The 60,000-nt window shown below is 34.5% G+C and overlaps 4 protein-coding genes across 4 annotated transcripts in view; 1 reads left to right on the top strand and 3 right to left on the bottom strand.

Moving 5' to 3' along the window:
- LOC132144592 (neuroglobin-1-like) overlaps positions 1-1,635 on the top strand; it is a 9,671-nt gene extending 8,036 nt beyond the window's left edge. The window contains exons 4-5 of the mRNA XM_059555154.1: positions 399-479; positions 1,522-1,635. Of these exons, the coding sequence (XP_059411137.1) occupies positions 399-479; positions 1,522-1,635 (195 nt within the window). The remainder of the gene's footprint in view (positions 1-398; positions 480-1,521) is intronic.
- Positions 1,636-6,568: 4,933 nt separating this feature from the next.
- LOC132144935 (5'-3' exonuclease PLD4-like) lies at positions 6,569-22,346 on the bottom strand. The gene is made up of 11 exons (XM_059555529.1): positions 22,268-22,346; positions 21,098-21,133; positions 20,945-21,023; positions 20,704-20,879; positions 17,820-18,003; positions 17,630-17,750; positions 15,689-16,017; positions 10,642-10,781; positions 8,170-8,335; positions 6,843-6,939; positions 6,569-6,778 (listed from the first exon to the last, which is right to left on the bottom strand). The coding sequence occupies exons 2-11, from the start codon at positions 21,103-21,105 to the stop codon at positions 6,582-6,584; spliced, it is 1,497 nt and encodes a 498-aa protein (XP_059411512.1). The 5' UTR covers positions 21,106-21,133; positions 22,268-22,346; the 3' UTR covers positions 6,569-6,581.
- A 1,209-nt stretch (positions 22,347-23,555) lies between these two features.
- LOC132144934 (centrosomal protein of 170 kDa protein B-like) lies at positions 23,556-49,829 on the bottom strand. Its single transcript, XM_059555527.1, has 19 exons — positions 49,607-49,829; positions 48,587-48,706; positions 44,501-44,590; positions 43,164-43,242; positions 42,863-42,921; positions 41,593-41,710; positions 38,970-39,080; positions 36,182-36,649; positions 34,312-35,111; positions 33,115-33,267; positions 32,002-32,134; positions 30,402-31,919; positions 29,610-29,844; positions 26,307-26,433; positions 25,908-26,024; positions 25,735-25,823; positions 25,214-25,307; positions 24,206-24,257; positions 23,556-23,993 (listed from the first exon to the last, which is right to left on the bottom strand). The coding sequence occupies exons 2-19, from the start codon at positions 48,689-48,691 to the stop codon at positions 23,875-23,877; spliced, it is 4,467 nt and encodes a 1,488-aa protein (XP_059411510.1). The 5' UTR covers positions 48,692-48,706; positions 49,607-49,829; the 3' UTR covers positions 23,556-23,874.
- An 8,227-nt stretch (positions 49,830-58,056) lies between these two features.
- The window catches only part of LOC132144933 (RAC-alpha serine/threonine-protein kinase), a 54,304-nt gene continuing 52,360 nt past the window's right edge, over positions 58,057-60,000 (bottom strand). Inside the window, exons 12-14 of the mRNA XM_059555526.1 lie at positions 59,819-59,906; positions 59,483-59,585; positions 58,057-58,830 (exon numbers count right to left, since the gene is read on the bottom strand). Of these exons, the coding sequence (XP_059411509.1) occupies positions 58,751-58,830; positions 59,483-59,585; positions 59,819-59,906 (271 nt within the window). The 3' untranslated portion in view covers positions 58,057-58,750. The remainder of the gene's footprint in view (positions 58,831-59,482; positions 59,586-59,818; positions 59,907-60,000) is intronic.

The raw sequence follows: 60,000 nt of genomic DNA, 5'->3' as shown, positions 1-60,000 counted from the left end.
ATGGCAAATGCTACATGAATATGCAATGATTTATGAAGTCCTGAATTTTTACAGATTTTATATTAATTTATAATGTAATAAAAATAATTTAATTTAAAGGTTTAGTAATTTCGTTTTTTACTTTTCATAAATACAATAAATAAAAATAATATAAAGTAGAACACATTTCTTTTTTTAAATACATTTTATTTCAAGCCATATTTTTTAACAGTCTTATTGTTCTGTAGTGCAAATACTCCTCTAACGCTAGCTTGTTTTCTTTTATTATATGATTTAAAACCGCTGCATTAAGCTGACGGAGTCTTGTCATTGCACTTGTGCATCATGATGAATTTGATTGCTTCTAAGACACACGTCTGCTAAATGTCTAAATGTTAATGTGTGTGGTTGTGTTTCAGTATGTGGGAGCGGAGTTCATCTGCGCTGTTCGGCCGGTGCTGAAGGACAGATGGACGTCTGAACTGGAGCAGGCCTGGCAGGTAATCAGACAAACTCCACTGAGTTCATGATGATGATGATGATGATGTCTGGACTCTTCCTCACACTCATCTCTGTCTCTCTTCTCTCATGGATGCTCCATCTTTAGGTCTCTTTACATGCTCAAATATCGTCTTAATGCTAAAAACGAATTTTCTTTAGAATACAGACATATATTTAGTGTTTTCTGTTTGCACTTTTTTATTTATAGATTTATTACTTCATTAAATGAGAAATGTTGGCAACTAGCTGAAATAAAATTGTTTTATAGTTTAAGCTAATGTTTGTTTTATTACGGCGACAAACTTTAATTCGTAATATTCTTCCATCTGTTAACCTTTTACAAAAAAAAAGCAGATACTTAAATCATTTTCTGAATATAAAGGCCTTGAGATTTTTTTTTTTTTATTACATTTTATATAGTTAAGTGTTTTGTTGTAATGCTTAATATTAGAAATGACCCATGAAAATATTATTTAAATAGAGATGGAGGTAATTCTAATGTTATGAGATTTTTCCTAGGTTTTCTGTTATTGCAAGAAAAAAATAAAGACATCCTCAAGTAATATTTTGCTTTTTTTCTGTTTTAATACAAGACAAAAACCACAAAGGATTTGATTTATTAAGTCTGAAGTCTCTGGGGTATATTTGTAGCAATAGCCAAAAAAACATAGTAGGAGTCAAAATTATAATTTTTCTTTTATGCCAAAAATCATTAGGATATTAAATAAATTCCATGTTAGTAATATGCATTGCTAAGAACTTCATTTGAACAACTTTAAAGATGATTTTCTCAATATTTAGATTTTTTTGCTCGCTCAGATTCCAGATTTTCAAATATTGTCCTCCGAACAAACCACACATCACTGGAAAGATGATTTATTCAGCTTTCAGATGATGCATACATCTCAGTTTCTAAAAACGGACCTTCACGACTGGTTCAATACTTCGTTGAACATTCCTTTATTGTCATGAAATATTTCACGTCATCAAAACAAGCCACGAAACCTTTTAAAGTTATTGAATATGTTTGTTCCTCTCCAGACGCTGTTCCAGCTGGTGACGGCGATCATGAAGGACTCTTATCTGAAAGAAGAGCGCAGCCACACGCTGACCTCCAGCAGAGAGCGGCCGGACAAGAGAAGCACCGCCATCTGATTCCTCAGACCTGACGTGTACATACTGGATTCGTTTTCTACAGCGCACAAGTCTCTTCTGAAGCTCTCTGGGATCCAATCAGAGAATAAACATCGTCTCTTATTTGCAAATCTACAAGAGCGAGTGGTTTAGTTTAAAAACTCTCATCTTACAAACTTAAAAAACATCTCATTCGATAAAATGAGAAAACGTGTTGCATGGCACTGGTGCGTGTCGGGTCAGAGGTCATCACTGCGTGGCTTTCGTTTTCTTGCTTTTACTCTTTTTGTCTTTCTTTTTCAAGCCGTCCATGTGCGCTCGCAACAAGTTTGAATACGCCTGGAAAACACACACATCTCACTTCAGACATGATAAATACAGACTAATGTAAAATAAAACTGTATCTGAAGTCGTGGTTGGGGGTTCGAGTCTTATAATAATAAAGCAATATCACAACTCACCATTTGAAACTTTATTACTTCTTTGGTGCTGACCTGAAAGACACATTAAAACTGATGGTAATATCCAGCTACTTCTGAAAGGAAATATTCATTTATTAATGTGAAAACAGTATTAAACAAAACAGAATGATAACTGAAGTGACAAGAAATGTGATAAATGTCATCAAAAAAATTCTAAAATGTTTGTTTTTTTATAAAAAAAAAAAAAAAAATATATATATATATATATATATATATATATATATATATATAAATGAAGGAATCCTAAATTAAAAACAGTACATTTAAATTGAGAATTAAAATGTAAAAATAATTAATAAATTGAAACAAAAATATGAGTAAGAATATAAGAATAAGCATAAAAATAACAATTTGTTGAAATAAATGTTTTAATATTTAAATATGGAAATAAATAAATACATTTATTTTTACACTCACACACTTACACACACACACTCTCTCTCTTTCTTTCTCTCTCTCTCTCTCGCTTTGCATGCTGGGAAGTGGGGAGTTAGTACAAGGGGGTCAGGTGGTGGTGAGAATTAAAAAAAAAAAATTGCTTTCTTTTTCTTGATATCTTTGTTTCAGTTTTCTTTAAATTGCACTTAAAAGAGATTTTGTAATTAGTTTGAATCTAACTCTCAGCTCGTTGTAATTCTGGTACCTGGCCTCGTGTTTGGGCGGGATGGCGTCTCACCTGAGAGTAGAGGACACGGGTCACTCAGAGATCACTCAGACACGGGGTTAGATGTGTTACTAACGCGGGAGTTGCGGTTGAGGATGTGCTAGTGGATGTAGGAGAACGAGTGGGACATGGAAATATTGTATCGGCTTCTCGGATGAATAAGGCCGTTGTGGTTTTCCTGAAGGACGAACTACTCGTTAATCGTTTGGTTGAAAGTGGAATTTCGGTAAGTGGGAATTTTATTCCAGTACAACCCTTGGTTTCTCCAACAACAAGGGTAACGATTTCTAATGTTCCGCCGTTCATTCCCGATGCGGATATAGAAAGGGAACTTTCACGTTTTGGGAAGTTCGCAAGTGGAATTAAAATGGTCCCGCTTGGATGCAAGAATGCGGCTTTGAAACATGTGTTGTCGTTTAGACGACATGTGTATATGTTTTTGAATTCACCGAATTTAAATGTTTCATTTAGGTGCGTTTTTGATGGTAAGTCGTATATGGTGTATGCTATCGCTGGGGAAATGAGATGCTATGAATGCAACTCAGTTGGACACGTGAAATTGTCGTGCCCTTTCAGAAACGAAGAAGGCAATGAGGCTGGCCCGAGTGGTGTTTCGGGTGAGAGAACAAATAATCCAGTGTTGGAAGGAAATAATAGTGGGGAAGCTAAGTCGCTAAATATTGAGAAAGGAGATGAGATTGGAGGAAGTTCCCAACAAGAAGGACTTTTTTCTGATGATAAATTGTCAGGTAGCGAAAATCGGAATGGAAATAGTTCTGGCAATGTTCAATTTCAGGAAAATGTTGAAATTGTAAATGGTAAGTCTGTTGTAACTGATGGAGGAGTTTTACAGCAAACTGAAGCAGTGGATGAGTTAATTGAAAGTAAAAGTGGAGTAGAATCAAAGACTGTAAGTGGTGGTGATTTTTTTATATCAAAGATAGTGCTGGGATCTGATAAGGAAGTGGGTAATGAGGATGGTAACGATGATGAAAGTGTTCTGTCTGATTGTTCAGATGTATCTAATTTCTCACAAATCACAAGTGAACAAGTATATTCGTTGGAAGAGTTAAACGAATTTATGGATGAGACGTTGGGAAAAACAGTTGATGTAAGGAATTTTTTTCCTGATGTGAAAAAGTTTGAAACTTCAGTTCTTTTTTGGCAGAATAGGGTTGGAGAAGAAGGTCTGAGTCAGAGGAAAAGATTTCGGTTAAAAAAGATACTTTCAAAGATAAGAAGAGGGAAAAGTCATGCAAAACGTAAATTTAATATTTGGCCCAAATGAGTTGCACTTCACATAAGGTGACTTTAACACTTTTCCTTTTCTGTCTGTCTCTTCTTTCTTTCTTTCTTAGTCCTCTTATGGAGATTATAAGAGTGGGCTCCTTAAATATTAATGGAGGAAGAGACAGAAGCAAGAGAGCAATGGTTGCTGAAATAATTAAATTAAAAAATATAAACATTACTTATTTACAAGAAACACATACAGATTGTGATAATGAGGTGGAATGGCATAGATGGTGGGATGGGAAGTGTTTCATTAGTCATGGATCAAATATAAGTGCGGGGGTGGCTATTCTTTTTTCAAAAAATATGGATTTAAATATTTTGTCTACTATAGAATTAGAAAAGGGTAGAGTTTTAATAGTTAAAGCAGAAATTAAGGGGATTGTATGTTTATTCGTTAATGTTTATGCTCCTAATGAAGGACCAGATCGTATAGAGCTTTTTAAAAAGTTACAAGACACATTAAGACAACAAAATGATGATATCTGTGTGATAATGGGTGGAGATTGGAATTTTTATCTATTGATCAGGAAAAAGCCTTTGATCGTGTGGGACATATATATCTTTTTGAGGTTTTAGAAGCTTTTGGGTTTGGGAATAATATTGTTGCTTGGATAAAGTTGTTGTATAATAATGCATCTGTTTTAATCAAGACAGGAGGTGGGGGATTGAGTAGCACAGTAGCTGTTAAAAGAGGCATTAGACAGGGGTGTCCTCTTTCAGGGCAGTTATATAGCTTAGTAATTGAACCTCTATGAAACACAGAATCTCTCGTAAAGAACAGGGACACAATCGACTGGTACACGCTGAATGTGAAGTATGAAGTGCTCTTACCGCGTCGTTTTCTAATAAAACCATGTCTTCTGTAATGAATGAGCTGCTAACCGTGTGATTAGAACGCGTCGCTCAGCTCAGCTGCACTGAAGCCCCGCCCCTTGCTGCGCGGCGTCATGGCGTCACGTGACCTCACTGCAGCTGACGCTGAAATGTAGTTTTAAAGCATCAGTAGTTGCTGTACTTTATAAACGTTCTATTTAGTATTTTTATTTTCCTCACAGTAATCTGTTTTATATGAACCTGTTACACTGAGTGGTGGTTTTTCTTGTTAACTAGCAAAAACTGATCGCATTTACAGTTAACATTTAAATAACAATATTATGAATATTATATATGATCTAAAATATAACATTATAAAAAGGTGTATTATATAATAATGTCAAATATAATGTCAAATATTTTTGACTTAATATATTAAAGTAAAAAGGTGAAAAATATATTTTATATAAATACATTTTTAATCAATCATTTTTACTTATATAATACACATTTTTATAATCTTAGATATTAAATTTATATTATAAAATATGTAATTTATACATACATATATAGCATCTATACACATACACACACACACACACACACACATATATATATATATATATAAATGTAATTAAATATAATATATGTAATAAAAATATAAACATGTAAAAGTTAAATTATATTTTAAATAATGTTTTTGTAATTTTATAATCATTTGAGAAGAAAAATACTGACAAAAAGATTGGATAATATATATATACACACTTTTTAACTTATAGATATATACATGTAAAAATTGTATTTAATATATTTTACATTATTATACAATACACATTTTTACAATATTACATTTATAAAAATATAAAATATATTTATTATTATTATTATTATTATTATTATTATTATTATTATTATGACAAAGAGATTATGAAATTATATAACGCAAAAAAGTGAAAATGTATATTTTATATATTTTAATTTTAACTTTTTTAAACGTTATAATTATTTGAGTAGAAAAAAACACTGAAAAAGATTATATGAAAAATAATCTCATTTTATATATAAATAGTTTTCTTTATATATATATATATATATATATATATATATATATATATATATATATATATATATATACATATATACATATATATACATTATTATAAACTATATTTTATATATAAACACTTTTTTTACTTTAGATATATACATGTAAAAATGTGATTTAACATATTTTACAACAACACACATTTCTATATTACATTTATAATAAAATATATATTTATTATATTATAAAACACACACAGTAAGTAAAAGTGAAAACTATATATATATTAGTACATTTTAATAAAAATACAAGCAAAAAGATTATACAATTATATAAACTAAAATAGAAAATATGCATATATTTCCATTTTAATGGAATTGTAACTTTTTAAATCAATTTATCATTAATCGAGGATTAAAATACTGACATAAAAGAATATAAGCATTTGTTAACACAATCTAGAGCAGAATTAACAGAATATTTCTACAAATACAGTATGTTCAGGCAAATATGCCATAAGCACTGCTCTAATAACTTTGATTAATACAGATGCAAGCAAAAACTCTGAAATCATTTCTTATATCAACTCAATGTATATGAGACTTTTCTCTTCTTCATAATTACAGAAGCTGTCTGTGTTCTGTATCACTGTGTGCTGTATTGGTGTCTAAGGTGCAGATGTGGAGAAAGCGCAGTCGTGGATTCGCTGGAGATCGGCGAGCGCATGAGAGAACGGAGAGCTCCAGTCTCGATCGAACACGGCTCTCAGTTGCTGATGGAACGAGTTTCCTGAAGCATTCTGGGACAGCACTAAAGCCACGCCGGCCGTGGTGCTGAAGTAGTCAGCTGACCAGTTAGACGTGCCTGGACACAGACAGCGTTAGCTTCAGTTCACTTCAGCATCTGTGTGTGTAGGACAGTAACTCACCGACATATGCCACTTTATCTGTCACCAGATATTTGTTGTGGTTGATTCTGGAGTAAGGGATGTGTGACTGGTTCCCCGCTGGAATCACAAACACTCTCTGTGCACCAGAAGGCATTTAACAACACATCTTTACTGATCACATCCTCTTGGTGGAATATTAGACTTAACGTAATACACATCTAGAGAATTAAACACTAATTTAACCTAACATACATCTAGAAAAATTAATCATTTGAAGTAAATTAAAACTTGGCATAATATACATTAAGTACGAAATGTATATTATGTATATTATATAGTATATTAAGGAATTAAACAAAAACTTAATCTAGAAAAATTAAGTAAAGGTAGAATTAAATACAAATTTAACCTAACATACATCTAGCAAAATGTAATAATTCGACGTATTGACTTAATGTACATTAAGTACGTTAAATTAAACAAAAACTTAATCTAGAAAAAAAATTAAGTAAATGTAGAATTCAATACCAATTTGCATATAGAAACATTTTATAATTAGAAGTAAATGAAAACTTAACATTATTTGATCAAAAATACAGAAAAAAATGTAATATTGTGATATATTATTACAATATATTTTTTAAAATATATTCAAATAGAAAACTATTATTCTAAGTTGTAATAATATTTCACAATATTACTGTTTTTTCTGTATTTTTGATCAAATAAATGCAGGCTTGATGAGCAGAAGAAACTTCTTTCGAATACATTAAAAATAGTAATGTTTCCAAACTATATAAGGAGAATTAAGTAAAAACTTAATGTAATATACGTGTAGATTAAATAAAGGTAGGTGGAATTAAATACAAAATGTTCATAATATACATCTAGAAAATACTTATACTATATAATATATAATATAATATATAATATATTATACTAAATTAAAACTTGACAATATTCATTAAGTAAGTAGAATTAAACAAAAACTTAATCTAGAAAAATTAAGTAAAGGTAGAATTAAATACTAATTTATCATAATATTCATATAGAAAAAGATTATAATTAGAAGTAAATTAAAACTTAATATATATATATATATTAAATAAGGAGAACTAAATAAAAACTTAATGTAATGTATGTGTAGAAAAAATTAAGTAGAATTAAATAAAACAAAATAAGCAGAATTTAAAATGTAATGTAATATACATCTAGGAAAAAATAAATAAGTAGATTTAAATAAAAACTTCACATAATTACATCTAGAAAAATTAGATAAGCAGAATTAAAAAAACAAGTACATATCTAAAATAATAAAATAAAGACTATGTGATATACACATAGCTGTCTGTATCTGGTGACCCACCACAGCGATGTTGATGTTGTCTGATGGAGAATGAAGAGCATCTAATGACCTGATGAAGGGCCAGACGGCGGGATCTGTTTCCTGACCACAGCTGACCAGCAGACAGACGGAGACGTTCCTGTCCACGGCAGAGCGCTTCAGAGCGTCCTCAATCACGGGCCAGTATCTACACAACCAGAGGAACCTCATCAGAAACACTGAGCGAGAGGAACGTCATCAGAAACACCGAGCGAGAGGAATGTCATCAGAAACACAGAGCGAGAGGAACGTCATCAGAAACACCGAGCGAGAGGAACGTCATCAGAAACACCGAGCGAGAGGAACGTCATCAGAAACACCGAGAGAGAGGAACGTCATCAGAAACACCGAGCGAGAGGAACGTCATCAGAAACACCGAGCGAGAGGAACGTCATCAGAAACACCGAGCGAGAGGAACGTCATCAGAAACACCGAGAGAGAGGAACGTCATCAGAAACACCGAGCGAGAGGAACGTCATCAGAAACACCGAGCGAGAGGAACGACATCGGAAACACCGAGCGAGAGGAACGACATCGGAAACACCGAGCGAGAGGAACGACATCGGAAACACCGAGCGAGAGGAACGACATCAGAAACACCGAGCGAGAGGAACGTCATCAGAAACACCGAGCGAGAGGAACGACATCAGAAACACCGAGCGAGAGGAACGTCATCAGAAACACCGAGAGAGAGGAACGTCATCAGAAACACCGAGCGAGAGGAACGTCATCAGAAACACCGAGCGAGAGGAACGTCATCAGAAACACCGAGAGAGAGGAACGTCATCAGAAACACCGAGCGAGAGGAACGTCATCAGAAACACCGAGCGAGAGGAACGTCATCAGAAACACCGACCGAGAGGAACGTCATCAGAAACACCGAGCGAGAGGAACGTCATCAGAATCACCGAGCGAGAGGAACGTCATCAGAAACACCGAGCGAGAGGAACGTCATCAGAAACACCGAGCGAGAGGAACGTCATCAGAAACACAGAAAAAGAGAGGAACGTCATCAGAAACACCGAGTGAGAGGAACGTCATCAGAAACACCGAGCGAGAGGAACGTCATCAGAAACACCGAGCGAGAGGAACGTCATCGGAAACACCGAGCGAGAGGAACGTCATCGGAAACACCGAGCGAGAGGAACGTCATCAGAAACACCGAGCGAGAGGAACGTCATCAGAAACACCGAGCGAGAGGAACGACATCAGAAACACCGAGCGAGAGGAACGTCATCAGAAACACCGAGCGAGAGGAACGTCATCAGAAACACCGAGCGAGAGGAACGACATCAGAAACACCGAGCGAGAGGAACGACATCAGAAACACCGAGCGAGAGGAACGTCATCAGAAACACCGAGCGAGAGGAACGTCATCAGAAACACCGAGCGAGAGGAACGTCATCAGAAACACCGAGCGAGAGGAACGTCATCAGAAACACCGAGCGAGAGGAACGACATCAGAAACACCGAGCGAGAGGAACGACATCAGAAACACCGAGCGAGAGGAACGTCATCAGAAACACCGAGCGAGAGGAACGTCATCAGAAACACCGAGCGAGAGGAACGTCATCAGAAACACCGAGCGAGAGGAACGTCATCAGAAACACCGAGAGAGAGGAACGTCATCAGAAACACCGAGCGAGAGGAACGTCATCAGAAACACCGAGCGAGAGGAACGTCATCAGAAACACCGAGCGAGAGGAACGACATCAGAAACACCGAGCGAGAGGAACGACATCAGAAACACCGAGCGAGAGGAACGTCATCAGAAACACCGAGCGAGAGGAACGTCATCAGAAACACCGAGAGAGAGGAACGTCATCAGAAACACCGAGCGAGAGGAACGTCATCAGAAACACCGAGCGAGAGGAACGTCATCAGAAACACCGAGCGAGAGGAACGTCATCAGAAACACCGAGCGAGAGGAACGTCATCAGAAACACCGAGCGAGAGGAACGACATCAGAAACACCGAGCGAGAGGAACGACATCAGAAACACCGAGCGAGAGGAACGTCATCAGAAACACCGAGCGAGAGGAACGTCATCAGAAACACCGAGCGAGAGGAACGTCATCAGAAACACAGAGAGAGAGGAACGTCATCAGAAACACCGAGCGAGAGGAACGTCATCAGAAACACCGAGCGAGAGGAACGTCATCAGAAACACCGAGCGAGAGGAACGTCATCAGAAACACCGAGCGAGAGGAACGTCATCAGAAACACCGAGCGAGAGGAACGTCATCAGAAACACCGAGCGAGAGGAACGTCATCAGAAACACCGAGCGAGAGGAACGTCATCAGAAACACCGAGCGAGAGGAACGTCATCAGAAACACCGAGCGAGAGGAACGTCATCAGAAACACCGAGCGAGAGGAACGTCATCAGAAACACCGAGCGAGAGGAACGTCATCAGAAACACATGAGGAGACTCTCAGACTCGTGTCCTGTTACCCGTGATGATGGAAGAACTTGGACGCGGGGTAAAACTCCATCACCGCCACATGAATGAAGTCCTGAGCTCCTCTGATGGCCGACAGGATCGCATCCAGATCTCGTGTGCGAGAGTCCGGACAGAAGACCGGCGGAGAGGCCTGAAGAAGAGCAAACATACCAACACTGGGTTTATTTGAGCTAAAAAGAGTGAAATATTATTATTATTTCAAATGTCAGTTCTCTGTGTCAATCTGTGTTAAACTATAATTTATTTCTGTGATGCTCCGCTGTATTTTCAGCATCATTCCTCCAGTCTTCAGTGTCACATGATCTTCAGAAATCAGAATAATATATGCAAAGAAACATTTCATCAATGCTGAAAACATTAATTAATTTGTTTTTTTTTGTGGAAACTGTGATGCATTTTATTTTTCAGGATTCACAGATGAACAGAAAGTAATAAGAAAGTGCATTTATTTGAAATAGAAATCTTCTGTAACATTAATAATGTATTTTGATCGATTTAATGCAGCCTTGTTGAATAAACTGTCTTTAAAAAACAAACCTTTTTTTAAGCTACAGCTTCTTTTTTTATTTATTTTTTGTTATTTCCCAGATAGCAAACTGACTCCGCAACGGATCCGCCCCAGAGGTATCACAAGCTCCAGAACGGATCCGCAAAACGGGTCCGGAACGGAGTCTACTTGCACAGCGCAGCGGATCCGGAACAGATAAGGATTGTGGATCCAGATCAGATCCGGGGCAGACCTGCCCCGTGTCCGCCGATAAGGTAGTTCATCCGCCGCAGATCCGATCTGGACCCGTTTATTAAGTGGGTTTTGGTCTGGATACCTTTCAGATCACTCTCAAACTAGTACTCTGGTCACAACTCGCTACACAGAAATATTTAAAATCTAAATGGACCAACATCAGATAGACTGGATTGCTCTATAAAAGCTTGAATATTTAATGTCTGCCTTTATTAATATTAATAAAACATGATGAAATCATTCAGAACTTTAGCCAGTTACAATAAAACTATAAAAAGTCTGTAAATGCATTTACAATCTGTAATTATTTTTAGATTAATTATGTTCATTAATTGGTATTGAATAGAATTATTACAGTAAAGGAAATGCAACCATAAATTGTACCATTTTTTTAATTTATTATTTAATGAAAAATAAGACTTTACAACATTAAGAAGAGTAAATATTTGAGCAACATCTTTTTGTTAACAGTTGTACTGCTTAATTTTTTATTTGATTTTTTGTAGAAACTGGATTTTATTTAATTTTCTTTGAAAAGAAAATTAAAAACAAGTTGATTCTTTGAATAAAAAAAAACAATAAAAAAAACATTTATCTAAAATAGTAACCTTGTACCTTTATTTTATTGTAACTGTTCAAAACACTGAAGGTAACAATGAAGCTCTGAAGAACTCTGCTGCTGGGTGCTCACAGTGGGACGTTCCTTGAGCTTCCCTTATCAGCTGCCAGGCTGACCCACTATATATTGTGCGTTTTGTGATTTCTTCATCAGTGGCGGCACGTGATACATGGCTCTCTCACAGCACCTGTAATACACAAGCGGATTTTCATTTAAAAAAATTCATTCACATTGAAGCTACCAGTTTTTTTTTTTTCAAAGGATACATATAACCACTGCCTTTAAAACAAAAGTGTACAACCTGACATTTATTAGGTACAATATGTAACTTTTGGCGCTCTAGCATAGCGCTGTGCAGATAAACGATATTATATTGAATTGCGATAAAATATGTCAATAATGATGAGAAGCCCTAGGCATTTTTATTCGATATGGATTAATATAAGAGCCAATCATACAGCAAAAATATGCGACAACAGCCATGTTGTCAAAGAACAAAGTCAATTCCAAAAGCTTCCTAAGTCGATGAATCAGTATATCATGTAAATTAATGTGGCTGACTCCCTGATCAGTGCCCTGACTACTGAACTAGGGAGCTGATTGAGACGCAACCATAGACTTTACTTGGGTGGGTCGCCCAGGTATATTTGGAGACACATTTATGCTTTTATTACTTTTATCCTCTCAGACTTTTGTATCCGGCCAAGATAATGAAACCATCTGCGATTGAATGAAAATCTCCCCTCGCCCTATGTGTTTCGTACCTGCTCGTTGTGTGTGCGTCAGAACTGTTTGCTCCCGCTGACATTCCCACATTTACTTACACAGGAGGAACTTCTTGGACTCCGTCTGGCTGAATACTTTTTTCCCCATTCACACCCTTCCAGTTGATCCTCCTCCCAACATCATCATGGAACATGCTGGAAAGGATGTTCCACCTGACATGTTTTGTATCATGGCCCCCAACAGTTGCAAGGGAAGAAATCTAAAATGTAACAAAAATGCGGTCAATTTCTTATATATTAAAAGGTTAGTTCACCCCAAAATTAAAATTCTGTCATTAATTACTCACCCTCATGTTGTTCTACACACGTAAGGCCTTCATTCATCTTCGGAACACAAATTAAGATATTTTGATTAAATCCGATGCATGAAAGTGAAACCAACAAAGTAGGTTGTAAACCTAAAAAGTAGGTTTTTAAACAAAAACTTCTCTGAAAATTCTTTGTATACTATGTACACTCCATCACTGCTTTCCACAGTGTTATATAGAATGCAAATCTCGTTTCAAATAACAAACACAACCTAAGAAACAGCCTAAAACGTAGGTTTTAAACTTTTAACCTTGTATGAATCTTTAGAAAACAAATGGCACGTGTATTACATGTTAAAAGTTGTAGTGTGGACCATTATAAGTAGGGCTTGATGATTATGACCTAAAATCAAAACCTCGATTAATTAAACATTTTACCTCAATTATTGAGCATGAGCACCGAGCTCGATATAATACACATCGGATCATATAATCGTTTGAATGTCTAAACTGGCAAACCGTAGGCTAATACACAAACCATAAAACACATACAACTGACAGAGTTTAGTGAAGACGCAAGGCTCACTGCTCGTGCGCCGTCTCTGTGTTTTACGTCAATTGCGTTGGTTAGAGCTTCAGAATTTCGGTTTCGAGTACTTTGATTAATTGTCCAGCCCTAATTATCAGTATTTGACAAAATAGCTGGCTAAATCCAGTTTAAAACAGTTTTTAATCTTACTTTACTCAGATGTTTGTTTAAGATGAAATCGAAAGATGCAATACTCCAAAAACACACTGGTGGCACTTGAATGAGCTGTAAGCTGCAACAGAACACACACACAAACAGTAACTTATTAATCATGAATTAATATGGTAAGAAATAATGGTATGAATCTTTTGAAATGGCACATTTATTACATGTTAAAAGCTGTAGTTGTGGACCATTATCAGTATTTGACAAAATCAAGTTTAAAACAGTTTTTAATCTTACTTTCCTCAAACGAGATGAAATAGAAAGAAGAAATACTCCAAAAACACACTGGTGGCACTTGAATGAGTTGTAAGCTGCAACAGAACACACACACACACACACACACACACACACACACACACGGTAACTTATTAATTATGAATTAATATGATATGAAATAATGATCTGAAACAACATTACATGAGGTGGAGAATAGTCATATCATATGTAAACAAAAAAATAGACTCAAACAACTAGAAGTTCAGTGAAAAAAAACAGGTAACGTTAGGCCTAATATTAGCTTGCCTGCTATTTTACTCGAAAGGAGTGAAAATTTGCGTTTAGGTCACACTGGACTGAAACCTTATTTAAAAAGCTTATTAAATATTTTACTTTTTACTCAAATCTGAGTTAACGCTAATGACACTGAAGAGCTAACTTGGCCACAGTCATTTTTTTTTAAATTACAAACATTCAAAAAAATCAATTAATGGTAAAGTTACTTGATACAACTGTTCAAATAAAGCATATTTTAACTACTCTTACCGTGTTCAGTCTTCACCGACCTGTCGGCTCCAGCTTTTCCACAGTGAGGAGAAGGATTCAGTGACGATGATAATTGAAAAAGGCGCGTCCGGTTAGTTAATCCGCCCAGCGTCTGTGACGAGCCCGCAAACTGACAGTGCGCTGTGCGGAGGCGGGGCATATTCTGTGCGCGTTGTCGAATTGAATCCGAGCGTACAGCGGAGCAGGCGACTTGAAGGCGGATTCGCCCCGGAGTCTGTTGCTATCTGGGTTCAGTTCTAGTTATTTCAGTACAAGTTAAACTAATATTTTTTTTACATTTAATATTATTTCAGTAAATGTTTATTTTATTTCAAGTAAATATATGTTTCAATTTTAGTTGATTATATAATCACCCTGTTACATATATCATTATATAATTTATTAATAAACTGAATTAGTGCTGGCAAACGTGTTATTTTATTAATGTTTTCAAACAGTTTTATTTTAATATTTTTCATTTTAATTTTAGTTACAATTTTAGTCATTTTGTTGTGTGCTTTTTGTAATTTTTGTATGTTTTTTATGTCTATATATATTTTTGTTAATTTAATTTTTAGTACATCAAGTTAAATTAAAACGTTTTATGCTGACTCAGAAACTAGCCGAATTAATTTTAATCTTAGTAATTTTAATTATTATATTTGTTTCCATTTAGCTTTGTTTTTTGTTTTATTTTATTTTTTACTTCAGTTTTTAAAATTTTACTGTTTAACTGTTATTTTAGTATCGAGACAATATTGTGGCTTTTATTAATATTTTCAAACAGTTTTATTTTTAAATTTTTCATTTTAATTTTAGTTAAAGTATTAGTCATTTTGTTGTGTGCTTTTTGTGTATTTTTGATGTCGATATACATTTTTGTTAATTAAATTTTTAGTAATTTTTAGTACATAAAGTTAAATTAAAACGTAATTTGAGTAATTTTTATTATACTTACATCAGTTTTGCTTCTAGTACTTAAATGTTGTTTTAAATAGTTTGGCCAAGAAACATCTTTGTTCCTGTTTAGCATCATATTTATAACTCATCTTTATCTGAACCAGTTCTAGTGAACGATAACACTTTATGTTGTGTTTTCTCTGATCAGATGAGTTTGTGTGGATCACCGTGATGTATGCTTGGCTCTGGACTCCGCTCAGGTTGAGCAGCAGCGGATGCTCCTGGTTGATCCGGGTGTCGTAGTCGGAGGGCCACGGATCCGGGATGGAGGCGTTGGAGGGAGCCGTGACCCAGTAGGACTGGAAGATCTTCTGCAGGTCATCAGCCAGAGCGCTGCAGTTATAGATGACCACACCGAGCTCCTTCACCTGCGTCAAAGCTCTCCAGTCCATGTTAGCGCTGCCGATGTACACGTGTTTCCCGTCAACAATCCAGAACTTGGAGTGAAGAATTCCTTTAGTCAAACGGCCGAAGTTCACGCGGCGTATCTGTACTCCTGCATCCAAACACACACGGTCACTGACATACAGCTGAACTCAAATCAAGCAGAAACACTCAGACTGAAGTACAGTAAAAGTACTGACTGGAAATACTTAAAACACTAAAACTGAGAGTGATATGAAAATAAATTGAATCGAAGCAGTAACATTAAAGAAAAAAACTTTAAAAAATAATAATTCACTAACTCAAAATTAAAAAAGGCAACTAATCAAAGCGCCAAAGTAATATAAATAAAAACTAAAACTGAAAATTATGGTCAGAACACAACAAAATTACTTTAAAAAAATTAAACTTGCAATTACTCACTGAAAAATTAACAAACTAAACTGAAATAAAAATATGTTAAACCTAGTAATCGTTAAAAAAATTAGATGAAAGTAACTGAAATTAGTTTAAGATGAAGCAATAAAATTACTAACTGGAAATATAAATATATATATATATATAAAGCTGAGAGATAAATTAAATGCAATTAAAATAAATAAAATTTAAGGCGAGAAATAACAGTAATAAATATAACAAAATTAAACTAGTTCAAAATTAAATCTAAAAATAGAAAAAGTTTAAAATAAAATGGCTACTAACATGAAAATAAACAAAATATAAAAATGAAAGTGGAATAATCTAAATACAAAAAATTTATAAAAATGACAAAATACAACAAAATTACTTAAAAGAATTAAACTATCAATTGTAACATGAAAACTAAATATAAAAAAAATTTAATATAAATATATATAAACTAAAACTGAAATAAAAATTTATCTAAATCATAATATAACAAATAATAAAAATTACCCAAACACAACAAAATTACAAAAAAAAAAAACAAACAAAAAAACAATTTAAAACAAAAACTAAAAATATTAACCCTAACCCTAAAAAAACTAAATTGCAACTAACTAAAGCACTAGAATTACTAACTGGAAATGAACTAAAACTGAAATAAAAATATGTAACTAGTTCAAAATTAAATAGAAAAATAGAAAAGTTAATAAAATAAAATTCCAAATAACAAGAGAGCCAAATTAAAATAAACAACATACAAAACTGAAAGTGGAATAATCTTAATACCAAAAAAAATATAAAAATGTCAAAATACAACAAAATAACTTAAAAGAATTAAATAAAAATTTTAAATAAAAATAAAAAACTATATATATATATATATATAAAATAAAACAGAAATAAAAATTTGTTAAATCTAAAAAGTAAAATAAGTAAATAAATACAAAAACACAACGAAATGTTAAAAATCTATAATTTACAAGAAAACAAAAAATATACATATTAAACTAAATGTTAAAACAAAGGAAATAAATTAGACCTAAATATTAAATTATAAAAAAGAAAGCTAATAAAAATGACAAAAAAATTATTTAACTAATAATTACAATGAAATCTGAAAAAGAAATGCTAATTCAAAAATATGAATACAATCTTTAATAGTACACAAAATAATGCTCAAATGACACTAGTTAGAACTTGCGGACAATTTCTGGATTATTTTCAGTAGATAATCAAGAGAAAAAAATAAAAATGTATTAATAATAATAATGATAGAATGAGCTGAAACTAGTCTGAAGTTGTTCAAATCAAATCCTGACCTTGTTCTTTGAGGACTTTCAGGTCGGTTGAGTTGGGAGCTAAAGTTGGGATGCTGGTGACGACGCGCACAGACACGTTCCTGGACGGTAAAGCCTTGAACTCTTCTAAAATATCTCTGCCCTGAGAGACAAGACATCAATCTTCAGAAACAGCAGCACTTTCAGACGCATCAGTCGTGGATGAAGATACCTGTCTGTCGCTGGACGAGTTCACGCTGATGTCTTCGCCGGTCAGACACCAGTAGAACGACGCCACGTCGATCTGTTTAGAGGCTCGAGACAGAAGATCCTTCCAGGCTTCATACAGATTCACTCCAGCGCTCACGTTTCTCCCGTAATCCAGGCCCAGAGGAAAACTCTCCACCAGGACAATACTGGGAGAAATCACACAACCAGATTAATAACTCGCTTTACTGAATCATTCTCCATACAAAACACACGATCTGTTGATCTTGTTAATATCTATATATATATATATATGTGTGTGCATACAGTATGTTTATATTTATATATAAACCAAAACAAAATTACTAAAAATGAAATAAAAACAGAAAATATAAAGTTCCTTAAAAATATTAATAAAAGCTATAATAAAAACTCCATGATGCCTAAATAAATAAATAAATAAATGAATGAACAAACTAACTAATTAAAAATTTAATAAATGAACGAATGAACAAATATATGAATGAATTAATGAATGAATGAACAAACAAATGAATGAATTAATTAATTAACAAATGAATGAATGAATAAAATAATGAAAGAATTAAATGGATGAATGAACGAATGGATGAATGAATGAACAAACAAATGAATGAATGAATGAATAACCAAATTAATAAATGAATGAATGACCATACGAACTAATATATGAGCGAATGAATGAACAAAAAATGAATATATGAATGAATGAACAAATGAATGAATAAATGAATGAATGGATGAATAACCAAATTAATAAATAAATGAATGAATGAACAAATGAACTAATATATGAATGAATCAATGAATGAACGAACAAAGGAATGAATGAATAAAATAATGAAAGAATTAAATGAATGAATGAACGAATGGATGAATGAATGAACAAACAAATGAATATATGAATGAATAAATAAATGAATTAACAAACAAATGAATATATGAATGAATGGATGAATAAATGAATGAATGAACAAATGAATGAATAACCAAATTAATAAATGAATGAATGACCATACGAACTAATATATGAGCGAATGAATGAACAAACGAATGAATGAATGAATTAAATATTGAACGAATTAAATAAATGAAAGAATTGAATGAATGAATGAACGAATGGATGAATGAATGAATGAATGAACTAATAACTAAAATAATAAATGAATGAATAAACAAACTAATATATGAATGAATGGATGAATGAACGAACAAATGAATGAATTAATAAAATAATGAATTAATTAAAAATGAATGAACGAATGACCGAATTGACGAATGGATGAATGAATGAACTAATAATTGAATGTATGGATGAACAAATGAATGAATGAATTAATAAATTAATAAATGAATGAATTAATTAATATGTATGAATTAATTAATAAACGATTGAATGAACGAATAATGAATGAATGAACTAACGAATTAATGAATTAATGAACAAATTAATATTGGTCAAGAATGTTCAATTCTGTTTTGGCATTCAAAATAAATCAGTCTTTTATAAATATTTCATCAGAAAAATGAACTGAAGTCCGTAAAATTCAAAATTGTAAAAAATTAATTCATAATCAAAAATTGGCAAAAATACATGAAAATGTATTTAAAATACAAATACAAAATATTGTGTGGAAAAATGTACTTAAATGGAAATGACATTTTATTTTTTCATTGAAAGGCTTTAAAATACAAATACATATTTTAAATACATGTATCTGAAATATTGCTCTCTGATCTCTGTTCATAAATAGATTTACATTTAAAGTAGTTCCCAAAAAACAACATATTTTTGATTAGTTTCACACACACACACACACACACACACACACACACGCTACATGACAAAAACACACAACAAAATTACTAAAACTTTGAAATTAAAATGAAAACAGACAATAAAATTGATTAAAAATATATTAATAAAACCTATAATATTACAGAATTTTACTAAAATAAAGTGCATATGTAAACAATATTTCTTTCAATCGCGTACATATCAATTTATAATAAATGTGAGGTATTTAAATAATTCAAAAGTATAATTATTAAAATTAAAAGATTTTTATTTCAACTAGTTTCCAAGCTACACTTAACATTTTTTTTGTTTCATTTGAAAATGTTATGTAAAAAACACATGACAAAAACACACAACCAAATAAGTAACAATTGGATTAAAAATTAAATTAAAACGTAACTCAAAATATTAACAAAAACTATAATAATATATAATTGACACAAAAATAACACTGTATCAAAGCATTTTGAACACTATTCACTAACAAACACTGAATTCGTCAAATAAATAAATAAAACAATCCCCAAAAAATTAATTAATTCCATTGTGTGGCACTTAAAAATATTTCAATCTGTTGTAAGATTGAACTGAGCAGAGTAAACTGTAATGTAAAATGTAAATATTATGAATTTAGAAGTACAATAATTTTATAATAGACATTTTATAACTAAATTCATAATTTTAGAATACTTCTGTAAATGTCAAAGCAGTTGCATTTGCTTCGGTTTAAACTGAACTAAAGTTCAGCACAAACAAACAAATCTAAATTAAATAACGGTGTGAATATCCCCTTTTTCCGGGGGTTTTCGGGTTCATATCAATCAAAAGCATTCAGATGCACGTCTAAGAAATGTGACGTTTTAAAAATAGAACGAAACTCCACGGGAAATTCACAAGTGGGTTTTATTTTTAAAAGAAAAGGAAATTGAATGTAAACTAAAGCTCAGCTCTCAGTGGCCATGCATTCAGCGTAATCCAAATCCAAACAGAAGCTGCTCTTAAACTCAAAGTGTGACGCAGAAGAGCTGAAGGTGGCAGGAAGTGAAAGCATGAAAACAGGAAGTGAGCTCACCTGCTCTGCTCGATGAGGCCGGTTTGATTACAGCACGTCTGTGTCTGAGGAGGATTCAGAGCCTCGTGGATTCGATCCTCATTCTTTAACACCTCTATCACTGTCACAGCCAATAAAATCCCCAAAAGCAGCAGACATGCAGCGGCCAGCAGAGCCGAGACGGGACACCTGGAGTCCTGAGAGCACAGAAACATCACAAGATAGAAAACATCAGACGAGACGCTGTGAAAGAGACACTCACCCTGCGATCGGACACATAGCTGTCATGAAGACTCTTGTACGGAGACGTCAGTTCATGACCCTCCAGCAACCGTGAAGATCTGGAAACAAGCGTTTATCACTGAGTCAGTCATTAATCAACAGAAAGCACTGAGTGTGTGTGTGTGAGACTCACGCTGGCATGATGAAGCAGGTGCTGATGATTTCTCTTCTGACACACAAAGGGGAAAATGCTTCATTAGTCTCATAAGTTCCTCATTCGCTTTTCATTTCTGCTTTCTTTTATGTCACTTCAACACTGGCCTAATATTCACGGGGCTTTCAGACATCTGTGGATCACGTCTCACGTCAGATTTCACATGTGACAAAAACAAAAGCTATACTAGTAAGGACTAAACAGAAATAAATAAATAGAAAGGAAAAAAATTATATAAAAAAGTAAATAATATTAATAAAAAATGTAATCAATAAATATAAGTAAAATTAAATTAAATGGAAATAATTTAAAATAAATAAGAAAATAATATAAGTAAATCATTTAATTAATAATAGAAAGAAAACAATAATAAATAAATAAATAAGAAAACTAAATATAAGTAAATACAAAAATGATGGAAACAATTTAATAAGAAAATAATAAAAGTAAATAAATTAATGAATTAATAATAAAAAATAAATATGAAAAATAAATAAAAGTAAATAAAATAAATAAATAAAAATGATTGAAACAATTCAAATAAATAAGAAAATAAACTAATAAAAATAAATAAATAAATACAAATAATTATTAGAAAACAATAAATAAATAAAACCGTTATATATATATACATATATATATTTATAAAATAAAAATAAAACATTGAATCTGTGCTAAACTAATAACTAATGTGAATTAAGATAATTAGATCCATTTACAACATCACTTTCTAGTTTCTAATATCTCAAATCAAATTTAAAACAATTAGGCATCAAAAGGCATTTTTTTATAGAATATGAAGGTTTATGAAAGCAGATGGTGAAAATGCATAAAGAGGACTAGAAGACATTTATAATTACAGTTTGATTACAGACTTGCATCTTCTGTCCATTTTAAATCAGAAATCATTTACAAACGTTTAAAGACAAACCTCAACACATTGAAACAGAAAGACATAAATGGTATTTTTCCAAAACGTAATCTTCATGTTTAAATTGATGCATTAATTTAAAACTCAGGCTTATAAAGTATTTTTGTGCACATTAGCATTAAAAGGTTTAAATGAGGCGTCTTATAGCCGTCACACAGATACTGTATATTACACAATAATATTGTGTTTGCATGCTGTATAATATTAATATCACAAACCTCAATCAGTGCACTGATGTCAGTCATTAATGAGCGTGAAAGAGATGTGTCAGAAACTCCCGATTCTTCTGAGTATAACAGCAGACTTCAGTTTCATTTCAGCAGAAATACGACTGAACAGAGCTTCAGTGCATGACGCTTACATAAGCATTTATCATCAGAGCTTCATGTAGACATGTTTACTTCAGCTTTATATGCACGTCCAGGAGTGATAACGAGTGAGGAGGAACTAAGGGTTATAATGGGTTGTGATCAAAGAGAGACTTAAAGACTGCAACAAATAAATAAATAAATAAAATATGTTCTTCCTCTGTATTTTTGTATTGTTTTCCAGTAAACATCTTGAAAACAAGACATTTATTCAAGATGCAAAATGGCTTGTGATTAAATAATTAAATAAAGGGAGTTTAAATCTTAAAACAAGAATTATATCTGCTAATGGAGTCAGAAAAATAATCTCGTTCTCCCTCTGGATTAAGTTTATTTTTCTTGTTTTTAGGCTTAAATTCACTTAATTTTGAAAACATTTTTTTTTGTAATAAAACAAGACTTAATATCTTGTCATTTTGCTTGTATCTTCATTTCTTTTATTTTTTATTAGATATTTGTTCTAGAAAACCAATAATAAATGTTTGCAGGGCATTTTCACGTCAGTGATATTTTATGAAAAAAATGTCGTAATTATTATTTTTGTCTTGATTTGCATTACTAATATTTGTAAAATAACAAAAAAATAATTCCAGTAAAATCATTTTAGTATTGAGATACTATTGTGGATTTTATAAATATTCTGGATTAGTTTTTATTTATATATTTTTGTTTTCACTTTATATTAAGTTTTAATTCGTCCGTTGTATTTTTTTTTTTTTAAATACATTTTAATAGTTTTCTTAATTTTATCTCACCTTTATTTTTGCTTTTAGTTACTTTAATACATCAAATTAAACTAAAAGAAATGTTGCCTTGGCAAATAGCTAAACTGAAATAAATAAGTTTCTTTTTATATTTTTATTTATTTTTTATATTTATATCACTAGTATTTTATTATATATTTTAGTTTCAGTTTCAGTTCATTGTCATTTTATTTAAAATAACATGTTTTTTTTTAAATTTGTTGTTAAAGAGTTTATGATATTAAACTCAAATCAGACAAAAAAAAAAAAAAAAAACTGGTAAAAAAAAATATATATAATAATAACACACACACACACAGACACAGACACACACATATATATAAAACCTAAATATGCATCTCAGCATGTTGTTTGCAGTAAAAAGACAGAACTCATGCATTTTAATTCTTTAATGATCTTTAACATACAAACCCCGTCCAACAGAGACAAAGTGATTTAAATAATGATGTAAATTACATAACCGTACATATCCATAAACAACCATCAATATAACAAAGAAAAAGAAAATCAACACCAGTGTATTTACATTTAATGCCAGATTCTGCGGTTTCTCAAAGCCACAAGCAGGTGAGATCTCATCCAGGCTTGTTGTGAGGAATAGAAAAGTGCAAATGTGCGTCAAACAGGTGAAAGAGATTCGATTCGACTGATATCATCTCAAAGTGACTAGAGGTGGTTTTTGGGAGCGTCTCGTCACATCGGGGGAGTCTCCCGATCTGTGCTCCTGAACATGCGGCGATGGGTCGTGTCTCTTGAAGCAAGCGTGCGACTGAGATCAGGGTTTCCTCGAGGATCGATGACCGTGTTGATGACTGAAGGAGACACGAGTGGGGGTTAATATCACACACTGCACTCTCAGAAAAAATAAAAAAAGTACAAAAGCGGTCACTGGGGCGGTACCTTTTTAAAAGGTACAAAAGGTGTTGTGTGTTGTGTGACAACTTTTGTACCTTTTTTTCCTGAGTGTGTGGGAACTGGTAAAAAACTATTAATAAAAAAAAGTGTTAGGTTTGGATGTACTGACCCTCCAGCTGTTTCTGGACTCTCTGCAGCTCTCGGAGAATAGATGCAATCTCCTACAAGACGAGCAAAACCTTTTTATTGATTTAAAACCATTGAGCATTAGAAATATTTAGATATGAACCACAGTTAACTTGACCACATTACTTGAAATAAAAGTAGTATTAAGTGAATTAAAAAAAAAGTTACTTATTTTATTTTAGCACATTTTATTTCTCATTTAATCGGTCTATCTATACAATATTAAAATACAATATAAAAAATAAATGCAAACAACAAACATACATACACATATATATATATATATATATATATATATATATATATATATATATACACATATACATATATACACATATACATATATATATATATATATATATATATATATATATATATATATATATATATATATATATATATATAAATGAAAATAGTACATGTAAAAAAAATTATAAAAACTATTAAAGCATCTCAATGACACACATATATATATACACACACACATACATATATATATATATATATATAAATAAAACAAAAACTAATAAAAATGCCAAAAGCAACAAAAATTGCAAAACCTTAACTAAAATTGAATTACAACAAAACTGAGATTTCATTAAACTTATATAAGTCTGGAAACACATTTTATAAAATAAAAAATAAAATAAAATGTAAAACATGAAAAAAGACGAAAACAACAAAATTTGCAAAACTTACTAAAAGCAAAGAACAGAAAATATAAAAATTAAATAATTCTAAAAAATAAAAAATAAAAATATATATATATATAAAATAGTATGTTAATTATACTTAACACTGAAATGCACCACTATCATTTTCTGCTTCTCTAATACAGCCCTTGAATTAAAAAATTATAAAAAAATAAATAAATAAATAAAATAAGATATTAATTTATAACTTCATTCAACATTACCAATGATTTTATAAAATAAATAAATAAATACAAAAGCACTCTGTAACATTTTAAGGTGGAATAAAAGACACACACCTTGTTTGATGTTTTCAGTGGTGGAGAAACATCAGCTTTATTGATGTTTGCTTCAATTTCTTCCAAAACATCCATTTTATTATGAAACAAAACCCTGAAAGAATAGATATGAGAATGAAAACATGTACATTACAACCCCAGTAATATTAATAAAAATAATAAAAAAAAATAATATTTATACATTTATTGCACCCTCTCAAACCACTTACACAGGAAAATACAAGAAAAACTGAAAAATACAAAAACAAGAAAACAAGATAATAAAAAAATACAATAATACAAAACAGAAAAATACAAGAAAAACAAAAATACAAGAAAAAAAGAATACATGAAAAACAGAAAAATACAAGAAAATCAATACAAAAAAAACAGAAAAATACAAGAAAAACATGAATACATGGAAAACAGAAGAATACAAGGAAAACAGAAAAATACAAGAAAAACAGAAAAACACAGGAAAAACAATACAGCATAAACATGTGTGTCAAAATAAGTACATGTGAAAAGCAAACGAGTCTTACTTGATTTTCTCCGTCAGTTGCTCTGTGTTTTCCCGGATGGCGAGAGACAGTTGGGACACTGGATTCAGCATCGTATTGTTCAGTGTAAGCTGACAGAAGGAGGAGGAGGAGTTACAGGTCAAATAGAGTTACAACAACTGATGTTATCCTAAAGAGAAGAGTAGCGCTACTACCTCATTAGCTCTCATGCTCTGTCGATTACTAACGATCTGCTCAGACTCGTCAGCCATCGCTGCAGAAGGAGATTCCTTCTGGAAATTCAGACCGGCTTCTGGAATCTGGTGCCGCAACTGAAAGAGCATGAAAACAACACCGTACTTAATTTTTTAGAAATTCTGAAATGTTTCTCGAGCAGAAAATCACTCTCTGTAAAATTCTCAGATCATGTGACACTGAAGAATGGAGCAATGATGCTGAAATTTCAGCGTTTAATCACAGAAATAAATTATGTTTTAACAGATATTCACATAGAAAACAGCTAATTTAAATTGCAAAAATATTTCACTATTTTTACTGTATTCTTGATCAAATAAAAGCCTCCCTGTTGAACGTAGAAACATTATGAACGGTACCTCTTCACGGGTAGATATGGCTGGTCCCTTCTTATCTGTTGAAGCATTCTGAGCTTCTGTGTCTCCAGCAACATCATGAATCTCTTGGGCCAGAATAGCCAAATCTTTGGCCAAGTCTTGACTCAATCTAACAAAGAATATGCATTATTTGTATTATTATTATTATTTTTTTAATTGACATCAAAAAATTATTACTTGTTACATCTAATGCTTTTTTAAACTGTGATTATAATGTTTTTGAAGTAACAGAATCCTGCTTGAATTAAAACCATAAGAAGAAGTTATTGTTGTCATTATGTAACTTATTTATTGAGAAACAGAACTGGAAGCTTCTTCTTTCTGCATGATTATTATACCTAGTGCTATAGCTCTGGAAGAGAGAGTCTGAGCCAGCTGATTGAGATTTTAAGTAAAACGAAATGTGGTTCATTTGCCAATTATTATCTAAATAAAATTGGAATAAAATGGATTGCTGATTTTATAAGCGTGTCATTCTGGTATAGGTCTGAAATGATTAGTCGAATATATTTGTTGCTGAACAGTATCATATGCCCTAATGTAAGGGCCTGCAGTAACACCCTTTGACCAGTGTGGCGCTGTAGCGAAAGACAAATTTAGCCCTCCTAGAGGAAATTCAACAGAAGACGACGGAGCTCATGAGAATGTAAGAGTTTTACAAAACTACAAACAAAAAAAAGCTGCCATGAGTAAAGACCCCAATATACTTATGGCGAAGTTCATTTTCGCTCTTCGCTTAGGGGTTAAAATAATTAATTTACTGTTAGTGAATATCCCGACGCTGCTCTGAGTGATGTTTAGATGAATGTGTAAATATGTGCTGGGCGCTTCCCTCTCAATAATAAAACAAACACAGCAAATATGACAACAGTGAGAAAAAAGCAGTTAAGAAAGCATCTGATAATAGCAATGTGTCCAAGTTTGCAGATGGCTACATTCAGCTTTATAGCATTAAACAAAAAAACAGTATCAGTGTCACTTTCAATTATAATAAATTGACTTTCTGTTAGGGCTGCACGATAAATCGAAATGAAATCGTAAACGCGATTAGGCAAAAGCTGGGATTTTAATCCGTATCTTCAGTGAAGCACGGTTCTGTGATTAGCAGTAAATCTCCATCCGAAGGCCAGAGGGCGCTAAGAGGGCGTTAAGACCGACCAATTTTTTTTTTACTCTTCAAACAACTAATACAAAAGCAATAAAATAATATTAATTATATTTTAGTAAGTATTGTAAATATATAAATTGCCTAGGCCTACATACAAACGAAGGCTACGTTCTTTATTTAAAAGAAAACTATTGGTTAACGGATGCCACACTGTGGCCTGTGCATTCGCTTCGTCTCATACTCTCATTCACTGTCAGAGTCAATGGTTCGCGCTTGGTAATGATGGCTGCGGCTGCAGTAAACTAAATGTTCGCAGTCACTTTTAAAAGTCATACGGGTTCGGGCACCATAATATATCAAAAAAATGCATTAAAACAGTTCGAGACCGCTTTAACTCGGCACGAAGTTCTGGAAAAACTGTGCCCAGATCGTTAGATATATCACTCAGCCCTAGTCGACTGTCACTTTATGTTCGAAAATCTATTGCACGAATCGATTGGATCAACCAAGTTTCGAAAACGAAAATAGGAAACTGATTTTAACGGGCTTCTCTCGGAGCGCGTCCGAGTTTTTTTTATTTTTTTTAACACTTGTCACACAGCAACTGCAGCTTCAGACACGCACACATAACAGCAAATAATACTTCTGCACAATGTTTTCTTTTTACAACAGAAATGTGAATTCTGCCGGTATTCAGTCTCATGCATACAGATACAGATTCGGGCTAGAATCGCCTAAGCGATTTTTTATTGTTGACATTTCTAATCGTGTAAACAGCCATTTTGAAGCCTGCAGTAAATGTTTTGCATTGTTATGGCAGTCCACTCTGCTTATTGTTTTTCGAGAATGTTGCACTCCTGTTTGTCATTGTGCATTGTGCAAAATCGATTTTATAATCGATTCAATGAACACTTGTCACTCAAATCAAACAGGATTTTTTTTCATAAAAGTGACAACCCAAGAAAGCAAAGTAAACGGTCTCTCATTTGTAGGTTGCATTGACACCTAGCGGTGGATGCAAGTAAAACAGTATAACTGTACCTAATTTTTTTTCTTCTCACCTGAAATTCATGCAATAAACATGTTTTTGACAAAGATTTCAACTTGTTTGTGGTCTATATAGCCTGCATCAAAATGAGGTTTGCAGTGATGCGCCCGAAGGCTGGGTTGAAGACCCAGTCAGTGACATCACAATATGCTAATTTGTTTAAATTCATACCTACGTAATCACCATCACCAAAATGTACTTTTTTTTTACATTGAAACTTGAAAAAAAATAGACCTACCTACCGACCCTTTTTTTTTTTTTTTACCGTTACTGCAAACCAAAATATTTTTAAGGATGGCCTAAAACAAAGAAACCCAGTAAATGCCAATCGCTGCAGCTGAATAAACAGATTTAACTGCTTTCATTAATTCAACGTGACTAATAAACACACAACTATGACAATATATGGTTTATCTGAAATTGTCTTATCTATATTATAATAAACTATATAATCATGCAATGCTAACCGCATTAAATCAGTCATTAAATTTTTCATATATCTAATTACATGATGAATGAGAACGTCTTTCTGTATGTCTTCTCATTTTGTGTCCAAAATATAATTTATATAATAAAATTATATAAAAAATTTTTTTTATTGTAATAGTAATACAATTGTAATAATAATATAACCGTGGCATTTTCAAAAGCTGAAGTGATCACCTTGCTTTATGTACAAGTTAGAATATGTATAACTCAATATTTTAACTAAATGCAAAAGCTCAATGATCCAAGTCTACCGATTAACTGTCGGAAAAGTCGCAAATTAGTCGATTAATCGTCAAAATAATTGTAAATTTATCACTGAAACAATTGTAGATTAGTAAATTAGGCCTAATCATAAAAACAATCATCAATAAATCGTAGGAACAAATCGCAGATTAGTCAATTAATCAACAACCGAAACAACCGTTGATAAGTCATTGGAACAAACATCGATTAACCGATTAATCGTTGAAACAATCGCAGATTATTCAAATAATCGGTGAAAGAATGGTCAATAATTCCTTGGAATAATCCCAATTAGTCGATTAACCGTTTACATAATCGTTGATTAGACGTTCTAATAATCATTCGATTAATTATCTAAATAATCAGTCGTTGCAGTCCTATTTTGGTGTTTCCCCACCTGGCGATCTCAGCGCTATGAGACGTCCAGTTCTGGAAGGCGTTGCTCTCGTGTCCTTCCCCCTCGGAGTGTCTCGAGCAGGGCATGGCTCGCATCGGACCTGCCGGCTGGATTCTGGGGTTCTGCTGGGATCCTGAATGATGGGAGCGTTTATGTTTAGGGGTGCTATGGTTAGACTCATTTTCGTCCTCCGAGGTGGAGGCGTAGTCTGAACCCTTCTGATGCCTCCTGGAGCCTTGGCCCAGGAAATTGGGAATGAGGAGTGTTTGGTACACCAAGGATGGGAGAGAAACCAAAATAAAAAAAGCAAGAGGAGAAAGAGACAGAGATGTGAGAAGACACCCGAAAAACCAAAAACCACTTCCCATTCATCAACGGGGTTCAACTGCCCAAAAGAACGGTTAATATAAATTACCTTGATTTTCACAATTTGCCTGTTAAGTTTTAAGTATTGTAATCTGGTTATCTGCTACTTCAAACATTAGTAAAATTGGAAACAAATACCATGGCCTTGTTAGTTGAAGATGGTCATTGGCCCAGTTGTTGCTTAAACAAATGCACATAAATCAAGTCAATGACCACTGGAAGATACATTCAGAGACAGTGAAAGAACTTGATTTTAGATCAGAAATGTCTCGTACTTTTGTTGTTTTGGAAGCTCATCACTCTGATAAATAGATGCAAAGCCAAAATAGCCATCTTGGAAACGTTTGCCTAACATTTGACCAACCTTCTGGAAATCTTACTATGAAACAAGCGAACAGAAAACCCTTTCAGCAGCATTATACTTACTGGCACTGCTACTGGCGTATTTGGCACTGCTTGAGCGTCCGCAGATGATCGGTTGTCTGTTCACGGCATTGGAAACCTTCCGCAGAAGAGCCTTGGGATCCAGCACTGAAGCTTTCCGCACAGTGTTGCCTGACTCTGTGCTGCGGTTAGAAAATCCCGTCCGGCTCTTGGAAGACTCTGTATCACTTGGCGTGTTAAAGGAGCTCGTCCTTTTCCTGGGTAGAGCCAACATGTCCAATCGAGAAAGCTTCTTGCTCTCCTGAGCGCCTCGACTGTTTGCCCAGGGGTTGACGTCAGAGTTTTGAGACGTCCGATCGGTTTCGGTGCCTTCGTTGTCAGATGCTTCACCCAAACGGGCTCGGCGAAGCATCGAAGCCCTTGTTGGTTTCGGAGCAGAGAGGCTACTGGAGCGAGCTAGAGCAGTGTGTACTTTCGATTTGCTCGTACCTTCCATCTGAAGAGGAATAGTGTACTTATTCAAAGGTAGTGAACTTGATTCTTGGTCGGAGACGGCGTCTGGCAAGTGTTGTGTGGTGGTACTTTGAACATCAACCCCGCAATCTTGAGAACTAGGGTTACGATGGAGCAGAAAACGATCCTTGCCTGGATCTGCCTTGCCATCGCTGTCCTTTATCCCGGATTTGCTCTTCTCAGACGATGGATCATCAGAGGTCTTCTGTTTTCTGAAACCTCTTAAGAGTCCTTTGAGGACCACTGGCTTCCTAGGCACAGAAACAGAAGCGTTTTTCCCGCTGATTGTACTAGAAGTGTCCGATTCTCCCGAGAAGGAGTCCTCCAGATGGGAGCGACCGTTTTTGTCTTGCTGCTGGTGTTGCTCCAGAAGCTTGGCTTCCAGAGATGCTAGAACATGCTCATTGTTTTTGAGGTAGGACTGAGTCTCTTTATTGCTTACACCTTTAAAAGCATCTTTGCTAGAAGGTTGACTAGATATCTGGGGCAATCTGGACAAGTGGATGTTGTCGCTAGCCCTTTCTTTGGTATAACTTTCCTGTCTAACAATGGAAACTGAATTGTCTCCACCAAGAGAGTCAGCTGATTGATCAATGTTGGGTGGTGAACAGTAGCTTTTGCTAAGGTTGCCCTGCTGTCGTGTTAACGTTGCTGTGGAGAACTTGGTAGGTGAATCCTGGTCTTTTGCCTCTTCTTGACTGGTCTTAGTAGACCGGTTCCATGTCTTCTGGGTCGAATCAGGAGTCTTCCTGCATTGCTCAACCACAGAGCCATCATCAGATTTGCTGGCATCGCTCAAGCTGTCCGGATCTAGATCATCTTGTACGCTCCGTTTCCTTGGATCCCACTTTTGCTTTAGATCTTGTAAACTTTTCTCCACACCAGACAGGTAAGTGTCCGGCTGGATGTGTATCGTGGGTGGAGGTGTCTGGATCTTTTCCTTTGAAGGAACCTGAGGCAGAACTCGTCTTGATCTGCTGCTCTGGCCTGATTCTGAGTGGTCAGACCTTCGGTTAAGCATGACCTGGTGGATGTTCTTTTCACCAGCTTTAAAACAAATAGAGTAAATGAAACGCGCTAGAAAAGACAAAAGGCAAGAAAACAATTGAACCAAGCAAAGTATCCATACCTCCGGTGGAAAGATCCACCTGTGTTGGCATATCAAACAGTCCTGAAGCAGTACCAGAGTCTGAATAGGTGTCAGCCAAACTGGCCCAATGAGAAATCCACCTAGTGCCTTTGGGCGTTAATGTTGTCATCGACTGCATTTGTAGAAAAGATAAAACTGACTGATTAGATGCAAACACTTACTATATCATAGCATTTTAAAAATGGAATCCCAGTCATGTTGAGATATTCTCACTTCATCTGTTAAGTCAGTTTATCTTTCAAGTCAAATTGCCTTGAATAATCATTCTAGTTCTCAGAACTGCTAAGAACAAATATTGCAAATATTTGTGAAAATATCAATTGAAATCATTCAAGAAACAGCCAATCTAATAATTAAAAAAATATACATTTGACATTTCTTTGATTAAAAAAAATACATTGAATTTTCTCTTTATTTCTTATCTTTCATATTTGATTAAATTATTTTATTTAAAAAAAATAAAATAGAAATAAACTTGCCTTGTGTGTCATATATTTTAAGTAAACTTTGAATTAAATCCTTCTAGATCCAACCAGAAATCATTGTAAATATCTGAATTAATTGTCCAAATATTTATTAATACTCTCATAATGTTAATCTACAGCTATGTGAAGTAATTAGCACAAAGTGAAATTTCATGTTTAATAAAACAAAAACAAAAATAATTTAAGTAAAATGGTTAGGCTTTTTAAAATAACAATAATAACATTATTATTATTATTATTAATGTCATATAACATTTTTATTGATCCTTAACATTATTTACTGTCTGAATGTTACAGAAACCTTATTAAACATTAAATATATTATCAAATATTGATTACATAGATACTGAAGTATGGCAAAGAAAATCTCATTATATACCAAATGAAAATATTTCAACCATAAAAGAGATTAGGCTCTTCAGAGATTCAAATCACCCATCCATAATCATCCAGAAGCAGGAAAGAGCCAAAAGACATCAAGCCATCAAAACAGCTTTGAGAAGTTCCCAAAGAAAGATCCAAATCACACTGAAAAATTCTTAGATTGTGGTGATTGAGTAAGATGACAGATAGATCTACTGATGCCCAAGATCCGGAGTGAGTTTACCTGTACAGGACCCTTGGCTGTGTCACTAAGGTCTGTTGAGTACAGACCCAATTTTGGGCTTAAGCTACTGAGTAGAAGACTATCGTGACCCTCAGTGTCAGCAACTATAGGCTTAACTGCTGAGGTTTTGCTGTTGTCACAAACACCAAACACCTGTTAATGATAAAGCATGCATGAATATGTTTGTTTCCAAATGACTGGAACTCTTTGACTCTTGACTGGATGAAATATTCAAAACTAGTGGACGAAGAATATGGATTTTTTTGAAAGGTGATGTCGATATTTAGCCGATATTTATATGTTGTTGATGGCTGATATAAAGCAGATTTATACGATATAACAACATTTAATTCAAAGATAGTAAAAACAAAACATGCACAACAATTGCTGGAATTAAATCTAGATTTATTTTTGCAAAATGTATTAAATAATATCATTTAAAAATGAATATATATGAAAAAAAATTTAAATAAAAGATTCTAAATAAAAGTCTCCTGTCTGTGAAGTATAAATCCCTCTTCTGACATATCAGTCCAAAAAAAAGAAAAAAAAAGAAAAAAAAAGTATGGCCGATGCAGATATACATAGATATATATATATATATATATATATATATATATATATATATATATATAAAAAAAAAAACAGCCAATATATTGGTCGACCACTGTTCAAAACACTTAAAATGTGATAAAAAAGGTTTTTTTTAGTGCATCTCAGCCAAACAGAAAAAAATGAATGGCTGATGCGGATATATATAAAAAAAAAGCCAAATATCAGCAGAAATATAAATTAACCACTATTCAAAACTCCCTTGAAATGTGATATTACACTAGTCTAAGGGTTTACAGTGCATATCAGCCAAACAAGAAAAAAAGAATGGCCAATGGATGCCAGTATTAAAAAATGCTAAATATCGGCCGATATATCGGTTGACCACTATTTAAAACAGGCTTAAAATGTTATAAAACACTAGCGTTAGGATTTACAGTGCATATCAGCCAAAAATAAAATAAAGGACGGCCAATGGATTGCAATATACAAAAAAAAATAAAAAAAAAATATCGGCTGATATATCGGTTGACCACTATTCAAAACAAGCTTGAAATGTTATAAAACACTAGTGTTAGGGTTTACAGTGCATATCAGCCAAGTAACAGCCTATATATTGGCTCCTTAAATCTGATTTCCAAGTACCTTATCAATCAAGCTCCGTGCCTCCACAACCTCTTTGTCTGGACTTTCAGCTTCAATGGTATAGGTACCTGCATCACTTAAACTGTCCTCCTCTTCCTGCTGTTTGGGAACCAAAGTTTTGGCCTCTGTATTGTTGTCTTCCATTGGTGCAGAGGGAGATCTGATTGACTGATTCACTGTGTGAGACGTAGCAGGAAAACTCTGATTTGTCACGGAGGGTCCAGCATTAGAAGATGGGGTCTTCACCCAAGTCGAGTTCTTGTCCCATGTTGGAGCAGGACTGGGTTTCGACACCCTTAGCAACTCCGCAGCAAAGTCCTGCGATAATTTGGACCTCCGGCCGACACTGCCGAAAGTTTTAGATGCAGAGCGGGAGCTGAAGTCAGAGGTGCTCATACGGATTTCGGTCTTTTCTCGTCTGAGAGATCCGGCCCGCTGAGGACCATCTGAACCTTTGAGGGGAATCGTGAACTGCTGTGTGGGTGGATTATTGCTGGACCGTTCTCCATTTTTCCGTTTGTCTAATTTGCTTTTTAGAGAAGACTGGAAGTTGGGAGAACACATGTTATTGGTGAACGACTGCGAGCGCTTTTTCCGTTGAGTATCGCCAAAGATCTCGATCACAAAAGCTTGCTGGGGATCCGGTTTGCCTTGGCTCTTTGAATCTGGTGTGTAATTATTTGGGTAATCTTCTCCATCCAGATGCTGATCGATCTTTTGTGATACAGAGTGGGACATTGACTTAACCATTTGCGTTTTTTCCGGTTCTTCAAAATCAGGGACTTCAAGATGGTGTGCATCTAGAAATAACAAGTTACAGGTCAACATTTAGCCTCCAGATATATCTGAAAACTGTTTTCATCTAGAAACACAAGCTCACAGAGTTTAAACCATGAGAGCGTTAATAATAATGATCAAATAAGCAAAACATCCCACCAGGGCTATTATTGTTCAACTAAAACCATAAAAAAACATTAATTGAAATAAAATAAACGTTAACTGAAATTTAAAAAACCTTAAATTTTATTTTAGCTAGTTGCCAATGCAACTAAGGGTGAACGATAAATATCCGAATAGATAAGCGGTTTTACTGATGAGACATTAATTATCGGCCGATATTTATCGTGCACCCTTAAATGCAACATTTCTCATTTTCGTTTAGTTAAACCCGAAGTACTAAAATTGAACAAAATATGAAAAACTATATAAAACTTACAGAAAATTAAATGATAATAAAATCACAAATTTTTTTTACTAAAATGAAAACGGAAAACAAAGTAAAAAAGTTAATTCATTTTTATTTTTCTATTTTCCATGTTCATTTTTTATTTTTTATTAAATAAAAACAACAAAATTATTAAAAGTTTTAAAATGAAAACAGAATTTTAAATGATAAATTCTTGAATTAAAAAATAAATAAATTAAGTGGTGTTATTGAACTAAAAACTTATTTCTAACGCTTTAGGAATTTTGGGGGGGGGGGGTTAGGTGGGGGTGTTGATAATTATTAAAGAAAATCAAAACAAAATTACTTTTAAAACATTTTAATAAAAACTAGGCTATAAAAGATTATTTCACTTAAAATATAAAATAAGTTTATGTTCTAATACACAACTGTCATGTTGTGTTGCAAATTTTGTCAAATAAAAAAAATAAACTATACAGATTTTACTAAATTAAGTAATATTTATCTTCAGCAACTCTATGGAAGTGAATATCAGTAACACATATCTACACGAAATCTGCATTTAAAGGGAAAACTTTTTTAAGAAGCAACATTTCCGGAGTGAACGGAAGACCAAAACACATCATTATAATTTCTCGGATAATCGTTCCAACTATTTAAAAATAATTTTCTGTTGTCTATCACCTTTGAAGTTCTTGTTCCAGAGCTCGTTTGACCCAGACTGCTCTTCTAGACTCGTCATCATAGTAGCATCACTCTGAACCAACCAATCAGCCACTTTGTTTTCCACTGACATCACTTCCGGGAGCTTGGCTATCGACTCCTTGATGGGCTTCCTGCTCTGGCGGATGAAGGGCTTGGTAAAGTGGTCTTTAATCTTCATCTTTCCAGGGGTTTGTTCGTCAAACTCGATGGTGAAGGAGGCATGGCCCTGAACCACCGAGGGCTTGGCGGGGGGGTTGTGCTCCGTGTCTTTTGTGGGAATCTCTTGGACTTCCTGGGAAGCAGTTTTGGGCTTTGAGTCGATCTCCTTTGTGGGGATCTCAAAGTAACTTGGTTCCTTGCGGTAAGAGAAACCGGATTTGTCCTGGCCGTCCTGAAGTTCATCTGGAGAAACGCTGAGCTCACGTTTGGTACAATCTGTGTGGTTTTCTGTGAGAAGACATCAGCGGTAATGATTGATAATATAAACTAACAGTAAATGGAGTATTTTTTAAACTCTGAATCAATTTCTTCACAAAATGATTCACTTTTTGAATCACATGAAATAGTGCATGCATTTCAACGCAATGAAAATTCAGCCCAAACATGAATAACGACACCTTTTAGCAGTTATTTAAATATCTTTCATAGTTTCTATTAATATTTTGAATTATTTTTGGTAACATTTGAAGCCATTAAATCTAATCCATTATAAAAGTATTTTTAATGCATTAGTTATGCCTCATAAAGCATGTATATGATCTTATGAATATGAGTAAACCACATTTTCATTACAAAACCTTGACAAAATGTTTCAATGTAACAATGCATTTTAACTTTGGTTAACACTATTTATTCAAAGATAGAACGCATTATAATGTATATTATGAATACCTTTATAATGCATTATACATAAAGGCTTCATGCAAAGTGTTACCTTCTTTTTTCTTTTCAATTTTATTTAAATTATATTGTGTCTTTGTTGTTTTATTACATTTCTTATTTTTTAATAGGTCTATACTTAAATTTTTTTAATTTCTTATTTTGTTACATCAGCTTAAACGAAACTAAAACAAGGTAAACTGCCTTGGCAACAAGCTGAATTAAAATACTTTTTCCCTCTCATTTTACTGCAGTTTACATTTATAGCAAAAAAAGTTTTTAAAAATGTTTTTAGTTTTAGTAAATTAAAAATAATAACTTTACCTTTTTTAAACCAGTTGCTTAAAGTGTAATCTATTAAAATTCATCTGTAGACATTATATTATTTTATTAATTTGCAGGACTATGTTTTGTGTTTTATGGAAGGTTTGGCTAATTAGGCCAACTACTTATACAAGTAAAACTACTATATTACTTGATATAATGTGTTTATATTATAAAACTGATTCTTGATCAGGTAAAAACAACGAGTTCATGGATTTACTAAAATTTTCACAGGGTTTTGCACCGATCACTAATAGAAAAAAATACTATAAATTCTATTAACTAAAAAAAAAAAATTACAATTGAAATAAAAAATAAACCAAACAAAAGAAATAAAAAAAAAACACTTCATATTAGAATAAAAAAAAACAAATAAAGAAAATCATAAAAATAAATACAATTCAAAATAAATAAAATAAAATTATCTAGTGACATTAAGGAGGAAACAAGATTCGCAAAGGTTTTCGAAGTTTTAAAGAATCAGTATTTTAGAATTAAGTTAGTTACAAACAAACTGCAAAGACAGATAATAAAAAGAATAAAAAGAATACTTATTTTAAAGAAGAAAAAAAACAATACATTTAAAATGAAAAATAAACTATACAAAATTAAATCAATTAAAAATCTATTTTTATAGTTTAATAAAAAAAAAATACTACAAATAAATACCAAAAAACTAACAAAAAATGCTAAAAAAAAATCTAATAAATTACAATTGAAAAACTATACAAATAAATAAACGTATTAGATTAATTAAAATAATAATAAAAATAAATAAATCACAAAAATAAATTAAATTAAATAATGAAATGAACTGGGTTTCGAAGCTTTACAGAATCATTATTTTCGAAAGCACCCATCACTACAAACTAAAGACGGATCTGGATGCATCTGGAAGCAGGTGAGACTTACAGAAGAGCTAATTAACTTATTACTTAAGATTACTTACCGCACTCCTGCTGAGAGAAAACCTTAGTAAGGACAAGTACTTCAGGTCGATATTACACCAGGTGTAACACGTGTAAAATTACACTGGTGCATAAAACATCTTTCACTTTAGGTGGCGCTATCGACACGATGAAACAGAAACCAATAAAACTCCTCCAATCTGAGCTTGGATTCAAATCTGGATGAGATTTATCGATTAATCACATCATGACTGGTTAGTAAACGCAGGAGAGGAGATATTATAAGAGTAAGCATCAGTCTAAAGAGCGTATAACAATATCCAGTAATAAAAGCATTGACATTCAGCCTAGATATTTATGCTAAACCACAGCTGACTCCTGTTTGTCTTTAACAATGAAACAAAACACTAAACTAAGACTTCAAAAGCACTGAAATGGGACAAACTGATCTTTAATCTGAAGAAAACTCTGAGACGTATTTAAGACTGGAGGGAACACACAATGAGCTTCTCACAGGACTAAGACGGCCGCTAATCCATCTGAACTCGCCAGTCTGATGTGTTTTAAAGCACTGAATTCCTCAGGAGCTTTCAGTTCGCTTTCCTGTCCATGCATTTAATACACTTTAAAAAGCATCTGGAAGCACATGTCCAGACCTGTGTGATGCTCATGAAGGTTCGGATCACAGCGCTGAGCTTTATCTTCATCATCCTCACCCCACCAGGACGGCTGACCGTACAGAGGAGTGGGTCTGGACACAGACGGATCTGAAGAGAGACGAGGGACAAGAAAGAGTTTGAGCAAACCAACAACTTCTGATATTAATGAGGATCAAATGCCAAAAGACTCCTTCCATTAAAATAGTAGAACTAGACAATTTCTAAAGTCAATAAATAATAATAATTATTATTATTATAAATAATAATAATAATAATAATAATAATACAAAATATTTAAATGTAATGCTTAATAAAAAATAAGTAAAAAATAAATAAATAAAATTATTTGGTGAGATTACTCATTTTAGATAAAGAAAATTAAAAATTAATAAATTACAAATAAAATAAAAAACTATGCAAAATAATACATGAAAAATCACTAATACTAGATGAATAAAAATAATAAAAATAAACAAAAATAAAAATTTTATTAACCTGATATGACTTCTGTTAAAAAAAAAAAAAAAAAATTTTAAAAATGTATACAAAAAAAATAAAAGCATCAAAAATAAATTTTATATTAGATGAATAAAAATCATAAAATGAATACAACCCAAATTAATAAAAATTATAAAATTAAAAAAATACTAAAAATAAATAAATTAAATTAACTGGTGACTTGACTCATTTTAGAAATAGAAGCCAATAAATTACAATTCAAATAAAAATACAAAAACTATACAAAACAGATTATATAAAAAATAAAGTAACAATTAAATAAAAATTATTTATCATTCAAATAGATGAATAAAAAAAAAAGAATTGAATCAGGTGACATTTCTGTACAAAAATGCAAAAAATAAAATATAAAACATATATGCAAAACATATCAATGAAATACTAGATAAATAAAAATTTTAACTAATAAATAAGAATCAAATGAGTAAATAAATAAATACAAAGTTCTATTCACTTTCCACGTTAAAAAAGAACCAAACTATTTTTAAACACCATTCATGTTAGTGAGCACAACAGCTTAATTTAAAACTAAATGAAATGACCGGCCTGAAGCTGCTAGAAAAACAACAGTAATTTAACAAATAGCAGACCGTCTCGACTCTATCCAATCAGAGCGGTCTAAACCAGCAGCCGCAGGGTTAATCTACAGACACTGTTGCCACGACGACAGTTTATAACATCAACAGAGAACAATGGAACAATGTCATTATTGCAACAGTTTCTGACTCCAGTGTAAATGAACTTTAGCATTAAAACTGAGTTCAGAAGTAGTAGAAAAACACTAAACACGATTCAATCCCACGAGTCAGTTGGGCAGGACCAGAATCCACAGGAAGTTCAGAACAGAAACCTTCTCGTGAAATGAGTTTTTATTGTTTCCATCTTAAAACACATGCAGTGTAAAATTCTTTTTTTCTAAGTAAAATAAAAAAAACTATCTTTTTAAACATATACCGTATTTTCCGGACTATAAGTCACACTTTTTTTTCATAGTTTGGCTGGTCCTGCGACTTATAGTCAGGTGCGACTTAATTATCAAAATTAATTTGACATGAACCAAGAGAAAACATTACCGTCTCCAGCCACGAGAGGGCGCTCTGTGCTGCTCAGTGCTCCTGTAGTCTACACTGAAGACATAGAGCGCCCTCTCGTGGCTGGAGACGGTAATGCTTTCTCTTGGTTCTAAATAAATGCGACTTATAGTCCAGTGCGACTTATATGTGTTGTTTTCCTCGTCATGATGTATTTTTAGACTGATGCGACTTATACTCAGGTGCGACTTATAGTCCGAAGAATACGGTAATCTACTACACCTGAGATTTTTTAGAGTTTTGTCAGCTGAAATATTATCCCTGAGATCTTACGTTTACCTATTAAATTATTGAAATTAACTGATGACTTCTTATTTTAGAAAAGAAAAAAATATATATACAAAAAAATATATATATAGAAAAACCATTAAAAATTGATTACAAATTGTACAAATAAATAAAAACCCAAAACCCATGCGTTTTAAAGCTTTATAAAATGTTTTTTTTTTTTTTTTTATCAGTAAACTTTATAAGATTTATTTATTATTTAAAACAACATGCTACTATGCTACTATTCTGTCAGCTGAAATATTAACGGCGAGTTATTATAGCAAAAATTGAACAACACATTTGCATATTTAGGCTAATGTCAACATATAATACATGACATGCATGTAAACAAGTTAAATATTTAAAAAAAATGTTTTAATAGTTTTAATTATCGCCTTTATATCAACTAGATATAACAAGAGTCATTACAGTTAACGAAAACTATTTATTTTAAAAATAAACTTTTCGATTACTAGAAATAAACTAAATGTTAACTCAAATAATAAAATAAAAGATTTCAGCTCGGTGCCAAGACAACATTTATTATAATAATTTAGTTTAATGTACTAAAATAACTGAAACATCAAACCAAATATTGTATTAAATTATTCTATCAACTGGTTATCTTTTAATTAGTCCAATTAGTTGTGTTGTTCACTTAGTTTTTTGAGAAAACAATTATCCACAAATAATGCTATTTTTCTCCCAAACGGAGATGCATGAGCTCAGCTTCACGTCACCTGTGATGATTTTCTGCTCGCTTTTGTCTGAGTTTCGTCGTCTCTCGTCCGTCTGAACGTGTTTCTTGGTTTCCGGCGTCTCTTGACTCGGCTGAAGTTGACTGGTATATCTTTCATGCTGAATTCACAATAAAATAAACATTTATATGAGTAATCTCTCAACACACATACACACAACACTTGTAAAAACAACCAACGCATCAATAAATCAACAAACAATTTAGAGTTTTTTTACGAATTCATGACTATAAACACAAGTTTAAATACAAATGCATTTAATCTTCCTAAAAAAAGTAATGTTTATTTCAAATAATATTTTAGACAATTTAATAAAAACTACGATAATAGCAGTAATAATAACAATATTTTATTAGAATACATTTTCAACATTTTTTTGTTTAATAATAATAATAAACGCTGACACTGACAATTTATTATGATTATTATTAACTAGTATAAATGATAGTAAATATAAATTTATAGTTTAAACAATTTAATAATTCTAACAATATTATTAAATAAATGTAATAATAATAATACTAAACAATATTGCAATATTTAATAATAATAATACATTTTCATCATTTTATTTTTTATTCAATAGTAATAATAATAATGATAATAATAATAATAAACCCTGGCATTGACAATTTAATAATTCTAACAATATTATTAAATAAATGTAATAATAATAATAATAATACTAAACAATATTGCATTATTTAATAATATAATCGTAATACATTTAACATTTATTTTTTATTCAATAATAATACTAATAATAAAATAATAAACGCTAAGAATAAATAATGTTTAGTAATGTTTAGTAATAAATAATGATTATTATAAACTAGTATAAATTATAATAAATGTATATATATTTATAATTTAAACAATTTAATAATTCTAACAATATTATTAAATACATTTTATAATAACACTAAACTAATAAACACATTGTCTATATTATTAATATTAAAACTATTACACTAGAGATTAAAAAAAAAAAAAAAAAAGTACTTTGACAAAAACACAAACAGCACATTTCTGCTTTTGGTAACATTTTTACAATATTGTTAACATCAGTATTAACTATATTAAGTATAACTATATATATATATTTCAACTTTTGACTTTAATATTTAACAGGCCTGAGCTTACGTGACATAATATTTTATTAACTAACGATAACAAACAGCATAAATAAGCCAGAATATTCCTATGAATGGGCAGGAAAACAGAGATGATGTGAAATAAGAGCCAAATCTACCTTGAGGGCTTCCTCGGGCACTTTGTGTTGGCTTCTTTCCAGGATGTAGATGTGCGAGTGTGTGAACGGTCAAGAACAAACACACAAACTATCCCATAATGATCAGAGAGAGACAACAACAGCAGGACAAAACCTCAAGATCAACGACGAGACGCAGAAGTGAAACACACTTCTGGGCAAAGAAAGCTGCTTTTCTGCTCATTATCACATGTTTTTTCTTCAAGGTTACTCATTTTCTCGGCAGGGTTAGAGAGCAGAATCTAAAAGCCTGAGTCAAACCACACAAGATGAGGAAGGATATCGTATCCGAAGCGAATGACGTCTGATAACTTCAGGGTGATGTATGTTTGATCAGGGATGCGAAGGTCATTCACGAAGGTCTGGTGATGGGAAAAAAATTGTGATTATACAATATACATTTTTCTACATCTTTCAAACTGACGTGATATTTCGACTAGACCACACTCAAGGGGCTCAAGACTCAACGTTTTCTCACACTTTGTTAATTTCGTTGCAGTGCAAAGCGCTCAAAGCTCACTTTATTTTCATGTTTGCATAACAAGCGCAAAGCCATATTAAAAAGGTTTTACACATCGGTTCTTGCAAAGAATGTGGGAAAGCATTTATCATATTGTAGTTGAAATCATACTAAAATTCACACTGACACTTTCATGCATGTTTCACAAGAGCTTGAGTTCATGCATCCTCAAGTGCAAGCATGGGATGCTCGATTTGGTAAAAAATTATGGATGCAATTTCTACAAATAGTCTGATAAAAGCAGAAACCGAATAGCTTGTGAAACATGCATGAGAGTTTCTGTTTTGATGTGATTTTAAACATGTTCTTATGCAGCAGCAATGAGAGATGTTTTTCAAAAATCACCTTATTTGTCAAAAATGCATTCATCTCAACCAGATCAAACCCATATTTGCATGCAGAATCTGCAGTGCTTTAAGAGTAAAACACGCAGTGCCTGGTGATTAAAAAAAAATGTAGTTTGTAAGTCACATGATTTGATAAAACTGCATTAATTTTAACCAAATCGAGCAGCCTTATATAAAATTCATATTCGCATTTGTGTATGCAGAAACTGAAAAGCTTGTAAAACATGCATGAGAGCTGCTTTTGCAATATGATTTTACACGTGTTCTCACACATCAAATGCATGGTGTTTTTCAAATTCTAGTTTGTAATTTACCCTATTTGTCAAAAAAGAGGACACACCAGTGCTGATTTTAACCAAATAGAGCAGTCGTGTATAAAATCTATATTTGTAGGTTTTAAAAAAATAAAATACTACTGGTCAAAATTGCACTAATAATTTTAAACATTTGTGCATGCAGAGACTTAAACATCGCTTAAAGAGTAAAACATGCATTTGCAAGACATTTTTCAAAGTCTAGCTGATAAATCACATTATGTCAAAAATGCACCATGCATTGGACGTGTGAGAGCTACTGTTGCAATGTGATTTTATGCAGCAGCAATGCAAGGTGCATTTCTAACTGTAGCTCAAATCCCACTATTTTATAAAATTGTATGAATTTTAATGAATTCAAGCTGCCCTATATAAAATCCATATTTGGTTTTGTGCATGCAGAAACTGCAAAATCATGCAGGGGACCCGGTGAACTGACCCCGTTGAGGCTGCCCAAGTCTTTGACCAGGTGCTCATCTGCAGACGCGTCATAGTTGATCACGGCGTGTTGTTTGTCCACACTGCGAGACTGCAAAGGTGCAAAGAACAGAAAGCATCTTATCATTACATAAACATGCACGCAAATCCAATGCAATCACTACAAAGGGCCAGAACACAAACTTTAGTGATAAAACACCTGTTGAGATCTTTCAACAGTGGGACAGAGGGCTTTAAAAGATCCTGTCTGCAGCTTTAAGAACAAAGCACAATATCGTCAGCATTCAAGGGCAGAAAACACTCTAATCCATGGAGAAAATCCCATCAGTAAACTTAGAGACAAACATTTACATTTGCCCACAAGAAGGCACAATTAACCAGCATTATCAGAGTCAGCCGTCTTGATGCATCAAAGCAGATCGACCCACATTCATTGGTGCTCATTGTTCAAATCTGCTGGGACTTCACTGTTGTGAATTTAACCAAGATCTGTGTTCATGAATGTTGTGCGTGCATCATATGGATTTAAGTACAGGGTTTATTTATACATTTAAGTTGCATGCAGTGTCATTGCATAACATGTTTGAGTCATAATGACGTGGTTGAACATATTCTGGTGGCTGGTGAGGAATGTGATTCATGAACAGAGAGGGAGAGGCCGAGAGACCTTGAATAGACAGGAAGAGGCTTTTGACTCAAGCAAAGCACTGCGGTGAGAGGGACGCGCTAAACTAACCACAGATGAACAGAACCGTATAAACAAGAGTCAAAACACTGCTTTCTAGTGTCAGCAGAACAACAGACAGAGAGAACAACAGACCGAGGACAGAGGACAACAGACAGAGCAGACAGAACAGACAGAGGACAGCAGACAGAGGACAGCAGACAGAACAGACAGGGGACAGCAGACAGAAGACAGAACAGACAGACAGAGGACAACAGACAGAACAGACAGGGGACAGCAGACAGAGGACAGCAGACAGAACAGACAGAAGACAGACAGACAGCAGACAGAACAGACAGACAGAGGACAACAGACAGAGAGAACAACAGACCGAGGACAGAGGACAACAGACAGAACAGACAGAGGACAGACAGACAGAGAACAGCAGACAGACCAGACAGGGGACAGCAGACAGAGGACAGCACACAGAACAGACAGAAGACAGCAGACAGCAGACAGAACAGACAGACAGAGGACAACAGACAGAACAGACAGGGGACAGCAGACAGAGGACAGCAGACAGAACAGACAGAAGACAGCAGACAGAGGACAGCAGACAGAACAGACAGAAGACAGCAGACAGAAGAGACAGGCAGAGGACAACAGACAGAAGAGACAGGCAGAGGACAACAGACAGAAGACAGCAGACAGAGGACAACAGACAGAACAGACGGGGACAGCAGACAGACAGAGGACAGCAGACAGAGAACAACAGACAGAAGACAACAGACAGAACAGACAGGGGACAGCAGACAGAAGACAACAGACAGAAGACAGCAGACAGAGGACTGCAGACAGAACAGACAGGGGACAGCAGACAGAACAGACAGGGGACAGCAGACAGAAGACAGCAGACAGGACAGACAGAAGACAGCAGACAGAAGACAGCAGACAGAACAGACAGACAGAGGACAACAGACAGAACAGACAGGGGACAGCAGACAGACAGGGGACAGCAGACAGAACAGACAGGGGACAGCAGACAGAGGACAGCACACAGAACAGACAGAAGACAGCAGACAGAACAGACAGACAGAGGACAACAGACAGAACAGACAGGGGACAGCAGACAGAGGACAGCAGACAGAACAGACAGAAGACAGCAGACAGAGGACAGCAGACAGAAAAGACAGACAGAGGACAGCAGACAGAAGAGACAGGCAGAGGACAACAGACAGAAGAGACAGGCAGAGGACAACAGACAGAAGACAGCAGACAGAGGACAACAGACAGAACAGACGGGGACAGCAGACAGACAGAGGACAGCAGACAGAGAACAACAGACAGAAGACAACAGACAGAAGACAACAGACAGAACAGACAGGGGACAGCAGACAGAAGACAACAGACAGAAGACAGCAGACAGAGGACTGCAGACAGAACAGACAGGGGACAGCAGACAGACAGGGGACAGCAGACAGAACAGACAGGGGACAGCAGACAGAAGACAGCAGACAGAACAGACAGACAGAGGACAACAGACAGAAGACAGCAGACAGAGGACAGCAGACAGAACAGACAGACAGAGTACAACAGACAGAACAGACAGGGGACAGCAGACAGAGGACAGCACACAGAACAGACAGAAGACAGCAGACAGAAGACAGCAGACAGAACAGACAGACAGAGGACAACAGACAGAACAGACAGGGGACAGCAGACAGAGGACAGCAGACAGAACAGACAGAAGACAGCAGACAGAGGACAGCAGACAGAAAAGACAGACAGAGGACAGCAGACAGAAGAGACAGGCAGAGGACAACAGACAGAAGACAGCAGACAGAGGACAACAGACAGAACAGACGGGGACAGCAGACAGACAGAGGACAGCAGACAGAGAACAACAGACAGAAGACAACAGACAGAACAGACAGGGGACAGCAGACAGAAGACAACAGACAGAAGACAGCAGACAGAGGACTGCAGACAGAACAGACAGGGGACAGCACACAGACAGAGGACAGCAGACAGAGAACAACAGACAGAACAGACAGGGAACAACAGACAGAAGACAGCAGACAGAGGACAGCAGACAGAACAGGCAGACAGAGGACTGCAGACAGAGCAGACAGACAGAGGACAACAGACAGAATAGACAGAGAACAACAGACAGAGAACAACAGACAGCAGACAGAGGACAGCAGACAGAGCAGACAGAACAGACAGAGGACAGCAGACAGAGCAGACAGAAGACAACATACAGAGGACAGCAGACAGAACAGACAGACAGAGGACAGCAGACAGAACAGACAGGGGACAGCAGACAGAAGACAGCAGAGGACAGCAGACAGAGGACAGCAGACAGACAGAAGACAGCAGACAGAGGACAGCAGACAGAACAAACAGACAGAGGACAACCGATAGAAGACAGCAGACAGATGACAGCAGACAGAGGACAGCAGACAGAACAGACAGGGGACAGCAGACAGACAGAGAACAACAGACAGAAGACAGCAGACAGAACAGACATTTCTGTTTTAGATTTGGTTATTTTAAATTAAGCTAAATGAAAATGCAAAATATTGCTTTGGCAAATAGATGAAGTCAAAGAAGTTTAGTATTTTATTTCAATTAAAATTGTATTTATAATTTTTTTAATGACTTTTTATGGTTTAAGTTTTAGTTCACTATAATACCTTTACTTTTTATGGTTTTAGTTTACTAGAACACAAATGTTTAATTTTTTTAATGATTTTATTTTACTATAATAACCCTACTTCAAAGAAAAATTATGGTTTTAGTTTACTATAACAATTTTGTTTTTATGGTTTTAGTTTACTATAACAATTTTATTTTTTTTTGGGGGGGGGGGGGTTAGTTTATTATAAAAAAAATTAAAACAAAGATTTTTATGCTTTTCGTTTACTATTATAACCCTACTTTTTTATTGTTTATGGTTTTCATTTACTATAACACATTTTTTATGGTTTTAGTTGACTATTACAATTTTTTTCTTAATGGTTTTAGTTTACTATAACACAATTTTTTTATTTTTTACGGTTTACTATAATTTTTTTAATGGTTTTAGTTTACTATAAAAATTTTTTTATGGTTTTCGTTTACTATAACACGTTATTAATTTTTTATGGTTTTGGTTTACTATAACACAAATTGTAATTTTTGTATGGATTTAGTTTACTATAACAAATTTTTTTTCTATGGTTTTAGTTTAACACAAATTTTTATTTTTGGGGGGGTTTTAGTTTACTATAACACAAATTTGTAATTTTTTATGGTTTTTCAAAGGATTAAATGGTTATAACTATCACATAATACTCTGTTTTAAAGAAACTGCTAGATTCTGCAGCAACATGAATAAATTAAACTATTCAGACTATTTTGTAAGTGTGTTTAAAGTCTGACCTGCAGCATGAGCTCACAGTCCTCTCGGCCCACAAAGATCATCTCACGAGGCAAACGATGACGCGAGCCAGAGCTGCTCACCAGGAACCACCACGTCACGCTCATCTTCAGATCGACATCCTGCAGGAGAACAGCACGACACACACACACACGTGAACACACACACACACACCTTCCCTACAGCTTGAGGAAAACCCTCTTAGAATATATTACACATGCCATATTTATACTGTGACACATGGAATATTTGTACTACAAGTGTGAATCAAACTCTCATCAGAGTGCAGTTATAAAAACAAAACCAAAAAATAAGTTAAACACAAATACAAATCCCTTAGGTATTATTATAGTACAAGCATAGTAGCCATGTTTACTTTCTTTTTTGCATAACCACAGTTTTACTCCAAAAACCATGGTAAAACTTTGGTTAGTGTAGCAAAAACATGGTTAATTTCTGGTTACCGTGGTATAATCACAGTAATCATTAACTCTGAGACTCCGTGTAAATTAAACTCTATCAGAGCAGCAGGGACTGAATTAAATCCCATTAGAGACTTACAGCTCAAAACAAACCTGTAAATCAGCATTCATTAACAACAAAGTCAGAGTTCACAGACTAGATGCGGGTTTCTTGAGTCAAGGGGTGCCAGGTCTTCACAAATAAACCCGCACTAATGCGTTTCAAGGGGGGGGGGTTGACCCGTACAAATTGAATTATAGAAATATTATAGAAATAAAAGACATGTTTTTGGTAGATTTCCCCTAATAAAATCCAGTTTCCATGTACTAAATCTCATGCTATTTGTAGTAAAAAAAAAAGTGTTAAAGTAGCCCGAATACCGCGGACCTGGCAACCCTCAATTCTATACCCTCTCAGCCGATATTCCCGGTTCATGAGGCACATATTTAAGATGACAGCTCAAATAAAGCCTTTCAGACACATAAAACGCAGTTAAAACACATAAAGAGGCTTCCTCGAGGCAGAAGAGCGATGGTTGTCCAGCTCAGACGGTCACTCACTCGTTCAGCGCACCTTCAGTGAAACTCCGGGCGGATCAAGCTCAGCAGGAAGTTTATTCCTGACATTCCCGAACTCCGAGACACTTTGAAGTGTTCAAACGCGGGTGGAAAACGTCTCCATGCAATGTTAGAGGAGGCGGAATCACGGAGACTGGGTTCGGTGCTGACGGTCCCGGTGGATTGAGAGTTTTTTATTCGCCCTGAGCGCGACGCGCTGCCGGAGTACGTCGGTCCGGTGCGTGAGTGACGTCATGACGCAGCGCCTCCACCTGAATTACAGCCAGAAAAACAAGACCCACAACAAACACCTTTAACTACTGCTCAGGTTTATTCTTATGTGATGATCTTTCATTTTTACCCATTCATTTATTTATGTATAATGTAATGTAATGTAAAAGCTGACCTAATTGACAAAAACATTCTTCAAAACAATTTTTTTTGTTGCAATGTTTTTGAAGTTAATTACACAACCAAGCCACCAAAATACAATGGAAAACTTTTATTTATTTATATAGCACATTTAATCAGGGCCGGCTCTAGCCCTTTGGTTGCCCTAGGCGAGACTCCCCCAGGCTGAGTATCCCAGTGGTCTGTGTTTCACTGGGACCTGGAATGCTAGATGTGGCCCCTTCACCTGCAACATCCAGATCAGTGGTGTTAAATTAAATTGTAACCATGTAGGTTATCAGTGAAGTTTCGTTTGCTAGTAATACGTACAGTGCTTAATTTGTAAATTGCGAGGGACCGGAACAAAGCGGGGCAACGGATCCGGCATGTGATTACAGAAGGGAGAGGTAACGGAGCACTCGTGCAACCACATTGGTGGACCAGTTTAAGTGATTAAGAGCGTGCATCAGTTGCTTTTATAGGGTCTGTAAGGTCATGAATATATTAGTACGTCTGAAAATATTAGTACGTTGTCACTGAAACACAAATGATTTTCAAAAAGTTTTTCACAAGTTCATCAAACAACCGCAGTAAGAATTTTCATCAAGCACGGTGAGTAATGGCTTCTCCTATCATTGTTTCTTGCACCTCTTGCCACATGTACAGTTTATCTATCTCTGTCGCTGATGAGGGATTCACATGTGATAAATGCAGGGAAATAGTTAGGCTGACAGAGAAGATTTCAGAATTAGAGACACGCATCCAAACTTTAATTGAGGACAGTAAGAATGTTAGGGCTCTAGATACGGCTTTGATGCGTCTAGCTCAGGGATTCCTGTACATTGTTCGGTTCCGGAAACAGAGCCCCTGCAGCAGGGCAACTGGGTGACGGTGAGGCAGCGTAGTCGTGAGGCAGCGTAGTCGTGGGTCTAAACACCGCTCTTCTGTTCCGATCAAAACATTAAACAGGTTCTCCCCACTCAGTGATGCACCCACTGAGAAACCTGATGAAAGTGCTCTAGTTATTGGTGATTCTATTGTACGGAACGTGAATATAGAGACACCAGCCACCATAGTCAAATGTTTACCGGGAGCCAGAGCGCCTGACATCTTGGCAAATTTAAAAGTGCTGGCTAATGCTAAACGTAAATACAGTAAGATTGTTATTCATGCCGGCGCTAATGATGTTCGACTTCGCCAGTCGGAGATCACTAAAAAATAACATTAAAGAGGTGTGTGAACTTGCAAGCACGATGTCAGACACTGTAATATGCTCTGGTCCCCTCCCTGCTTACCGTGGTGATGAGATGCATAGCAGACTGTCATCACTCAATGGCTGGATGTCTAAGTGGTGCCCACAGAATTACATAGGTTTCATAGACAATTGGACGAGCTTTTGGGGCAGACCTTACCTGTTTAAAAGAGATGGTCTTCATCCCTCCTGGGGTGGCGCCACTCTTCTCTCTAGAAATATGGCAAATAGTCTTAGTGTTTATACTTGACTAACTGGGGCCCAGGTCAGGAAGCAGACAGACTGGCTAAACCGACCGTCTGCTAGCTGCCTCCCGTCACAGAGGTCAGTTAATTCTCAGCACATAGAGACTCTTTCACCTAGATATCACACTATAGAGACTGTGTCTGTTCCCCGAACTAGAAAATACAAAAAACGTCCAAACCAAGTTAAGATTAACAATTTAATTGAGGTTCAACAAATAAAAAACAGAAGCAATATGGATAAACAAATGATAAAGCTTGGCTTATTGAATATCAGATCCCTTTCTACGAAAACACTTTTTGTAAATAATATGATCACTGATCATAATATAGATGTACTCTGTTTGACAGAAACCTGGCTAAAACCTGATGATTACATTATTTTAAATGAGTCCACCCCCCAAGATTACTGTTATAAACATGAGCCGCGTCTAAAAGGCAAAGGTGGAGGTGTTGCTTCAATTTATAACAACGTTTTCAGGATTTCTCAGAGGGCAGGCTACAAGTATAACTCGTTTGAAGTAATGGTACTTCATATAACATTATCCAAAGAAACAAATGTTAATGATAAATCCCCTGTTATGTTTGTACTGGCTACTGTATACAGGCCACCAGGGCACCATACAGACTTTATTATAGAGTTTGGTGATTTTACATCCGAGTTAGTTCTGGCTGCAGATAAAGTTTTAATAGTTGGTGATTTTAATATCCATGTTGATAATGAAAACGATGCATTGGGATCAGCATTTATAGACATTCTGAACTCTATTGGTGTTAGACAACACGTTTCAGGACCTACTCATTGTCGAAATCATACTCTAGATTTAATACTGTCACATGGAATTGATGTTGATGGTGTTGAAATTATTCAGCCAAGTGATGATATCTCAGATCATTATTTAGTTCTTTGCAAAATTCATATAGCCAAAATTGTAAATTCTACTTCTTGTTACAAGTATGGAAGAACCATCACTTCTAACACAAAAGACTGCTTTTTAAGTTATCTTCCTGATGTATCCAAATTCCTTAGCATATCCAAAACCTCAGAACAACTTGATGATGTAACAGAAACTATGGACTCTCTCTTTTCTAGCACTTTAAATAAAGTTGCTCCTTTACGCTTAAGGAAGGTTAAGGAAAACAGTTTGACACCATGGTATAATGAGCATACTCGCACCCTAAAGAGAGCAGCCCGAAAAATGGAGCGCAGCTGGAGGAAAACAAAACTAGAGGTATTTCGTATTGCTTGGCGGGAAAGTAACATATCCTACAGAAAAGCATTAAAAACTGCTAGATCCGATTACCTTTCTTCTCTTTTAGAAGAAAACAAACATAACCCCAGGTATTTATTCAATACAGTGGCTAAATTAACGAAAAATAAAGCCTCAACAAGTGTTGACATTTCCCAACACCACAGCAGTAATGACTTTATGAACTACTTTACTTCTAAAATCGATACTATTAGAGATAAAATTGCAACCATTCAGCCGTCAGCTACAGTATCGCATCAGACAGTGCACTATAGACCCCCTGAGGAACAGTTCCACTCATTCTCTACCATAGGAGAGGAAGAATTGTATAAACTTGTTAAATCATCTAAACCAACAACATGTATGTTAGACCCTATACCATCTAAGCTCCTGAAAGAGGTGCTTCCAGAAGTCATAGATCCTCTTCTGACTATTATTAATTCCTCATTGTCATTAGGACATGTCCCCAAAACCTTCAAACTGGCTGTTATTAAGCCTCTCATCAAAAAACCACAACTTGACCCCAAAGAACTAGTTAATTATAGACCAATCTCGAATCTCCCTTTTCTGTCCAAGATACTAGAAAAGGTGGTATCCACACAATTATATTCCTTCTTAAAGAAAAATGGTATATGTGAGGATTTCCAGTCAGGATTTAGACCATATCATAGTACTGAGACTGCTCTTCTTAGAGTTACAAATGATCTGCTCTTATCATCTGATCGTGGGTGTATCTCTCTATTAGTTTTATTGGATCTTAGTGCTGCGTTTGACACAATTGACCACAACATTCTTTTGCATAGACTTGAATACTTTGTTGGCATCAGTGGAAGTGCATTAGCATGGTTTAAATCGTACTTATATGACCGCCATCAGTTCGTAGCAGTGAATGAAGATGTATCCTATCGATCACAAGTGCAGTATGGAGTACCTCAAGGCTCAGTACTAGGGCCGCTACTCTTCACGCTTTATATGTTACCCTTGGGAGATATCATCAGGAAACATGGTGTTAGCTTTCACTGTTATGCTGATGATACTCAACTCTATATTTCTTCGCAGCCCGGTGAAACACACCAATTTGAAAAACTAATGGATTGCATAGTCGATATAAAAAACTGGATGACGAGTAATTTCTTACTGCTAAATTCTGAAAAAACAGAGGTGTTAATTATAGGACCTAAAAACTCTGCTTGTAATAACCTAGAACACTGTCTAAGACTTGATGGTTGCTCTGTCAATTCTTCATCATCAGTTAGGAACCTAGGTGTGCTACTTGATCGCAATCTTTCCTTAGAAAGCCACGTTTCTAGCATTTGTAAAACTGCATTTTTCCATCTCAAAAATATATCTAAATTACGGCCTATGCTCTCAATGTCAAATGCAGAAATGTTAATCCATGCATTTATGACCTCAAGGTTAGATTATTGTAATGCTTTATTGGGTGATTGTTCTGCACGCTTAGTAAACAAACTACAGCTAGTCCAAAATGCATATTAGCCCGGTCCTGTCAACACTGCACTGGCTCCCTATCAAGCATCGCATAGATTTTAAAATATTGCTTATTACTTATAAAGCCCTGAATGGTTTAGCACCTCAGTATTTGAATGAGCTCCTTTTACATTATAATCCTCTACGTCCGCTACGTTCTCAAAACTCAGGCAATTTGATAATACCTAGAATATCAAAATCAACTGCAGGCGGCAGATCCTTTTCCTATTTGGCGCCCAAACTCTGGAATAACCTACCTAACATTGTTCGGGAGGCAGACACACTCTTGCAGTTTAAATCTAGATTAAAGACCCATCTCTTTAACCTGGCATACACATAACATACTAATATGCTTTTAATATCCAAATCCCTTAAAGGATTTTTAGGCTGCATTAATTAGGTAAACCGGAACCGGAAACACTTCCCATAACACCCTATGTACTTGCTACATCATTAGAAGAATGGCATCTATGCTAATATTTGTCTGTTTCTCTCTTGTTCCGAGGTCACCGTGGCCACCAGATCCAGTCTGTGTCCAGATCAGAGGGTCACTGCAGTCACCCGGATCCAGTACGTATCCAGACCAGATGGTGGATCAGCACCTAGAAAGGACCTCTACATCCCTGAAAGACAGCAGAGACCAGGACAACTAGAGCCCCAGATACAGATCCCCTGTAAAGACTTTGTCTCAGAGGAGCACCAGGACAAGACCACAGGAAACAGATGATTCTTCTGCACAATCTGACTTTGCTGCAGCCTGGAATTGAACTACTGGTTTCGTCTGGTCAGAGGAGAACTGGCCCCCCAACTGAGCCTGGTTTCTCCCAAGGTTTTTTTTCTCCATTCTGTCACCGATGGAGTTTCGGTTCCTTGCCGCTGTCGCCTCTGGCTTGCTTAGTTGGGGACACTTCATCTACAGCGATATCGTTGACTTGATTGCAAATAAATGCACCCTATTTAACTGAACAGAGATGACATAACTGAATCCAATGATGAACTGCCTTTAACTCTCATTTTTGCATTATCGACACTGTTTTCCTAATGAATGTTGTTCAGTTGCTTTGACGCAATGTATTTTGTTTAAAGCGCTATATAAATAAAGGTGACATTGACATTGACATTGACATGAATAACGCTGCGATACAAGACTCGCATTTCAGGACAGCTGACAGAACTGTCACTTGACTAATCGGGTCATTGTTGCATTGTCACAAAAATTTATAATAATTTGCACAGCTTTTTAAGAATTTTAAGCCATTTGGTACTCACGCGCTCCAAAGGCTGTATTATGCGCCCTCACAGTCACATCCAAAGCTCGCGCGTATAAAGCTGGCTCGCGAGTATTATATAAGAGTTATTTTCCGTAGTTTGTTGAGTTTAAGCAACCAAATACAAACAATATGATGCCTGATGGGTGTTGACAAATAAAACAGTTTCATGGCACACTCTAATAAAATACGGGGAAAAAGAAAGAATAGGGGGAACAAATCAATAATTAAACAACACTGCGTCGTCAGTGTTGGTGTTGTATCAGACACGTGCAATTAACATTAGGGTATATGAAAAACAAGCTCAAATGGAGTTAACAAGGTCTTTGGCCCGCGAATGAGGAGATCTGAGTTTTGTCCGCATCTATATGCCATTATCACCTTTTACAGGTTAGGATATAACGTTTATTTTTTGCTGTTTAATACACATGGCCAAAATCTCATGATATAAACGATTAAGCACTTATGCACAGGATATTTTAAACGTATATTGGCTAGATGGCAAAATTTATACATATCTTACTTATTGTTAATTTCAACATTTACTAATGCATTATTAAAATCAAAAGTGTATCTGTTAATATTATTTAATGGACCTGAGCTTACATGAAGAAATAAATAGTTGTGTTTTTATGAACTAATAATAATAATTATTAATATTTTACACACAGAGACACATGCACACACACACATATATACTTATATTAATAATAATGCATCATTATAATAATAAGAAAATAAAAGAAATTACTGAAAAAAATCATACATTTTAACAAATACAGGCATCAAATTTCTGCTTTTACAGTAAACATGAGTTAACTACATTAGTTGAGAAGAAATAACAATTAAATACTTGTAAATCATTGATTAATCGTACTTTTTACTAATGCATTATTAAAATCAATAGTTGTACCTGTTAATATAATGATATAAGATATATCTAACGGACCTGAGCTGACATGAAATAATATTAACAAAGATGAATAAATACTAAAACAAATGTTTGCTCTTAACATTAATGGAACATTTAACTAATGCAACCTTATTGTGTTACCAAAATATAAATGAAACTCTGTGCATCAGTTATTGTGAAATAATCGACAGATACAAGTTGAATTTAAAAAAGGAAAATTTATTTGATCAATTCAATGTAAAAAAAAACAACAAGTCTGAAACATAAAAACAGCTGAAGAGCGTATACAAATTCACTATTATTTCTATCCTAAAGCTGATGTTCTTTAGGTCACGTGTTCAGAAAGACAACAAAAGTCAAATATCTTCCCGTTTAAAAAAAGAGGAGAATATGAAAGAGCATTATTCATATGAAAGATCAGATCTAAAAATAGAAATAAAAATAGTTTTGCATATAAAATAAGGGAATAAGGTTGAAAGAGAGGAAAGGCCCTTACATTCATGTATGTGTATGGTGGTTATTAAACATCATATCAACAATCAGATCATTTCAAAACAATAATAATAATAATAATAATAACCCGCCAACAGATTCTCACAGCTGTACAAAGATCATATTTGTGGTTGTACTGATTAAAACACAACTATTGCATGGTATTTACACCGATGTTGCTTTAAATTACCTTCAAAACACTTATTCCTAGCTGTTGATATATAAATAACGAACGCATTGGAGCTAAAAAACAAAGTCATTTCAAACAATCAAACCTCGATGGTGGCTTGGACTCACTGAAGTACCTCGCTGAGGTCGTGCAACACGCGTGAAAAACCTCCAAAAAAAACAGGACGAGGATCGCTGAGACGGAGAATCCAAAACTCTCCATTAGACTCATAGTATCAGACACCGAAAACATCGAAGAGAAGTAAAATGAAGCCTGAATATGGACCAGTAGGGGTTATTCTGCACATTTAAAACCGGATATTTGGTCATTCAGGATGCATTTATTTTTAAAACTCAATTTCTGGCTTTATGCATGTTGTGACAACATGCCCCGGTGGCCATCCTCCATTATATACATGAATTAATGGATTTTATATGGAAGATTTTTCACATGGAATAAAAAAAATAGAAATAAAAAAAAGTTAAAAAAAGTTATTCTTGGATTTTCTGAATAAGTTTCTTTCTCGTAATTCTTTCTGTTTATTATTTTTCACCATGGAATCATCTACAGAATAAATGACAGTGCAAAATTTAATCTTACAATTCTGACTTTTACTTGCAATACTGAGTTTATATCTTTTGTTCTTAAATTACCAGAATAAAAGTCAGAATTAAGAATATTTTTTGTGCTTATATTTAAAAGGTAAAATAATTTATTCAATGCCAAAAATAGAAAGGTAACATGCAAAAATGAAAAATAATAATAAAATAAATCATTGTTTTCACTAACAGAAACTGTAATGACTTAGGAATAGGAAATTAGGAATTCTCTTGGTGACACATTAAAACTCTAAATTCTAATCTAAATTTAAATTTAATTTTTAATTTAATTTAAATTAAATTTAATTAAATTTAATTTAAATTCTCCTTCCATCCATCCATCTTCTTCCGCTTAATTTAAATTCTATAATTTCTTAAACTCTCATTCTCATGCATGCATTGGATTTTTTTAACCCTCATTATTCTCATTATTCTTGCAAACCAAACTTTTACGGTCCAAAAAACAGGCTTTATTTTCTTAAAGTAAAAAAGAATTGCTTATTTTAATTTTTTCGATTGAAATACAGATTCAGAAAAATGTTCTAGACCAGTTTCTCTCCTTTAATCTACAGGTGGGGGTTAATTTCTAGTTTAGTGGAATTGAGTCATTTTAATAATTACAAAATATAATTTATCTTCATTTCGACTGTATTGCACATTCCATTGCAAATTCAAACAAAACCACTTTGGGGGTCAAAACACGCTTCAGTCGAGAAATCATGTGTAAAATTACAAATATAGCTGAATTTTATTCTAGATATTCAAATTCAGTAAAAGCTGCAGTTTGCTTAGCACGTTTCAATTGGTCAGTGAACATAAATACAGTAATATTTGGCACGACAATAGTTTTAATACGACAATCGCTCCAGATTAAAGAAGTTCTTGATTTGGCGTTTTGGATGGAAATGTTAGTGTTCCCTCTCATATCCTCAGAAATCAAAGGCCACTGAAGCAACGTGAAACGGACAAACATCACAGATCCAGACGTGGTAAACATGGTAAAGTGGACGTCTGATCTCAGAGCAGTTGTACGGTGTCCGTGAGGTTGGGGATCTTCTTGCTGAAGTTCAGAGATCGGGAAGCTTTAGGCCGTTCCGCTGGCCGAGTAGGAAAACTGTGGGAAGTGTGGCCTCCTCTCGCTGTCGAATGACTCCATACTGTCATCTGCTCAAAACACAAACATAATCACTTTTAATACGCTCCTCTGACCTGAAAGAAATCCAGCCGGAAGAACTTCTATGTAAAGTTAGACTGATTGGGTTTGGGGGGTCACTTACTTATGCTCCAAGTGCTTTGAGAAGACAAATGTACAGTACAGGTGTTTGTCAGGCCAATATATTAATTGTAGTACCAATTTGTACACAAATTAGAATATTTGTAACCAAACCAATGCTGCTGCCCATTGATATTTACAGTTTTCTATAGAAACCAATGGCTACCGTCAACTATTTGGTTCCCAACATTCTTTAAAATATCTTTTATGTTCAACCAAAGAGAGAAACTCATACAGGGTTTGGAGAGTAAATGATGACAGATGCATTTTGGGGTAACTGTCCCTTTAAATCAAAAAGTATTATTAGAATGACTTCTGAAGATCATGCGACACTGAAGGCTGGAGGTATGATGCTGAAAATATAGATTTGATCTCAATTAGAGTTTAAAAGATACTCGCATAGAAACCAGCTGTTCTAAATAGTACAAATATTTCACAATATTACTGTTTTTACTGTATTTCTGATTAAATAAATGCAGGTTTGGTGAGCAGAAAACCTCTTGCTGTTCAAGAGCTGGTGTATTTGAGGGGGTGTTTGAGTACCTTGTCCCGGCGGCGTGATGGTGATGGTCTGTCCTGTGAACTCCTCGTCGAAATATCTGGTGTCTGTTTCTGAGCTCACCTGCGGTTTGAACGGAGGAACCAGCTGACAAACACAGAGAAGCGGTTAGACGGCCCTCCTTGAACACTTCTGCTTCACTAAACACCTGTTTCTGTTCAGTGTCACTATGTGATCGGTTTGTGATTCAGTTTTATGCCACCAGTAGTCTAAAGACTTTCAGTGAAGTGGGATCTCTCTGATAGATGACTGTGCGTGTGTGTGTGTGTGTGTGTGTGTGTGTTTGTGTGTGTGTGTTTGCTGCAACAGGGAGCATTTACCCTCTTCTCATAAACATCTTGCCACACAATTCCAGTGAAGAATTTGTGCTGCATGATTTCTTTTGCATCATCTGTGCCGCCACCTAACCTGAAAACACACAAAACACAAACAATCCCCATCATTTATCTATCCATACACAACATCACCTCACGAGAGTGTGTGAAGTGTCATGAGAATATGA

This window comes from Carassius carassius, chromosome 8 (assembly GCF_963082965.1).
Source record: "Carassius carassius chromosome 8, fCarCar2.1, whole genome shotgun sequence".
NCBI lineage: Eukaryota > Metazoa > Chordata > Actinopteri > Cypriniformes > Cyprinidae > Carassius > Carassius carassius.
This window is presented reverse-complemented; position numbering and strand designations above follow the sequence as displayed.

Coding starts and splice junctions, on each gene's coding strand:
- LOC132144935 (XM_059555529.1), bottom strand. Junction 8,336..10,641: donor AAGTTCTTCCATCATCACGG/GTAACAGGACAC, acceptor CTGGTTGTGTAG/ATACTGGCCCGTGATTGAGG. Junction 6,940..8,169: donor ACAACATCAACATCGCTGTG/GTGGGTCACCAG, acceptor TCTGGTGCACAG/AGAGTGTTTGTGATTCCAGC.
- LOC132144934 (XM_059555527.1), bottom strand. CDS start 48,691: ATGAGCGTGACGTGGTGGTTCCTGGTGAGCAGCTCTGGCTCGCGTCAT. Junction 39,081..41,592: donor CGAGCAGAAAATCATCACAG/GTGACGTGAAGC, acceptor GTCTCTCTTCAG/ATCCGTCTGTGTCCAGACCC. Junction 25,308..25,734: donor CAACTGACGGAGAAAATCAA/GTAAGACTCGTT, acceptor CTATTCTTTCAG/GGTTTTGTTTCATAATAAAA.